The sequence below is a fragment of the Herpailurus yagouaroundi genome, unplaced genomic scaffold (genome assembly GCF_014898765.1).
Source record: "Herpailurus yagouaroundi ecotype Mexico unplaced genomic scaffold, PumYag 355, whole genome shotgun sequence".
NCBI classification, from domain to species: Eukaryota; Metazoa; Chordata; class Mammalia; order Carnivora; family Felidae; genus Herpailurus; species Herpailurus yagouaroundi.
Window position 1 is genome coordinate 4168493 of NW_024412572.1, and position 62244 is coordinate 4230736.

General features: G+C 45.8%; 2 protein-coding genes across 2 annotated transcripts in view; both read right to left on the minus strand.

Moving 5' to 3' along the window:
- The window catches only part of TIGAR (TP53 induced glycolysis regulatory phosphatase), a 25768-nt gene extending 8989 nt beyond the window's left edge, over window positions 1-16779 (minus strand). The window contains exons 1-3 of the mRNA XM_040462652.1: window positions 16524-16779; window positions 9067-9104; window positions 4805-4926 (exon numbers count right to left, since the gene is read on the minus strand). Coding sequence (XP_040318586.1) covers window positions 4805-4926; window positions 9067-9104; window positions 16524-16555 — 192 coding nt within the window. The 5' untranslated portion in view covers window positions 16556-16779. The remainder of the gene's footprint in view (window positions 1-4804; window positions 4927-9066; window positions 9105-16523) is intronic.
- A 13672-nt stretch (window positions 16780-30451) lies between these two features.
- CCND2 (cyclin D2) lies at window positions 30452-60746 on the minus strand. Its single transcript, XM_040462650.1, has 5 exons — window positions 60253-60746; window positions 58232-58447; window positions 55419-55578; window positions 46042-46190; window positions 30452-35985 (listed from the first exon to the last, which is right to left on the minus strand). Exons 1-5 carry the CDS (start codon window positions 60445-60447, stop codon window positions 35836-35838), a joined length of 870 nt encoding a protein of 289 aa, XP_040318584.1. The 5' UTR covers window positions 60448-60746; the 3' UTR covers window positions 30452-35835.
- Between the last annotated feature and the right edge of the window lie 1498 nt (window positions 60747-62244).

Below are 62244 nucleotides of genomic sequence, written 5' to 3' on the forward strand. Positions count from 1 at the left end.
ACAGCCTTTATTGAAAAGAATCCCTGTCAAGTGCTGTATTACCTTGGCACCTCTGTCAAAACCCAATTGACAAAAAAAGATTCTGACTTCCAGGGAAGATGATGGAGTAGGAGGACCCTAAATTCACTTCCTCCCAGGAGTACTACTAGATGACATTCACATCAGTATAAATAAACCAGAAAATGACCCAAAGACTGGCAGAACAAATGCCACAAGTAAAGGTAGATAAGAGGCCACAATGAAGAGGGTAGGAAGGGTAAAGACACAATGGGGAATTAAACAGACCCATGGGCCAGCCATGCGCAGGAGGGAGGGAGCAGAAGGACTGGAAAAGGAAGAGAAACACACAACAGTAAGCCCACGTGGGGAAGACAAATGCCCATTACATTTGGCTTTGAAAACTAGAGGGGTTGAATTTTCTGAGTTCTTAGAATCAGCCGGACTTAAAACTTGGAATTTTAAAAACCAGGGGGTGTGGCTCTGGGAGAGCCTGGAGGACAGAGGACATAGAGCCCAAGCTCTTAAAGGGACAGCACAACCAACAGCCCAAGATACAGCATAGAAGCAGCAGTTTGAAAACTGCCTGGGGTATACAGGAGAGAAAGTTATTTACTAATCTTAGAACATGTCCAGAGGCGCAGCAGTCACAGGGACACTCCCCCAGGAAGAAAGAAGCTGGCATGCAACATTTCCCTCCCCTGCCCCACAGAGTACACACATGGCCAGCTGTGAGAACCAGTGTGGCAGACATTCACTATCTAACTTGCTAACACTGCCACCCACCCCCCAGCACCTTGCAGATTCACCTCCTCCAATACACTCCTGGCCCAAGCCCATCCAGGGCATTGCCACAAGCCTGGCTGTGTGCAAGTAGCTCCTACAGTGGCCAGCACCACTCCAAAGTGACTCTGGCCCTAGGGAGAGGGAAAATACCACCAGCACCACCACCCCCACGCCCCCCCACCCCCCCACCCCCCACCAGACTGTGGCCCTAGCAGTGGGCTGGAGGCAGACAACTAGTCTGACCGCAGGTCCTGTCCACCAATAAAAGCTTCTCAGGGGACAACAGAGGGAAAGTGCCCTGCAGTTCGGTGCTACCACACCTCTGGAAAATGCATGGTCTGACTCAACTCAGGCCCAAGGCAGCCCCAAATTGGCCCACTAGCAATAAAGGGACCAAACCCTGTCCACAACAGATAAAGAGAACCTCTGCAGATGACTGGACTGGCTCAGCCATAACAGCCAGGTGCACACAGCACACATAGTAGACACCCCTGCAGTGTCAGGTTCTAGTAAACAGGGGACACTGCACTGCAGGGCACTACAAGACCTCTTCTTCACAAGGCCACTACCTTTGAGAGAAGGAGACACAGCTGACTTTCCTAATACACAGAAACAGACACGAGTTACACACAAATGAAGAGTCAGAGAAATATGTCCCAAATGAAAGAACAGGACATAATCACAGCAAGAGATCAAAACAAAATGGAGATAAGTAATATGCCTAGTAGAGAATTTAAAATAATGCTCATAAAGATACTCACTGAACTTGAGAAAAGAGTGGAGGACATCAATGAGACCCTTAACACAGAGATAAAAAAGAACCAATCCAAGATGAAGAACACAAGAAATGAAATTTAAAATACACTAGATGGAATAAATAGGCTAGAGGAAGCAGAAGAACGAATCAGTGACCTGAAGACAGAGTAATGGAAAATAATCAACCTGAGTAGGTGAAAGATAAAAAAAATTATGCAAAATGAGAATAGATTTAGGGAACTCAGGGACACCATCAAGCATAATGGTCTCATTAATGGTCATCAAGCATAATGGAGGTCTGACTCCTTTCAGACCTAAAGACACATGCACACTGAAAGTGAGGCAATAGAGAAACATTTATCATGCAAATGCATGTCAAAAGAAAGCTGGGGTTTCAATACTTATATTGGACAAAACAGACTTTGAAACAAAAACTGTAACAAGAGACAAAGAAGGACACTACATAATAAAGGGGATAATCCAACAAGAAGATACAACTATTATAAATATTTATGCACCCCACATGGGAGTAGCCAAATACATAAAGCAGTTTATAACAAACATGAAGTAATCGATAGTAATACAATAATAGTAGGGTACTTCAACACCCCACTTACATCAATGGACAGATCTGAAAAAAAAATTAACAAGGAAACAGTGGCTTTGAATGACACACTGGACCAGGTGGGTGTACCAATACAGAAACAACATTTCATCCTAAAAGAGCAGAATACACATCCTTTTCAAGTGCACATGGAACATTCTCCAGAACAGATCACATATTACATCACTAAACAAATCTCAAAAATTCAAAAAGATCAAAGTCCTACCAAGCATCTTTTCTGACCACAACAGTATGAAACTAAAAATCAACCACGAGAAAAAATCTGAGAAGAACACAAATATATGGAAGTTGAATTACATGCTATTAAATAATGAATGAGTCAACAACAACAACAACAAAAAAAAATCAAAGAGGAAACTAAAAAATACATGGAGACAAATTAAAATGAAAACACAATGGTCCAACATCTTTGGGATGCAGCAAAAGCTGTTCTAAGAGGGAAGTTTATAGCAATACAAACCTACCTCAAGCAAGAAAAATCTCAAATAAACCACTAAACTTACACCTAAAGGAGCTAGAAAAAGAACCACCAGGAGCTTAAAAACAGCAGAAGGAAGAAAGTTATAATAAAGAGGGGAAATATATAAAATAGAAACTGAAAAAAAAAGAGAATAAAACAGATCAATAAAACCAAGAGCTGATTCTTTAAAAAATCAACAAAACTGATAAACCTTTAGCCAAACTCATTTTTAAAAAATAATAATAAAATAAAGAGAGCACTTAAGACCAACTGACAAAAAACAATTGAGAGGAAAAAAAACCAAAACCCACAACAACAAAAACAACCTGGCCATGTAGGTGTGGGTCAATTTTAGACCCCTCAATTGAGACTCCTTTTTTCCTTTTTTCAGTCTTCTTTCTTCCTTAATTTTGGAATGTTCTGTTTCTATAACTTCACGTTCACTGCTCTTCTACAGTGTCTAACCTGCTAATAATCCCCTACTATGTAATTTTCATTTCAGAATACTGTTATTTTTGATCTCTAGAAGATGAATTTGATTCTTTTTATTTCTTCTATTTCTTTCCTCATTATGTTCCTCGAGCACAGATGAGCTTCACTGTTTTTTTTTTTTTTTAATGTTTATTCATTTATTTTGAGAGAGACACAGCGTGAACCAGAGAGGGCCAGAGAGAGAATTCTAAGCAGGCTCCACACTCAGCACGGAACCCAATCAGGGTTCAATCCCATGACTATGAGATCATGACCTGAGCCAAAGTCAAGAGTCAGATGTTTAACTGACTGAGCCTCCCAGGCACCCCATTAATTAATTAATTCATTGTTTAAGAAAACTCAATGCCCAACATGGGGCTTGAACTCACAACCCGGAAATCAAGAAGTTGCATGCTCTACTGACTGAGCCAGCCAGGCATCCCAGCTTCACTATTAAGGTGTGATCTTTCTGAAGTGTCCACTGTATGCTTGATGTACTTAACAAAGTCCCTCCACTTTGGGTGGAAGGAACACAAATGATTCCCAACCTGTGTGAACACTTGAAATTGTCTGGCTTCTGGTTCCCCAGGGACTGTTCTCTCCTGGCCTCATGAGGTTTCACCTACGCATGTGCAGACTGTAATCTACCGAGAATTTAAGGGGCTTCCTATACATACTTCTAGAGTTCTTTCTCTGTGTTGCTCCCTCTTCCAGCACTCTGCCCGACGATCTTTATTTAACCTCCCCAAATTCCAAGCTTTGTCTCCTCAACTCCCTGAGACCACTGGCTCTATCTGGCCTTTCCTGCCAGCATTGGGAAATTACTTCAGGTGGAACACCAGGACAATCCAAGGGTTGATGTTACTTGTCTCACTTCATTTGGGGACCACAGGCCCACACTATCTGAAGTCCAATGTCTATAAACAGTTGTTTCACAAATTTCGCCCTGTTTCTCTAGTTGCTTTTGCAGGAAGACTATATCCTAACCCTGTTATTCCCTCATGGTTGACACAAAGTCCCCTTCCATTGAGTTTTTAGACATTTATTTGGTTCCTTTTTAATTCCCTGGGGTCATTTTTATAGTACTCTGATCCCTAAAGATATTTCAAACGTGTCATTTATTTCTCTACAGTAACATAGTTCTTTTTTAACCATGTCTGGATTCTACTATTTGATGTCTTTGTGAGTTAAATTCTCCTACCTGGTGTTCCTGCTGGCTCTCTCATAAACCTTCTTTGTCTTTTTAAAGATATTTCATTAGGTATTTTTCCCACGCTACTCTAATTTAAAAATTAACAAGGGGCACCTGGGTGCTCAGTCGGTTAAGCGTCCAACTTCAGCTGAGGTCATGATCTCACAGTTCGTGAGCTCGAGCCCGGTATCAGGCTCTATGCTGACAGCTCAGGGCCTGGAGCCTGCTTTAGATTCTATGTCTCCCCCTCTCTCTTCCCCTCCCCCACTCAGGCTCTGTCTCTCTCTCTCTCTCAAAAATAAATAAAAACATTTAAAAAAATAACAATAAAATTACTAAATCAAAATAAAGTACAAAAGTAAAATGAAAAGAAAGAAGTCCTGTTGGTGGGGGAAGGAGAGGATTGGGGGTGTTATCTGCATGTGATTTAATTTCCTACGATTCTGGTAGCAGTTTTCAAGGTTATGACTGTTGATACTCTTGACTCATCAGTCTAAACCTTGACTGTAGAACTTACCTGCCTTGTCCTTGTGAGGTCACTGGAGAAAACATGAGTAAATTTCACATTATTAAGAAATATGCCAGCAGCAGCTGCTTGTTTAAATCCAGTTTCCGAAAGAGGCTCGTCTACTCCTTGTCCTGTAATAGTAAGAGAAGGAACAATAACATTCAAATATATATACATAAGGGATGCAAATAAAATCACATGTAAGAGAATATAATTTATCTACACTTTATTTAAAATATTTCTTTGGAGGGCCAAGCGCATGGCTCAGTCAGTTAGGCCTCAGACACTTGATTTCGGTTCCGGTCATGATCTCATGGTTCGTGACACTGAGTGAGCCCTGTGCTGAGATTCTCTGTCTCCCTTTCTCTCTGCCCCTCCCCTGCTTGCACTTGCTCTCTCCCTCTCAAAATAAGTAAATAAACATTAAAAAAATATATTTCCTTGGTTATTGTTCTACATAACTTTTCAGAGAACTGGAAACAAGTAAATTTAAGCTATAATCCTATAAAGACTCAGGTATTCAAATGTTTCCCAAAAGAATGTCTGCCTAATGGGAATAAGAGGATGAGAATTCAGTTGTCTCCAGCTCTCCCCTCTCTTGTGTGTGTCTGCCCACCCCTTCGTTACCTGTATCTTATTAATGCAGGCTCTAATCTTATGTTCTCCATGCAGGTGCTTCATTTGAATGGTAGGATCATAACCTAAAAAGTTTCCTTTCTTAATCTCCATTGCCCAAATGTCCAATATTGTATTATTCCCTCTCTTCCTTCTTCCCTTTAAAAAAAAGGTTGGAACCTCCATTTCCAGGAGAAAGGCTGATTAAACACTCTGAAGGGTCCTCCCATAACAAAAGAACCAAATAGGTGTGCTGTGTGTGCGTGTTTGTGTGTGCGCGCGCGCGCGTCTCAGGGTATAAGGAAACTCTCCAAGAGGAGATGCAAAGCAACCAAAATACTCTGAGTTGAAAGCTAAATATAAACATTAGAAAACAGAGATGACTTGGTAATCAGCACAAGCAAGGGAGTGTTTGGAGGAGGGAGACTGCTACATGGAACAGCGAGGTAGGAGAACTGAAACTCCACATTCCTGGATGCCAGAGATCCTATAAGGAAGCTAGTATAGTTTCAGGTCTGTAGTAAAATCAAATGCAAATTCTCTTCAGAGCAAATCTGACTTAACAAAGGCTAAGAAGTTTTCTACTAATTTATACTTAATAATAATTCAGCCAATGGAGGTGCCTGGGTTAAGCATCTGACTTTGGCTCAAGTCATGATCTCCAGGTCCATGAGTTCAAGTCTCTCATTGGGCTCTATGCTGACAGTTTTGAGCCTGAATCCTGCTTCGGATTGTGTCCCCCCTCTCTCTCTGCCCCTCCCCCACTCGTGATCTGTCTCTCTCAAAAATAAATAAATAAATGTTAAAAAAAATTTTAATAATTCAGCCAATGACTTAACATACAAGAAAACAATCCTCCATGAACAAAAGTCACCAGAAACAACAAATAACAGATTCAGAATAATTAATACTTTAGACATTGAAATCAGCATATAAAGACTATAAACTATGACTAAAACATAAAGACAGAGTAACAAAAATAAGCAAGTAACAAGAAGCCATCCAAAACAACCAGACCGCTTTCTCAAAGAATCAGACAGATCTTCCAATAACGAAAAATAGAATTGCTGAGGAGGGAAACAATCCTTCAGTGGATGAAAGGAGATTCAGTAACACAAAGGCTTAATGAACTCAAAGACAGGGCTCAGGTTTTTACCCCAGATGCAGCACAGATAAAGGAGATGAAACACATCTCAGATATATTAGAGACATGAAGGAGAGAATGATATTCCTTAACATATTTCTGACTGGAACTCCAGAAAGAAGAAAATGAAGGAGAAAAAATATGAAGAGATAATGGCTGAGAATTTCCCAGAAATGAGAAAAAATATAAATCTACAGATGAAGAAAACACCAAGCAGGATAAATTAAAAGGGGAAAAAAAAAATCCCCCCTAGGTATAAGAAACTGCAGAATACCAAAATCAAATAAAAGATTTTAAAAGCAGTTACAGAGAGAGACAGATTACCTACCATGGAACATGATTTGGCTGAGAGAAGGCTTCTTAACAGGAGCAATGGAAGCCAAAAAAACCCAGCACACTAATATCTCCCAAGTGCTAGGAGTTCTGTCAGTCTAAATTGTCTAGGCTAAAAAAGGTTGAATAGAATCAAAATAAAATTGTCTGGAATGGAAACAATTAAAACTCTCTTTACCACCAACCAATCTGCACCATGGGACCTTTTAAAGAAGATACTTCAGGAATGCAGGTCTGAGATGCAAAAGAAACTATGAGGAGAGAAACTGCTAAATATATATGCAAATCTAAACAAACATTATCTAAATAACAAATTAAATAATACCTACGTCATGTGGTTAAAAAAGGATAGGACTAAGATACTAAGCGATAATCATACAAGTTCTTTGTATTTGGGGGGGAAAAGATGCATAGATATTATACTTCATTAGGTATGAATGGTAAAAATTTAAAGGTAACCATTGAAAGAATAGGTGGGGGCTGAGAGAGGGGAAGGAGGAAGAGGAAGAGGAAAATCAACTATGTAGTATCTATGAAGTAACACTGAAGGCAGCACAGAAAGGTTAAAAGGAAAGCAATGGAAAAATACATACCAGTCAAATTCCAACCCCCAAACAGCTGGAGAAGCTATATTACACTCAGAAATGCAGGACTTTATGACAAAACGATTGTGAGGATTACTATAAATAATCAATGATCTAATTCACTGGAAAACAGAATGACTTTTAAACCTGTATGTACCTAATAAAATAGTCTGTAACTATACAGGAGCAGAACACATAAAGCACAAATTGATAGAATTTCTGGTATTAAAGGATAAATTGGCCATCACAGTGGGATATTCCACATCTCAACCATAAAATCATATTTAGGTCATGCAGGCAAATCTGTAAATTGACAAAATTAGCAAAGCACACAAGATTTGAACAATAAAACAGAGGTTGCTTATTTGACACCTAACTCCAAACCCAACAATTAGAAAATACAGATTTTTGTCAAGCATAGAATGGTAGATTTATAAACACTGACCATGTTCACTGATTTCAAAGAGATATCAAATAAACCATCTTGTCAGAAAGAATACAAAATATAATTGGAAGTCAACCAAAAAAGATGAACAACAAAAAAAAAAAGCTTAGCCATTTGGAAATTTAAAAGATAGTTCTAAATAATTCATGGGTCACCGAAGACAATTTAAGACACCTGATGCCGATACTGACAAAATTACTACATTATCAAAACTGTAGGTATGCAACAAAAATGGTACTTGGAAATACATGTCTTGAATGCTGTAACTTAAAGAACGAAGCATTTAACTGACAAAGTTAGGAAAAGAACACAAATGTGGAAACAGGTGTGACCACAAACACTTTTATTCCGGCTCCATTGTCAGCGTGGAATGAAATGAGACAAGTACTAAAGAACCAGGTGTTAAATCCAAAGGCTAATTTGGGTGGGGCACGTGTCACCAGAAAACAAAGGTTCATTTAATTATCAGACTAGTTTTCAGAAGCGGGAGTCAGGCACACTGGGTATGAAAATCAGTTTCTGCAAACTCCAGATGTCCCTAACCAAAAAAATAAAATGAAATGCTTTTGTAATCACCGCACAGAAATAGTACGTCTGACTGAGAGTTCACCCAAGATATACACGCTAGACTTGCTGGATCACAGGGAGATTAAGATCTGAACCCAAATTAGCAGAACAAGGGAGGAAGAATCTGTTTGGAATAAAGCAAGAATCCTGTATGAGAACAGGAATTCGCTTTTTAAACCTCTTCTTTGTTACTACTAAAAAAAATATAACCACCTTAAGCAGAAAAATACCATTAACTAACTAGCCAGCAAACTTCATGTTTCCAAATATGAAATCATTTTAAATCACAGCAGTTACATTTTAAGACCACTAGACCCAACATAACTCTTTAATCAGCTGACTGGGCCACTGTGAAGCTACCCATAAGCAACTTGGAATCGGGTTCTTTACATCCAGTTCCTTAAGAAACTTATTCCTCCTAGTTACCATCTGCTCTGATCCTATTTCTGTAACTATGATGCTTTAATTCTTTAATACTGCTCACAATACAGAGCTGTCCCCAGGCCCCCCTCCCCCACCAACTCTGATTTGCTTACATATCACATTAACACTAGAGGAGACAGCTAAAATAAAGCATACTAACCTTGAATTATTTTCTCCTTGTTAAATCTTGTTTCTCCACTAAAATAGAGAGGGGGGGAAAAAACCTTTATTACCAAATAGGTTATTTTTGAAATCAGAAAAAAAAATCATCAATGAAAGGTAATGATATTCACAAAGGGAGCATATGAACCTTGTAGCATACTTCACAATCTAACCTATAAACATAAAATTTGTTCTAAATTGATATTTACAAGCATCTACTCTAATGTACTTAGTTGATTTGGGCTAAGAATTTCATACTGACCCAAATTAAAATGTATAAATCATGAATCAATCATAATTGTAAGTAGAATATTCTATTAATATGTATATATAATTTTCATTAAATAATCTTGTTAAAATAAATGTTAACTAAAACTCCTTTCACAAGCAGCAGGAGGAAGCCATGAGAGTTGGTTTGTTGCTGGATTGAAGGAGCAAGTGCGAGGGAACCCGAATGTGGTGGGAAAGAAGTGGACAACCTTTCAGATGCCCTGGCTTCTTCCGGTTCCTAGATCTCCACCTGTTCCTTTTTGTAATGCTGACAACTATCTCGGAGAGGACACTAAAAACTGAGGTTGGGGTACTATGCTTTTAAGAATTAAAAAAACCAAACCAATTTCAAAGCAACTGTTAAGAGTGAAGGACTGGAAACTTTGTCATAAAATAACCATCAACTGAGGCTGGAGGGAACACAAAGTGGAAGGGGAGGGGGATGTGCTATCTGGACGAGACCAGACAACAGTAAAAGCAATCAAATACCAGAAAAGCTATCAAGAACTGAGTTCAAAATTCTTTGAGCTCTTTTTATGTGCTAAGTACAGTGCTAGGCACTGGAAAACAGAGATGAGAAGGACTGGTGGCTACCCCGGGGGGAAAAAGGAGTTGGCTTGTTCTGTGTAGACACTGGACACAAAACTGGAAGGGTGGGTAAAAATAGTAAATAGGTTTCTTTGGATCAAGTTGTTTCCTCATTTGGTACCAAATGTCTACAGCTCATATTGATACATTTCTATGTCAAGGGGAGATGAAAATCCTTTGAAGTAAATTTCACTGCCATATAGCAGCCTGAAGAACAAAAACTGCTTTGGCTATATACTTAGGAACTTGGTTAAGCTTGAGTGCCTCTGTTCTTTGTCTGTAAAACCGGGATGATAACAGCCCCCATTTCACAGGACTCTTGGGGTAATTGAATGAATATAGATAAAGTGTTTAAACACTGTTCAGCTTTTAGTAAGCACTGAATAGTTCTGTTTATAGGTCATTTTTGGACAGAGCTATACAGAAATTGAAGATTCAACATAATGCATTTAAAATCTTGTAAAAATCGTGAAATAAACAATGTAAACAAATAGTATACCATAAAGTCAACACCCTGGTGACCCCACCCAAGTTAACAGATCACCACTGCCAGCCTCCTAGAGCGGGTCTCTTTCCAACCACAATGTCCTCCCACCCCCAGTGGATCACTACCTGGCATTTATTTATTTAGATGCTCATTTGCTTTGCCTTTCTTCATAGCTTTCCCATCCAAGTACAGCATAGGATTAGCTTGCCTGTTGTTGAACTTTATAATGAGTTGCTTCTTGCTGTATGGCAGTCCTGTGTTGCTACCATTCCTCAACATTGTTTGGGAGATACACCACTGTTGTGACCAGTGGCACACTCTTACACTCTCATTACTGTGTAATACTCAAGAATTTCCCAGTGTTATTTATATTGTTGATATATTTACATTGTTTCCAGTTTGGAGCTAAGCTGCTGTGAATAAACATGTTTGTATAGAGCACATCAGATTCTCTAGGGCAGTGGGTGGCAAAGTGGGGCCTCTGAACCAGCATCACTGACACTGCCTGGGGCCTTTTGGAAATGCAAATTCTCAGGCCCCACTTCAGACTCCCGAATCAGAAGCTCAGAGGTTGTGGCCCAGTTCATGTGTTTTAATAACCCACCAAGTGATTCTGATGCACATTCATGTTTGAGAACTACTCAAAGACCGGCACACGATCTTGGTAGAGTTGTACTGGAATATAATCATACCCATTTGTTTACATGTTGTTTATGGCTACTTTCACACTATAATAATGGAACTGAGCGGTCCAGACAGAGTGCATGGCTTGTAAAGCCTAAGCTACTTCCTACCCCTTAATTAAAAGTTTGCAAAGCCATACCTAGTGATCTAGGCCTAGCACCAGAATTGCTAAGCCACAGAGTATGCAAACATTTAGATTTATCAGACAATAGCGAAGTGGTCACAGCAATTTACAACCCCCAGCAGTGTTCCACATCCTCTCCAACATTCAGTAATGTCAGAGTTTCCCATTTGTGCCAATTTGGCACAGAACAGTTCATCTCAGTTTTATCTGACTATATTTCCCTGATTACTGTGAAGGCTCAGGCTCAGGCTCATCACCCCTGCTTTGTTTTAAACAAAGCACTAGTTTAAAAAAAACAAAAGCCTTCACATGGATTGATTTACACAGTCTAGAAAGGAACTCCATCAAATCTTAAGAGTCAGAATCACAAACCCGGGCCTCTGCCTGGAACCTTGTCCCTCATATACAAAAATAGTTGTCTGCCAACCTCTGCCTAGAACAGTGTTTCTCAAACTTGAGAGTGTATCTGAATCCCCTGGTGAGCTTATGAAAACAGAGACCACTGGACCTGACCAGTATGTTCTCACTCTTCCAGACCCAATACAAACAGCCTGCTCCCTGAGGAAGCATTCCCTCCCAGGCACCATTCCCCACCTACCTATCCCATTTAAACACACCCAGGCTACACTCCCATTCCGCCCCCCCGCGGGGGGGGGGGCCCGTACTGTCAGTTACCACCCATATGCTAATTAACCTTTTTAGATGTGTGTCTAACCAGGTTCCAGCTCCTTAAAGGCACAGCCAGAGGTTCCCTTGCCCTAACATACTCATTGCCTAGAGAAAACCCAGGGAAATAACAGAACCTCAGTGTATGTACTCTGCCAATGGAAGGTCATCTGGAAATATCAATCAAAATAATAAATCCGTTTGCCCTTTAATACAGCAACCATAATACTGGGAATACTTGCATTCAACCTTATTTAAAACAGTATCTGCCACAATATTTTTTCTAGTAGCAAAAGCTGGTAAATAACCTAAATATCCACTAACAGAGAACTGGTTACATTAACAAATAAATAGTGGCATATATACATAGTGGAATACTAGGTAATTGTGTCCCCTAAAAAAGAGAATGATTTATGGAAAGGTTTGGAAAAATTACCAAAATATATTAAAGAGCAAAAGCAAAGTGCAGAATAATCTAAAAAGAATGCTATATTTTTAGAAAGGTGGAAAATAAGAATAAACATTTGGACCTGCGTGCACATGTGCACACAAACACCAGAAAGATACATAAGAATTGTTCTGATTTCTGAACATGTGGATGTAACTTTAAAAAAATGTATGACAAATATATGAAGATTTTCATAACTATTTACCACTGATCTGCCATTGTCATCATTGTGGTTAATATTAATAAAATATGTCTTTTACTCCAAAATTCATTCGAAATCATACACAATGGATGTGAAAGAGGGTATTAATCTCTACCATTCAGACAGATAAAGTATCCATGGTGATGATAGAGAAACTGCCGTTTAAAAAAATTCTTTTTGTTTATTTTTGAGAGAGAGAGAGAGAGAGAGAGAGAGAGAGGGACAGCACAAGCAGGGGAGGTGCAGAGAAACGGGGAGAGAGAGAGGGAGACACAGAATCTGAAGCAGGCAGAGCAGGAATCTAGAAAGAGAATTTTTTTCCCAAAAACTTTCATAAATATTTAGTTTTACAGCTATCAGCTTTATCAAGAGGTTTGTATAAATCCTTAAGGCAACTGTTTAAAGTTTGTTTTGGGAGTGGGAAAGAAAATCAGGTGGCTGAAATAGTTTTACTATTAATCTACTTCCCTTAACCAAAGTGTGGCTTGTGATAGTGGCAGAGAAGGTGGAAGGAGCTGAAAGGTCAGAGGAATATATTTTGAAACAGTCAGGAATAACACTACTCATTTTCAAAATCTCCAGTGTGATCCATTTCCAAAACAGAACACCCGACTCTGCAAGAATCCAAATGCTTATGCCAAGAAGTTAAGTCTTATGACCAGCCATTTATAGGTCCCACAAATATGCATCATTCATTTTGTAGGTTATTACACTATTCTTCACTTTAAAAGATTTTATTTTGTTAGTTCTCATTTATATTCTATGGCATTTCTTTAGAAGTCATTTAGAAAGCTTAATTTCCCGATCATATTCTTTTAAAGAATTCGAATTCAATAGATGAGTACTGTTTGCCACAAGACCAAGGCAAATCATGGGAAATGAGTACAGATCTGGGGCATGTTTTCAAAATAGATATGCTTCAGTGTACATGGAAATGCAAAGCCTCACCTGATATTTAATCAAGGATACAGCTTTATCCGAATTCCTCTCTACCAATTAATTCACTCGAAAATATAGAAGATTTCGAGGGCTAGTAACATGGAAACCGTCACTAGATGGTCGGGGTGGGGGACGTAACACACCCAACTCATGATATATTTTTATTTATATGTCAGTCCTAGTTGTAAATGCTCTCCCAATTGATCAATCCTATTCTCAGAAAACAAGTATCATAACTTAACTAACATGTATCTTTATAAAAATTCACAGGTGCCCTAACACTTACTTTGCTTGCTTTATTTATGACCAGAACAATTATTGGCATTCAACAAAAAAGTAACTGCCAATAGAGGTAGCATAAGAAAAGCAAATCAGTTTTGCTATCATTAACTTTACTAATTTATCATCTTTAGGTCATTAAAAACGAATTGAATGAGGTTTGTAAAATTTTTTGTTTTAAGAGCTAGTTAAAAAGGAAGTGAAATGGGATGGTTTTCCAGGCAACTAATTGCAAACAGACACAAATAATATTTCAAGGAACTGGGGCCTTCAATGGGTTATGTAGGTGATGGAATTCCCAATCTACATATATTGGGGTTTTCAACAATGCTGGACTAGAAGATCAGAAGTTATAGTTTAATAATACTAAAAGACTTGAAATTTGCAATCTTGGATATTCTATTCCAAAATGATACTTCTGAGCACAAGTATGTCGAAGATAAACGCACAGGTAGTTACAGCATAAGATTCATAAAGGATTTGGTTGAACTTACAGAAACTGCATTTTAAAAGCTTTCTGGAATTATCTGAAGAGGCACTGTTCACTAAAATTATTCATCTCTTTAAAAATACCGATCATGCTATCAGTTTCAAAGCACTGGACTATCTTAGTTATACAGAATCAGATAATAGAAAAGTCAAGTGCTATTCCCAATATTATGCTAAATGACCCAATCCTGTGGATTCATTATATTTAACTATGGTGATTATTAATCAAGTTTGCAATCGTTTCGTTTCCTGAAAGCGTCATTAATTCTTAGCTTGGAGAATTTGGAAGAGGAAAGAGGGATGATCCAGGCAGGAAAGGCAGCTCACCATAACCCTATCAATTATTTCAACACTTTAACTCCACTCTCCCATGAATAAAACAGAACAAAGCAAACTATTCTTAACACTCTTCACAATTATATTAGCAGAAATAAAAAGTAGCCACTAAAATAGCTGGTGATATTCAAGCAATCTACAAACACTAGGTTTTAACTCAATAAATAAGGAGGCAGAGAGGACAGTGATTAAGAGGATGGGATGGGCTGTAGAGTCAAGCTCCTTTGCTTCAATTCCACCACCCCACCAGCCACCTGACTTCAAGCAAGTTACAGGACTTCTGCATCTGTTTCCTCACCTGCAAACTGAGAAGCAGTCCTCACCTCACTGCACTGTCAGAACTTAATTACAACAGTGCCTGGCACATAATAATGTATAAAGACTTACTTTTAAATTGATTCCTCAAAGGATTTCTATAAGGAATCAGTTTTTTAAACCAAGCCCTTTTTTAAGAAGCACGGAGGAGACAAAATCCAAATTCATGTAACTACTGTCCATAAGAATCTAAACAGAAATCACCTTACTATCAAGGGATGGTTCAATCCAGATTTCCTGCGACTTGTGAACTTCAATTATATGTCAGACACAGTACTGGCTGAGTTCAGGCATCCATAAGGTGCTCAAACACTGGAAAAAGAAGGGCTCTACTTCCTGCTCTGCTACCAATGAGCTATCCATGACCTTAAGTAGGTCATCAAATGGTCATAAAGCAGTCTATAAAATGGAAGGGTGGGGAAGAGACAGAGAGGAACTCAATTTCTAGTTTAGTCATCAAAATCCTGTGAGTCTTACAGGGATAATTCTGATGATTCCTAAGATTATCCTCCCATAAAGGAAGAACAGGACAAAAAAAAAAAAAAGATACCAATTAAAGTCAGCTCGACAAGGTTAAGTCCTATTACTGTTCCTTGTGAACTCTGGAAGTCAAAAACGGTATCTTATTTACCTGTATAATCCAGTCCACGGGCACCTAGCACATATTCAAAATGCGGGTCTGATAAAATTATACATACATCCTAAGGACTGACTACATTTTTATTACAGATGCTCTTACAGAATTAGAAGTTATTTAGTTCTTGAGACACATATCTTCCCCTCCGTTGCACTATACACTCTGCCTCACACTAGTGAGGCAGGTATTTTCACTATCCCCATTTTATGTATTAGCAAACTGACGTCGTAAAGATTACGTTAACGGAAGCCGCGGTTACAAGGTTCCTCCTAACCAGAGCCCGGATTCTAACCCAGGTCTATCCTGCTTGAAAAATCTGTGGTCTTAACCACCCTGCACTGCACTTCCATTAACAGTCGGCAAATAAGCGTTACGAAGGAAAAAAGATAAGAGACATGAAGACGTAGCAGCCTTCAGCTCCACCGTGGAATGTTATGATAAAAATATTTGTTCGGGGTGATGCGGGTTGCAGAGACGAGGGTGGAGGCCCTCCGCCGCCGCCAGCAGTGTGATCTCGGGAGGGAAGAACTAAATCTCAGGTCCACGCCTGCGGCTGCCCTGGCAAGCGAGGGGCGGGGGTGCAGCACAGACGGAGAGGCACAGCGGCGGAAGGCAGCCAGCACACAAATACTGGCCTGGGACGAGCTATCCCGCAAACTCTTCAGGATCCGTTGGGGCGGGGGGTGGGCAACCAGCGGCGCACGAAGTCCGGAGCCAAGGCTGGCTTTTTTCAGCTTTAACTCCGCCAAGTGGCTGCGAACCTCGGCCATTTACTCCTCCGGACCTCAGCGTGCTCATCTGTAACGCCGGACTCCAGATATTTACGACCCGCCTTCCCGGCTCAGGGGCGCCGGGGGAAGAGGGGTCCAACCCTCCGAAGGGCGAGCAAGCAGGGAAGAGGAGGGGTGACAGGTCAACGGTCTCTTCACCCACTCCTCAACAACTCCCTGACGAGAAGGCGACAAGGGCACCCTGCGACAGCAATACTCACTGCCGCACAACGGTCAGCGCGAAGCGGGTCATCTTCCGGGCGCCCGGAGGGAGGGGAAGTGATGGCCCCAGCGCAGCTCGCGTGCCCAGCACCCTCCGGCGCGAGGCTTCTCCGCACTGCGGGACACCTCGCCCACACCACTTCCGCCAAACCCGGCCGGCCGGCCGGCTCCTCCACCATAGGCCGAGGCGGCCGTCTACGTCATTCCAGGAGCGCCAATCAGGGCGGCGAGAGGCCGACAGGGCGGCGGAGAATGGTAAGCAACGAGGCCCCGCCCAGGGCCGTGGCGCTTGCGCCCCTGCGCGCAGGCCTGTGATTGGCGCGCGGCAGGTGCTTGCGGGGCCCGCCCTGGAGTCCGCAGTGGAGGTGGTTCTTGCCCGGGCAAGTTTGGATCCTGGAGACTCCGGATAGAGGAGTGAGCTGGAGCACGGATGTGGAGTTGATTTCATTTGAAGCAGGAATGCAGCTAGTAGTCTTACTTCCGGAGTGTACAGCGCCAGACACATTGGGTCGTATGAGGTTTTAGTGTTAACCCGTAATACTGGGGATGTAGGGTCAGCAAGTTCTGCGGATTTAGATCCACCTAGTTCCTCTCCCCGCCTCGACGGGCACAGTCCTGCAGCAAACTGAAGTCAGATTTTTTTTTTTTTTTTTTTGAGCGCTCTTCCAGACTGGGCCTCATTCTTGGCCTGCTGAGCCCGGTTTTACCAAAGACTTCTGCGAAGACAGTTTATCAAGAATCCCCTTACCTTTAGTATCTAATCAAGCTCCTCTTCCTCCACCCTTGGTATTTAATGGAGCTCCTCTTCCCCCTCAACCTTGATATCTAACCAACTTCCTGTTAATAAGTTTCCATTCCCTCCCTCGCCCTGACCCCTGGCAATAAACCCTATTGGTGCCTGTTGTACTTGGAGTTGAATTCAGTCTCTCTGACACATTGCAATAGTCTTGACCCCAGTTGCAATGGTCTTAAGGTTCCCCTGTCATTTTTGAAGAGCATCTGGTGAATAATGTTTCTTTTACAGCTTTCAGGGTCTTGAGAGAGCTACTTAACCTCTCTCTCAGTTATATGATAAGTAAAATGGGTTAACAGGTAAAGCTTACTCACTCGTGTTAGCTTTACAATGACAAAGCTTAATGATGTTAACTTTTACATTGTTTTCCATGCATTTTTACTTAACTTCTCATATATGATAATGCATTTCTCCCCAATTATATATGAAAAGTTGGGTTTAAAGAACTTAAGTGATGCATGGGATTTATAGGCACACATTTCAAATGTTTTACATGTGTGATCACATTTGTCTCTCAGAACAACTCTGAGGTAAACAGGGTATCTTCACTTAAGATACAAGGAATCTGGCCTAGAGAGAAACTAAGCAATTATTCTAGGCTTACAGTTGGTCAGTGGTGACACAGGACTGATTCGGAGATTTTCAAACCTGCCTACACATTGGAATCATCTAGCACCTTTTGAGTGCCGCGCCCCAGAAAATTAAATCTGAATTTCTGCAGGAAGGATCCAGGCATCGGTAAATTTTTTTTTAATCCCCAAATGTTTCCACTGTACAGTCAGCTTTGAGAACTAGAACTTTAAAACAGTGCTTCTCGAACTTGAATGGGCATACAAATAACCTGGGGATCATCTTAAAATAAGATTCTGATTTAGTAGATTGGGAATAGAGGCCAAATTCAGCATCCCTAGCAAGATCCCAGGGAACAGTCAGTTTTTGAATGAGAGAGGAAGGATAATTCAGAGTTCTAAAAGGGGGCCCAAATTACCATAGGGATACATTGCCTACACATAGTAGGTAGTTCATATAAATGTTCTGAATGCCTGAATGAATGAAGCAGCCCAACAGATTCTCCTGGAAGTTTGAACTAGAAAAAGGAAATTAATTAGGTAGAGAAACCATAAGATTGAACTATAAGGGAGCATGCAGATTGAAGCTATGAAGAAACAAACCACAAATAATACAAGCTTGAGAACAGATTTACAGAGTAGGGAGTAAGGACAGACAAAGGTAATGGAAGAAATCAGAAAGAGAAAAAAAAAAAAAAAAGACAGAAGTAGACATAAGTGTGTAACACAGAGACTACCTGGCCCGTAGTCCCGCAGGCTGCCATAATACCAGATACTTTGAAGGTTCTATTTTTACAATAAAATCTCTTTCTCTTTAAGGTAGTCTGGGTACATTTCTTTTTTTTTTTTTTTTTTTTTTTAACATTTATTTTTGAGAGACAGAGAGACACAGCACGAGCAGGGAAGGGGCAGAGAAAGAGAGAGAGACAGAATCTGAAGCAGGCTCCAGGCTCTGAGCTGTCAGCACAGAGCCGAACACGGAGCTCAAACCCACAAACTGTGAGATCATGACATAAAGTAAGTACTGACCATGTTTCATTCTCTCCCTGGCTCCTATCAAAATGTTTAAAAGACAATAGAGACTAAATTAAAATTTATTAAATGAATGAATGAGGTATATTTGTTATGATCAATTTGTCAAATGAATCATACATCTAAAAATTAGCTGGTGAATGGGAGAGTATTAATCTAGGAGAAATTTAGAAAATTATAAAGCACCAATATTAACATAAAGAATTTTCCAAGAAATGTGCATAAAAAGAATGTTTCATAAACTTTAAGAATCAGAAAAAGAAAACAGGTGAGAGATGAGGATCTTGGAAAGAATGGACATAATCTTGCATTATTCACTCAACAGTTCTGGAATTGCTCTTCAGCTTCTAAAATGAACAAGGAATTTGTTTAAACTTTGTTTTGCTAGAAGTTTTAAATAACCACTGATATACTTTTGTTGGCAACCTATCAAATCACATATGCCCCCCCCCTTTTTTTAATGAAAAATAGTGCTTTGTTATGGTATGGCATATGACGGAATTCTGAATTAGGATCGGCCAAGGTATGCTGAGGTAACAAATTAACCCTGAAGTTTGCCATGGCTTAACACATAATAGTTTCTCTGTCATGTAACATGTCTAACATGGATCAGAAAGGGGCTTTGTTCCACGTAGTTACTCAGGGATTATGGCTGACAGACATCAGTTGCAACACATAGATTCATGATTCCTGGGGCAGGAGAGGAGAACAACTGAAGGTCTTGAACCAGTTCTTAGATGCTTCCTCCATGCATTGTCCAGAGCTATTGACATGGCCCTATTTAACTGCAAATGTGACAGGAAATGTGGGGAACACATAAAGGCCTGCAAGTGGACAATGCCATAAATACTGTGCATGTTGGCGTATCCCAGGATTCTGCCCTTAGCTCTCTTTTTCTCCTTAACTATGCAGTCTCCTAGGTGATCCTATCCAGTGTATAGATGTTATTTATTTCTCTAGCCTGCAAGTTCCCCCAATCTCCACCTACATTTGTCCAGTTACCCACCCAGCATCTTCACTTGGAGCTCCAACAGGCCTCTGGGGCTAACTTTTCCCACACAGAATCTTTAATGTTTACCTCCTAAGACCGCTCACTCCTCAAGTTTTTCTCATCTCATGGCAGTACCCAGTTGCCCATGTAATCCTTGATTCTATACCTTAACCTAACACTCCCCATCAAATTCACCACAAATTCGTGTAGCCTCTGTAATGCAGGGAGTGCTGGACTTTTAGTCATGTTTTCAAATAAAGATTTAATTATAGTCTTCACTGAAGATGCGCCAAGTGTGAAAGGGCTTGATCTACTCAGAATGTAAGATCAGGGAGGAAAGAGAGCATGGGTTTCCCAGGCACTTAAATACTTTCAACAATAGCATTAAGGGTGAAATTATATTGGTACCAAATGCTGGCCTGTTGGTTAATAGGAGTCATGAAATTTCTATTCTTCTTGTTTATAAGTTTTTTAACTAAAGGGTTTTTCTTTTCTTATTCTGAGATTAACACTAAAAGTAATAGACTTATATCTACAGTACTTCAAAGATCTTTGAAGATGCACGTCTTTGAAACTTTAGAGACTCATTTTTGTCATCTAGTCCGTGGTCGTTTTGTGTAAATGTCTCATGTGTGCTCATGAAGAATATGGGTTCACTCGTCGTTGGATGCAAAGCTCTTTGCATGTCTAATTAAGTTTATTTATTGTGTTGTTCAAATCTTCATAAGTCAATACATAAATCTAAAACTTAAAAAAATTTCTATGGGGTTTATCACCCATATCACCACATATCAAGTTATGTGTTGAGTCCATCACTCTTCCCTCTTCCTTGTGACCTTACTACATCCTGTCCTGAGCTTCGTTGTCTCTTGCCTGGATGATTGTGAGAGCTTGTTAACACAGCTCTGCTGCCTGTGCTCTTGTATACCATACACCATCTCCTACTCAGCTGCCAAAGTGATGTCTTTATAATCACATCGTGCCAGCCCCTTGCTGGAAAATTCTCTAATGGAGTCTTATCGCCACTAGAATAAAGTCCCACCTCCTTATCCAACCTCCCACAAGGCCAAGGTGACTTGGGTCCCCTCTAGATCTCTAAACTCATTTCCCTATTCACTCCCCCTCCCCACCAAGCTCCAGCTATAATGCTTCTCTCTGTTCCTAGACCACGACATGCTCACTCATGTCTCAGGGTCCTTGCATTTTTTGTTACTTCTGCTTACAAAGTTCTTTCCCAAGACATTGAGTGCTTTTCTCCTTCTCAGCTTCCCAATCCTAACTCAAGTCACCTCATCAAGAGGGCTTCCCTCAAGCAAAGTAGCCTGCCAGTCACCATCTATCATCCTATTTTATCTGGAACTATATCACTTATTCACTGTTTTTACAGGTTTATCACCTGTCTCTGCTAGAATATAAATTCCTTGAGGCTAGGGACTATCATGTTCTTTTTCATGTCTTCAGTGCCTAGAACAGTGCCAGACACAATTTACGAACTCAATCAATATTTGCCATCATTGGAAATCATGTTCCTAAAGAATATCTAATAATATGGTAACATTCCCCTGATAGGTGAATAAATGGGAGGTGGGGGCGGTGGCGGGAAGGGTAAGATAGAAAACTATTCACTGTGAGACTGATTTTATAAGAAAAAATTCAGGCATTTAAAAAAAGACAAGAAGAAACATGTTATTTGTGTCAAAGATTTCTCTAGGCAATATTTATAATGTTAAAAATTCTTGTGCTCTTTTATTACTAAAGGATTTTTTCCATAAATATATGTGAGAGGTCTTTCACAAAGAAAATTATTCAGAGGGAGGATGAGAGAGAATGTATATATTGTTCTTTGTATGTAGCCACTCACATGCTAAGGCAAGCCAACTTAGTATTATTACCATTTAATAGAGTAGAGCTGAATATTCAAAAAGAAATCTGAGTTGATGGTTATGTGTATTCTTGATTTATTCTGTTTACTTTTACAGACTTTGGCTCTGATTATGTCACTTTATGATTCTAAGATCAAGTTCTTTAAGACCAGAATAGAGACAAGAAAATTTTAAGACTAAAACTGGACAGACAAAACTGACATCAGATATCAGTACAAACCGAGAGACTCCAGGACCAACTGAGAATTGTGGTTTTGCAATTACCCAAGTTATTTCTAACAACACTACTTTGCTTTGTCCCACTATTGCTTTCAAGTTGGAAATTATAGTGGTTTATGCAAATTTAATAAAAGAGAAAGTCTTCGACTTTTACTGGCAGGGATTTTCTTGCACCACCCACTGTCATAATTGATTACATGCTGTACCCTGATGGAAACACAGAATTTCTAGGCCAACACAAAATCACAAATACATGGTAAACCATCTGCTTTGTCCAGTGACTGAGAAATAATAATGTGACCGATGATCCGAGTGAGAAGGGGCTGCCAGTCCAACTGTGCCCAGTCCTCCTTCAGCTTGATGTCTGAAGGTGGAGGGAGATTTGTTTTGGCAGCCGCTCTGCCAGCATCTGACATCTGTCACCCATAGTTCTCCATTATTGCTCGTTCCAAAAAATCATATCTGTCAGTCAAATAGCTTTTCTACTGATGGACAGTCGAAGGATGCCTTCTCAGCCTGACGTGCTTCTGGGGAACTCCCCTTTATTTGAATACATGTATCCACTAATCCCTTTTCATGCCTTGCCTTTGAGCCTGTCACTTAGTGGGGAAAAGAACTCTCCCCAAGCCCAAGTTCATTGCTATTTGGAAGAATGGCAGCAGCACGGAGGGGATACAATGAAGGTTATAAATGCTTACAGTTTCACTGCTATGGTATCAAGAGTACTCTCCTCTAGCAGGATCCACAGAAAAACAACATTCCCCCCTCCACCGCTGGCCTTTTGGAAAATTAACATATGCATATATAACACCTTTAAAAACAATTCACACGGTATTGATGTGTTTGCATGTATCGGACTGGCCCATTCTTGTTCTTGCTGTGTAGTACACTTTACATAGACTGCTTCACTTAATCCTCTTAATCCAGCGAGGTCTCCTGTTTTATAAAAGAACAGTCTCAGAGCTCATACAGTGGCAGCCTTGGGATTCAAAGGCAGATCTTCTTGCTTAAGTGAGACTCTTTCCACTATGGCACCCTGACTCTCCCCATCACAATACACATGACAGTCTGTATGAAACATACAAATGTATGGTACAGTCAGTAGTACTCCAGGCAAATAGGAAGTACTAGGGAGGTGGCGAGTGGGAAGGTCAAGGCTCTTGCTTTTGCCACAGCCTGGACAAAATGCTAAGAAAAAGAGAAGACTTAGGACCCTAAAATCTTGGTCTCTTGGTCCTAGTATCTAGAAAGATGTAGAGTGTGAAGCAAGTAAGGCAGTAGAAAATGCCATAGCAAAGCAAATTTTCCATAGTGTCTTCATTTTGATTTTACAGAGACATATGGAAAATGTAAGTTATGATTGCTTTTTCTTTTCCTTTATTATTATTATTATTATTTTTTTTTTAGTAATCTCCATGCCCAACATGGGGCTCAAACTCATGACCCCAAGATCAAGAGTCACACACTCTTCCAGATGAACAAGCCAGGTGCCCCTGGATGATTGCTTATACAATATCTAAGGCATCAAGACCTTCCAGGAAAGTATTGACCAAAATGCCCAGAGGCTCATTGAACTGAGCCATGAATATAAAGTTGCAGAAGCCTGAGTTCTCGGACCACTTCAATGCCTCCCCTGCTGGGCAACCCTAACCTAAGAGTGTCATGGACCCATGAGGGTCCCCAGCTCCTGCATCCCTGGTAGGATGGTATTTTTTGAAACAGTACTCAGTGTTTTTCCTCCAGTATTTGTCCCCTGCATTTTTTGGTACTTTATCCTGTGTCCCCTTTTTCAGGAAAGGGAAAGTGACAATAAAGAGCCTAGGAAAAGAATCTCTCCCCCAAGGATAATGAAATAATCTTGACAGAAACAAAGGCTTACACAAAGGTGATGAGAAGGCTCCCTTCCCTGAATGAACTAGGATTCTCCATATTGGTGGGTCCCTGAGAAATAGGGACAAACTAGTGACGTGATTTTTTTTAATTCATTCATTTTTATTTTTAAGAGAAAGAGCAAGGGGGGAATGAGGGAGGCGGCGAGGAGCGGGGAGGAGGGGGACAGAAGACCCGAAGCAGGCTCTGCATTCATGTCAACAAGCCCGATGCAGGGCTCAAACTCAAGAGCCGTGGGATCATGACCTGAGTCAAAGTCAGACACTTAACTGACTGAGCCACCCAGGCACTCCATGGTGATGTGATTTGTAAATGACATAAGTTTTGGGGCTTGGGGGGAAAGGATCCCATGCTCCTTTCCCAGGAGGAGCTCCCCGGGTCAGAGGGAGAGACCCCCAGAGAAGTGGTAGCTGTGCAGTGCCCTGGACAGAGCCCACAATAATCTTTTAGTTCCAAGCCCCAGCATCATGTGGGAACAGCAGAGTATTTCTTTTACATCCAAGAGCAGCAAAACGTCACCAAGAAAGGCCCATTTGCAATGTCTGCAGTTTTCTTTAAACATTATAGAATATATGGCCTATATGGGTGATTCAGGTAAGCTATAACCCAGATACCACAAGCATTCTGTCTTGGTTGGCTCCAGCTGCTGTACCAGAACACCACGGACAGGGTGGCTTAAACAGCAGATGTTGATCTCTCACCATTCTGGAGGCTGGACATCCCGGGCTGGGTACTAGTACAGTCAGGTTCTGGAGAGAGCCCTCTTCTGGGCTGCAGACCACCTGCTTCTCTTTGTATCCTCACAAGGTGGAGAGAGAGCTAGCTAGCCCTCTGGCTTCTTCTTTCAAGGGCCCTAATCCCATCCGTGATCCAATCACCTCCCAAAGGCCTCACCTGCAATACCATTATACTGGTGATAAAGAGTCAACATATGAATTTGGGGGTGAGGGGGGGACACAAACATTTAGTTCATAACACATCCTAATCAAGGATGTACCATCTAGGGGTGGCCCACAGCTATCCTTTTTTTTTGTTTAATGTTCATTTATTTATTTTTCAAAAAGAGCAGAGGAGGGGCAGACAGAGAGGGAGACAGAGAGTCCCAAGCAGGCTCCAGGCTGTCAGTGCAGAGCCCCATGTGTGGCTCGAACCCACAAACCATGAGATCATGACTTGAGCCAAAATCAAGAGGCAGACACTTAACCAACTGAGCCAACCAGATGCCCCTGATCCACAGGTATCCTAATCAGAAGAACCATAGTCCACAAGAACTTCAGTTATCTGAGTCTTGATTTATAATGGATACTTTAATTAATATCCTGAATTTCAGAAATGAGGTTGTATTGGTGAAAATAGCAGCCTGTCAACTCTAACAGTGCAAGTTAGTTATAGGCCTCACTGAAATCCAAATAGGTATATTAGACACTCCTCCTCCGAATAAACAGAATGAGGTATCTAGGGGAACTGGCCTAAACCTTCAGGGTGTCATGGAACCTCATACGTTAAACAGCCCTCTGTCCAGCCATAGGATCAGGAGGCCTTCTGGTTCCTTTTGCTGACTCTAAAGGTCAGATAATCCTACCTTTGGAACTTTACCTAGAGGAATGAAACCTTCACGCAAGGTAGTGGTAGAGACAGAGCCCTGTGCTGTTACAGCACTGGAGGACAGACGGTGTGAAGCATTTAGGGCCTTCTGTGTGTCTGCTAAATGTCTGCATGGATGTGCTGCAAAATTTAGTCCAAGGTTTGCTTGTAAGTGGATAGCAAGGTTGCAAGGGAGTGGCCAATACTCACACACTTAAAATTGTTTAATGGCTACAAATACCAACCAAGACTTTGAGAATCTACTTACGTCTGTATGCAGTCATTGATCCCGAAGGGGCTCTGCAGGCTTGAACTGGAGGCCTCAGGATCACTTCCACCCCACCCCTGCACCCCACCCTGAGTGCTGGGGCTAGGCAAACCCAAACAAGAATGCAAACCTGGGAAGACAGAAAGCACACTAAGAATGGCCCGAGAGGCAGAGTCTTCCGGTCAAAACTAGTTTTAGGGGAAAACTATTGCACTCCTGCTCCTGTGAGCTCTGGTTAACAATCGCAGTGGCTACACTTGTATAAACCACATTTACTGAGAGGAACCTGAACAGAATCACTGTGAAGAATAACCAAGAAGCAAGGCAAAATGCTGGGAAAGAAAATGCTACTTCCAGGATATAAATCCACCAAAACTTCTCCTTAGACCGTAAGGCCCTTTTCTTTCTTTTTGGACCTTGTCTTCACTGAAGGTGACATTCCACCTGGCGATTTCAACAAGCAGTATCATCCAATCCACCCCACCTCGGCTGAAAGTCTCACTCTCTCAGCTCAATCCTCAGTAAGCAAAATTCAAATAAGTCAAGCAGCCCGGCGTGGCAGGAGATACGTGGTACCTAAGTAAGCCACATCCGGGTTCTGGTCCTACTCTGATTCCTTATTGTGAGCTGTGTGACGCTCAAGTCACTTAGCTACAAAATGAAGTATCAAATGCATAGCAGGTTGTGAGGATTACATAGGATGCTCATGAAAAGCTCTTTTAAAATCTCACAAAAAGCACTTAGCTGCTAGTTATCTAAAAGTCTCCCGCATCTCAGTGCCTATGTTGGCCGTGTTGAGTAGCTAAACAATTGGTACCTGTGACATTAATTTTTCAAAAGACCGAATTAGGTGCCTGTCTCATGTGCCACTTTAGCCTGGGGACTGCTACCGTTCATCAAGCTCTGGCTGTGTGCCAGTCATGAGGAAGTGCTCCAATGAGTTAACTCACGAGGTACTGTTATTATTTCACCCCATTTCACAGATGAGGGAACAGACTCACTGAGGGGAAAAGTGACATGCCCAAGGCTACAAAGCTAGTGGGTAGACCAATGGGGATTCCAGAGCAGGCAGCCCACGAGACCACCCTCTTCTTTGCCACCACGCTCAAGTAGCAGCCGTTGTGTGACTTCTCTGTTTCTGCCATTAACCACCAAGACCAAGCAGTGCAGGGACGTCATTCCTGGAAAAGCAGGTACTGAAGAAACATCTGTTGAATGAAGTGTTTGGTGCAGAATGCCTGGCATCTAACCAGCCCCATGCAGTCTGTTGGAGGGATGAGCAGTGTCCAGGAGCCCCACATGTGAAAGGAAGGGATAAAAAGTCATCATTTTAAGGGACAGGATACTGAAACAGCCATGGTATTTGTGCTTTTCCTTTTTGTAAAAAATTAATTTATTCAAGTAAATTTATTTATCCCCCACACCCAACGTGGGGCTCCAACTTATGACCCTAAGATCAAGAGTCGCATGCTCCTCTGAGCCCCTGTACTATTTCAACGGATTGAAAAATCTTACAGGTGCATCTTCTCACGGGGTCATTGAGGCACCACGAAAATGAAAAGAGCCTACAAAACAAACAGAGAAAAAGCTCATCTTGAACCCTGTCCACCTGGCCCACCTGCAGACCTCAGTGTGGACTGAGCACAGGGGTCTCAAAGGAATTTCAAAATCTGGCCCAGCCCCTGGTTATCTGATCTAAAAACCCATAAAGAGAGAAAAGCAATTCTGAAGGCTCATGGGGAGTAGAGGTCTTTATTTGGGGCAGAAAAGTGGACTAAGGATCCCAGGCCTGTTCCACCTGGGGCTTACGGGGGTCCTACATCATAGCAGAGAGGTTAAGACTGACATATTTTAGGCTGCAGAGTGGCAAACACAGTAGGGGACAGGCAGGTGACATCAATGAGTGAGTCAGGCTCAGTGGATGCTAGGGGGCAGAAAACGGGTCAGACCATCATCAGCTGCATCCCTTATTGTCCCTTGGGCCTGTCGTTGCCGGGATGTGGATTTAGCAAGAGTAGTTAAAATCCCGACTTTTATGTGGAAGCTCTCATCTTACATTGGCAAGTAAGTCCAAGGCCATTTAAATCATGGTGAGAGGCAAACTAAATGTGTCTGCAGGCTGCCAGTTTGCCAATCACTGAAGAGAGTCAGAAGTCATGAATCACACCAGCCCCTGCCAGATGGAGTCAGAATGTAGTAGTAACAGAGAGAAGCAGGTGAGGGAATTGCTGGTCCCTCTGGTGGCGGGAAAGAGGGGTTCCTTCTGGGCAGTCATCCTACACCTGTTCACACAAGCACTTTTTCCTAAGTTGTTCCTGTCTGTGGTATTAGTGCCACCTTGTGGATTTCCCAGGAAGCACCGCATGTTTAGACCTGTACGTTGACTCCTACAGAGGCCAGAGGGTAGTCAGGGATGGGGGTGACCAGTTGAAGCCAGAGCCAAAGCAAATCACCACACATGAAACGGAAGCCATGTTTTGGATAAGCAGAAACTCAAGGCTCCAGTGGGAATACTGAGGTGGGGCCAGAGGGGCAACTTAGTTCTGCTGGACTGAGCCTTGGGTCAGAGCTGATAGACTCTGCCCCTCCTCCGTGTTGGGGAGGCCCTCAGAGCCCAGAGCGTGAAACCCTCCAGTTCATCATCTTCAAAGTGCCAGCCTTAGTTCTTTAAGCCTAGGAGAAATTGGGTAGGTAGGACTCAAAAATGAGTGTCTGTTGCCATGTTCATCCGGTTTCGTGAGGACAACGTTTACGGCATTTCAAATTCATTATATGTGTTCTTAAGCTTTTTGAATATTTTCTCTTCATATTTTAATGTGCGTTACCCATTCTCTTCCCATCCCCTTATTTTTTGGAAAAGGCCAAACTGTTGTTTCTACTTTTTTCCAAACTATGCTGCATCTTACCAAAACTGTTTTCCTAAACCTCATTTGTTTGAGGAAACCTGTCCCATCTCAGAAAGTGTCCCCTCCCACACTTGGGGCGCCCTGGCCTTTGCTGTTAGAGCTCCACGCAGTCTTATCGGCTATGTGTTTTGTTTCCCCATTGAAAGCTCCTTAGCCGCAGGGCACGGGTTTTTTCTCTGCTCTTCCTTAAAGGCTCAGCATAGGCCCTGCACACATGTTGGCTGCGGATAGGCTGGACCTTCACATTCATGGTCACCTTCACATTCATGGTCACCAGTTGTTTTGCTGTTGTTACTGCTGTAAGGGCAGGGGAGAAACAGTCTGGTGCAATATTCAGTTTTGAATACTCGCTTCATGACAGTGTGTTGAGAAGACTACTAAGCCAACTGGAACATTTTATTCTGGTGTTACCTCTGTGTCCTGCATAAAACTTCCAGATCTTTTGAAAGTCATAAGAAATACAACAGTAGTCACCAGAGCACAAAAGACCTGGGATTTCTGGTTCTTTGCTCCATCACAAACTCCCACTTTCACAAAGGGCACTTGTGTCTCAGTTTAGAGATTTTTCAAGTGTAGGATGAAATGGCTCTGAAAGAACCTGTAAAGGGGACCTTAGATTTATCAATAGCCAGCTGTGTGGAATGTAGCACCTGCCTTGTCTTCTTCCCACACTTAGACATCCACAGTTCTGAATGGGAGAAGCCCTCGGGGTTACTGGAAGGCATTTGGAAGGAGTGGTGTTGTCCTGTAACAGACAGGCACGGCAACACTGCAGGACAAACAGATGGGGGAGGGGTGGGAGGGAGGGACCTGGCTGTACAATGGGTCTTGCAGAAGAGAATTCCAAGGATGGTTAGGAGTGGCAACTGGGGTCCTTGGAAACTCCCAAGAGGCCTTACGGACTCCACTAGGCAGAAACCCAAGAACAAAGTTATCCCTGCTTGTCTCCAAGAATGGTGGGTATCAGTGGGGGAATGGAGACAAAGGGAATTTTCTAGGGTCCTTGTAAGACTAGAAATCCTGTTAAGTGGAGTTGGTGGAGAATAACTGGCAATCTTAATCTGGACTTTCCCAATGACCAGTTGCAACTCAGGTCAGAATTAAACGGGAAAACAGCCTCTAGTCACTTTGAAAGAGACAGGGATCTATAGAGAGCATGAGTGTTTATAGCAACATCAAAATGGCCATGAAGCCATTGCCTTTTGCATTACCCTCAGAAGCTGGTCTGAGGAGCTGTGGTCCAGGAGCAGCTAGGAACAGAGCCTGGCAATTCATCAAAGTGTGGACTCTCTCACCTCCTTCCTAGGCTCTGCCGTACCACCCCCCCCCCCCAAAGGGTAGCTATGGCCCAGTCCTCCTGGGAGAGTTATCAGTGGGGCGCCACGAAGAGTAGCAGAATGGAGTCAAGAAAGCTACAGAGGTGGAGTTCTTCACATCCCCCCTAGAATAGAATCTGGAGATGGCACTCAGGGCCTCTGGTGCCTCCCAAGGCAGGGATGCTCACTCACAACAGGAGTGAACAGCTGGCAGAAGTCAGGGATAAGCCCAGTCGTGACAGCAGGGATCTACCCACCTTAGGAGAGAAAGGTGGGCTGAGGCTTCTAGTGCGTAAGATGGCTACACGGGGGCCCCAAAAGGGAAAAAAAGATTACTTGTCTTGTGATAACACAGACACATGTAGATTTGTGTTTTATGCCACTACCAATTGTTGCCAACAGAGTTCTGACATGAGAAAAGATATGTTCTATTCCGAGGACTGCTGGTCTAGAAATAAGTCGAAGTGGCCAGAGAATTTAGGTCAAGGTGAGTTTATTGTCCAAATAGCATAACCTAATTGCATCCAAAACCATTTGCAAATCCATCTTTAAGCTAGTCAAAATAACAGGCCATTATTTTTAAAAATCACTTAACACTGAACAGACAGGACCTCTTAAAAGGCAGCTGACTATACCATGTCACCATCATAACCAAGAAAACACTTTTGCCACACTTCCTAAAAAACCATTTGTTTATACTGATCATGCTACTTTAGCACTTGCTAGCATCCTGACCAAATAAGCACCCACACCTCTTATAGAGTACATTGTGAGAGAATAACATTGACTCGATATGGCATCACACTCATTTTAAAGCAAAAAAAAAAAAAAAAATTATAATAATAATAAAAGAAGTCCAAGACGAGAAACTGTAACTGAGAGAGAAAGAGATCTGAGGTACATGGTACAAGGGTAATGAACATAATGGAAAAAATCCAATGGCCCAGTGATTTGCTGGGGATTTAAGAGTTGGCCAACGGTAAGAACAAAACCCAATTAAAAGAAACAAAAACAAAACAAAACAAAACAAAACAAAACTTTTTTTTTTTAAAGGACAGGCACCTGTCAAAATACATTGGATGCTGTAATGTCTAGTCAGTAAGGCACTTTTTTCCCCAAAGTAGGCTGCAGGCAGAGGAAGGCATGCTGCAGCTACAGTGTGCACGGATACAGTTGCTGATGGCTTCTTGAAACCTGAGCCAAGAATCGGGTCTGATAGTCCAGCCAAGTCTAAAAGCAGAGACACACAAATGTCTGGCTGAAAGGACTGTTCTGGGCTGTTTAGAATCCAGAACCGTGAAAAAAGCCACGTGGTATGAGAAAGTCATAAACCTCCTCCTGAATCTTCCTGCCCTATTTTGTACAAACGGACGACAGCACGAGTAGCTCTTAAAAACTGCTCCGAGCCCACACCACTAGAAGCCTGCGCTCACTCGTTCTATAGCTACAGTTTGTTGGCTTAAGGGGACTTTACCGTCTCAGCACTAATTTCCCTTTTAAAGCTATACTCAGGGTTGGACTGTCTCAAAGATAAACAAAGAGGAATCCTTTTGGCTTAGAAGCCAACTGGCTTACTCAGACTTCCTCCCCATTCCTCCCTCCCATTCCCACACTACCAATATTATCTTCTTGAACTAGAAAATCATTATTTACATGATATAAGGTGCAAGTCTATTTCTTCTCCCAGCCCTGCCCCCTATGGCCCATGGAGAGAAAATTCCCCCCCACCTTCTTTGAGAAAGTCATCCAATCCTGCCTAATGCTCTTTAACATCATCCCCAGAGCCCCTGGGGTAGCGTAGAAGGCCCCAAGGGTGCCAGACTGCAGGAAAGCGACAGTTCCCCATGAAGAGGAGCCCATCCTGCTGGCGAAGGGACGACAGCGTGAGGGTTGCTTTACCTGACCCACCTCCTGTACAGAGCACATAGACCAAAGGGGATCTGGCTTTAAGACATGGTGAACTCTTCAGTGGGGTCCTGGGGCAGTTCCAGAATAAAGCCTCCCCTAAGATAAGCTCCTTGCTCTGAGGAGCCCTCCTCTCAACACGGGAAGACATTCTACTGAGGGACCTGTCCCCAGCTTCCACCCTGCAGGGCTTCTTGGCTGTTACAAACCTGCATGCAATTGAATTATGCTTAGCATATATTTTTGGCATACTAGGATTTCTCCCCCGCCCCCGGGATTTGGCCAAACTAGGGGAGGGAATAAAATTTGGCAGGCTAGGGGAACAACTTAGCCCCCACTGATGGAGAAAAACAGTAATAGCAATGACCAAAAAAAAAACAAAAAAACAAAAAAAAAACCCAAAAAACCGAAAACTGAAACAGAGAGGAGGAAGAACAGATAGAAAGACAACAAAGTAGAAAAAGACCAATAGGTTTGGAACCCCATTTGTGGGAGGTGAGAAAGAGGAAAAAAAAAAATCTGTGGGGGAGAGCTGAACTCCGTCACATAAAAACTCCTACCAAGGAAACCAAGATCTAAGGAGAGGGCATCAGCTACTTTAACAAATCCAGGCTTCCTTCTTTTATTTAAGGAGGGAGCAGGCAGAAAAGCCAAACAAACTAGCACCTTCCCCATCAGCCACACCACACCTCCCGTCACACCAGGCCCCGAGGGCAAGAAGGAGAAAAAGATCACCCCAGTGGCACCCAGGAAGTTACAGACTGCAGGGAGAGTCTGCAGGCCTGTTCCCTTCCTTATTCATCAGGTTCTCTCATTTGCTGCTTCTGTTTGAGCCAGGGACAGTCACTGTTAAGTGACTTCATACCTCGCTTTCTTTAGGCTCCAATACTCCCAAGGACTTTAGGGACCACGTATCCTTCCATCCCGTGTTACTCCTCACGGCCCCAAAGAGTATCCTGTGCAAAGTGAGCTCTTGACAAAACACTGGCTGCTCAGCTTTCCTCTCCAAAACTTCAGAATTTCACAACCCACCGCCCTACCAGAAACTCCCTAGAATTTTAGGGTCATGCTAACTCACCAAATCCTGAACCCTTCCAAACATACTTCAAGAGAGACTGACTCCTCTGGAATGGCATCTCTGTAGAGACACAGCCTCTCCACCTCCCTTCCACTACCAACCCAATACTTATCTGACCTATTTTCCCAATCTTGCCAACTCAATGCAATTTAAAACCTGAAGTCCATGTAGTGCCACTCAGCAGAGGGGCTGGCTGTGCATAGTGCCAGCCTGCTGCAGTCAGACAGGTAGGGGAGAAGGAACCCCCACGATACCACACGCTGCACATTCACATGCCCACAGATTCAGATCTAGAAGGGCCTCTGAGATTATCCTACACTGGGGATGCCCATGTCAGGGAAGGGGAAAGCTAGAGGGGAAGCTTTCAAGATGAAAGGACCCTAAGCAGATGAAAGCCCTGCTTTATGAAAGGGCCACAAGATGAGGGTCTCCAAATAGCCTGCTGGAATTCTTTTCAATCTGTCTCCAGATACCTGGTACCTAAGTGCAAATTATGACTTCCTAGTTCACTGCATAAAGGTTTTGCTGAATGTCTGCCTTGGGGGGGAAGGGGGAAGGGAAATCCCTTGGTTCAATTGTATTTTTTCCATCATGATGAGGATACCGGAGTCAAAATGGAAGCCTGATGACCTTCATGACTGAAAAGGTCCCTGGGTGTGAGACCCAGGACCCAAAACCACCCTACCCTCCACTGAGAGGGGCTTGAAGCCTCCTCCCCAACTTCTTTCCCCACACTAATGGCTTCCAAGCAGAAACTATGCAGCTGTGAGGTATTATGAAAACAAAAATGTGAATCATTTTCTTTTGTAGCTATTGATTTTGTCCAGTAAACCTGAGGTAAAGAATGTTCTGTCTTTGAAGAATGTGATCAGAGAGAGAGAGAGAGGGAAAAAAAAAAAAAAAACCCAAATGGAAAAAAAAAAAAACAAAACCACAACAAAAAAAAAAAACCAACCATGAATACGCTACCAGAAGAAAATAAACTATGGAAGGGCTTTTCCAGTACGAAGAACTCCTATCTCAACCATCTACTTCAGGACTTGGGATTTAAGCAGTAAAATAATATATTATAAAAATGTTTATAAAATAGCAGCACACTCTGTGAAACATTACAGCTAGGTACTGTTAATGTGAATAAGGATGAATGATCTTAGCTTCTTAGCAGCGCAAAAAAAAAAAATAATAATAAAAAACTGAACACAATAAAATGAAAAATAAGAGACCCTTAGATTTTTCTCCATCTTCAACCCTCATACTACGAAACAAGGCAGAATCTGTGTATAAAATAATTCTTCAAAGCAGCCCTGTTCTGATTTTTCTTTTTTACTCAAAAAGGCAAATATTTTAATAGCTTCATTACCTGTCAATTATAATTGTGCAAAAAAAAAAAAAAAAGTTGTTGCTCCAACCTCTTTGCTAACTGAATGCCTCCAAGAAGTGGAGAGGAAAAAAAAAATTCAAGTACGCTGAATACAACTTTGCAATGAAATTAACAAAAAACGGAAAAGGGAACACAATGCCACACTCTGATATTCATATTCAGCTGTCTGTCTGCACCAGCAATAACTTTTCTTTCCATGTCCAAAGGAGAAGTATATAGGTGGGAATTCAGATCCTTCTGTGCCATCAAAATGTAACAGCTTTTTGTTTGTAGGCTTTATGGAGGAATGTTGTGACAGGGATGTTGGTGGAAAGGGGTGTCTCTTGAGTCCTGGTAGGGATACCAGAACTGTGTACCAAAGAATGTCAGATACCAGAAGTGGATAGTCACCTGACTGAGGGCTGGAGGGGGAGGGGCACAGGACAAGGGAGGAGTCTATCCAGCATGATTTGCATAAACCATCCCATCTATCCCTCGGGAACAATTTTTCAAAGTGCTTTTCGAATGGAATGGTTTATAACAATGCTAAACTGTGGACCAGACATGCCAATCAGCACCAAAAATCAGTTGTTTTTTTTTTAATAAAGGATGCCAAGGTCACATTACCCTCTTCAATACATTAAGAGAAAAGATTCCATTCCAGATCCCACCCTCGGTCTCCATCTGCCTCCATTTCATAGGAGTTTTGGTTATGGCCCAAAGCGAAATTGCCCCTTTTGATAAAAACACGGTGGTGTCTGCCACGAACCATGTTTGGAAGAAGAAGCATGATGTCAAAAAGACACGTGAAACCCAGGACCCCATCACCTGCGTCCGACTGGCAAAATAAAACCTCTCTTTTAGGTAGCAGCTACTGTAGACAGCAAGAGTTCGCAACTAGAGATTCAGCTATGCTCCTGACTTAGTGACAAACAGGTGGTCGAGAGCAAAGGTGCTTCCACGTCCAAAATGGTTCGACCGCGTTAACAGATTGTTTTGTCCTCCCTCCCTCCATCATGTCCCTTATTTCTAATTCCTTCTTGAGTTCATTGCTTCGCAATCTAATGACGCCATAAATGGCACACGCAGTTCCTTGAAATTATCCTAAAAGGGGTGTGTACGTGCTAGTTCATAACATGAAAAAAAAAAAAAAAGCCTCCTCTAATTTGTTCCCATATTTGCAGGCGTACATTTTTCTCTAGCTACTCTGCAGGGTCTCCTGTAAGCATTTTACTATTACTTTTAACATAATCAAACAATAACTGTTCGCATATAAAGGGATTCCCTTCTGTTGTACTTCAAATAGGCACCAAATGCTTTTAGTTATTCCATTTATATAGGACCTTTTTCTCTCACTTCTAAAAGATCTTTCAATATGATCTAGGTGGGGGCAGAATTTTTTTTTTTTTTTTTTTTTTTTTTTAAGTTTCATCCTAAAACATAAAGAACAAAACACAACCAGAGAGAAGGAGAGAGCAGATGTGAACGCGTCTCTCCCATTCGGCCCGACTGCATCCTCACAGGTCAATATCCCGCACGTCTGTAGGGGTGCTGGCCTGGTCCAGTTCATCCTCCGACTTGGACCCATCCCCCTGGTCCTGACGGAACTGCTGCAGGCTGTTGAGCAGCACCACCTCAATCTGCTCCTGGCAGGCTTTGAGGCAGTCCTAAAAGGAGAACGGGTCAGACCAGAGCTGTTAGCAAGATCAACAACGTGCAGAGCGTTTCTGAAGAAAATGTACACAATGTAAGCCTTGCATATTGCATGCTAGTTTCCCAGTGGTAAGAAACTTGAAGTAAAGGAGATGTGTCCCCGTGGTGCCCTGGGACCACACTGACTCATGGGGCGTCCCCAGCCGGCCGCGTCAGTACCACCTGGGAGCTTGTTGCAAATGCAGAATCACAGCCCACTCCTGATCAACCTATAACAGAATCCGTATTTTAGCAGAAGGCCAGGAGAGTCGAATGCACATGAGAACCTGGCTAAGGTGACGAGCCACTTATGGACACGCAGCACCTGGTAATCAAGGTGCCAACTGGATGCTTTCTGCTTGTGGACACTGGGAGGTGACGGAGAGAGAGGAAAGGCCAGCACCACAGACAGCTACAGAACTAGGCAAGGGTAGCACTGGAAGAATGGATACAAAGAGAATGGATTGAACTGTACTCACACAAACCAGGTCTAAGTTCTTAAAAAAAACATTTTTCTGCTTACTTACCACCCTCAATTCTCATAAAAATGCAACACAGAAAGAATGTTTACAAAACTCCGGACACTTGAACCGTCCAATTTGGAAACAAGTAAGAATTTGCAGCATTGTCTGATATTATAGTCTATATTTGGTAGGGAAAACTCAGAGTGGGTTTGCCCCAGGCAGATGCTTCTGTTAGCCGGGTGCCTTGGAAGGCCAAGGCGACTCCTGGCTGTCACTAGGGAGGGGCTGGTTCCTCCAGCAAGTGGGGTGGGTGTGAGCTAAAGAAATCATTCTTACCAGACATCTTCCCCCCCTCCTTTGCAAGGCTGCTTTTCTGCACTCAAGCAGCATATGCATATGGAAAATACGTTAACTGGATTCTGCTTGGGTCTTTCCACAGCTTAATCTATGCTTCCCTTCTGTTTGTTTCACTGAGCAAGTTTCACTGCCCAGAAGTTACTGTTTGCCAAGCACAAAAGCATTATCTTTATTTTCCGAAGATCTAAAGTAGAGTTGGAACTAACTACTCAGGGACACGGTTTCCATATCCCCCAAATTTTCCATTCGTATCTTGTCCATCCCACATTTCAAACTATAGCTTTTTACGAAAATGAAGGTTAGGAACAACAGCTATCACCCAGAATGTAATAAAAATGAAAAGAGGGACGGTAATATTTGCGACCACACACCGCACTTGTAGGCAGCGGCTACGTTTTGTCCGCTTGTAAAGTAAGGACCAAAAATGCTCACAGGGTAAAGGTCAACTGAGATCACATATATAAGTTGTTAAATTCAGTAAATGATGACAATTTATTATGGAATGAAGATCATTCCAGGCCTGGAGTCTGGAAGAATTCTTTAGATTTCTTTAAGATGTGGTACAGAGAAGCATGTGCTTCAGACTGGTAAAGGGAGCACCATGCGTCTGCCACAGGAGGTGGATTGTGCCACAAGACACACAGAACCTGGCCGCAGAGGTCTGCGTGCCACCCCAAACAAGCTGAGGACTCAGGGACTGGCAACCAAGCGCCCAGCAACCTCTCTCAAACTTCTGTGGCATGGTCACATCTCCCACCCTGTCTGACCCTCTCTACCTTCCCTTTGTTCCTCCTCCAAGACCCAGCCTCCAGGGGCTGTGCTCCCAGGTCACCTACCACTTGTCCAACATGCTTGGGGGTGAAGGCCAAAGGCATAATGTTTCTTAATTTTTTTTAATGTTTATTTATTTTTGTGAGAGAGAAAAAGAGAGGGAGAGAGAGAGAGACAGAGACAGAGTGTGAGTGGAGGAAGGGCAGAGGGAGAGGGAGATACAGAATCCGAAGCAGGCTCCTGGCTCTGAGCTGTCAGCACAAAGCCCAATGAGGGGGCTCTAACACACAGTGAGATCATGACCCGAGCCAAAGTCAGATGCTTAACCGACCGAGCCACCCAGGTGCCCCTAAAGGCATAATGTTTCTAAGGGCACTTATGTTTCAGTGAGGGTTTCTGAACACTGTAAAGGCACACAATCTAAAGAAAACTGATCATAAATAAAGTCAAAGCTAGTGTGGGGATAAACACGGCAAACAAGTGACCATCAGCAAACCATGGTCGACTGTCCCTTGGGAAGGTTCTGTGTCAGAGATGGAGAGCAGGGCCCACTCTGCCAGTCTTCCTTCCAAAGCTGGAATTAGGTTGCTCTGTTCTCCATTTGAGCACTATCTGAAGGAGCCAACTTGTTCTTAAAGGCCGTGTTGGCATAACACCCTCTTCACACACCCCGTCTCACAACTCCGGCTCCTTCAGCCCCCTCCTCATTCAGAAATGCGGGGCGGCAGAATTTAAATGAATATTAATTTCCTCTTTCTTTTTCCTTGCAGAGAATAAGAAGTTGAATCTAGCCAGTTCTTATGGGACACCCCTCCACTACAGAGGTCCTTCAGGAGCTGTTGAAGGTTACGTACAAAAGTTTCTTTTCTGGGTGGCTCAGTTGGCTGAATGTCCAACTTTTGATTTAGGCTCAGGTCATGATCCCAGGGCCATGGGATCAAGACCTACATCGGGCTCCACACTGAGCATGGAGCCTGCTTGGGGTTCTCTCTCCCCCTGACCCTCTCCTCCACTCATGCTCTTTCTCTCTCTCTAAATAAAAAAAAAAAATAAACAAGTTTTTTTCTAGGAGGCAGGGAGAATGAGTCAGAACCCCTCCACACCATAAGGATGGTAACCATATGTTTGCCTCCATGGAACACAAATCCTATCCAAAGCATATGGCATAAAGAGCTTTTTTTTTTTTTTTAAATCTGAAGTATAATTAACATACCGTGTCATATTAGTTGCAGGTATAGTGTAAAACAGCTTTTGTTATCCTCACTTCTCAGCCTTTCGGCTAAGATCAAGTGAAGAGCTTTTGTTATCTAAGGAGGGCGGCAGGATTCTCAGCTGATTGAGAAGGGGGAAGGGGCAGACAATAGCTCTGAGCCATTAAATTAAAAAAGAAATGCCTGTCAGGTGTCAGGAATGAGGCCTCTTTAAAAAGAGGGCTTCCCATGGCACAGCCATTTGCTGAAGATTTCCTGATGTCAAGTTTGTGTAGAAAACCTTGCCCACACCACCACCCCCTCTTCCCCTCCCCAGGAAACCTCATGCCCCCTGGCCAATCCTGTCCAGCATTCCTTCCTCAGAAGCTGTATTTGGGTGCCATGGGGAGGTAATCAGGGTCAGCACACCTTCCACCCCCAAGATACGACCATCTCAGGATTCCATGATCATCACTGCACTGGCCACATCAAGCATCCCTGAGAAAGATCGTCCTCCAAATGAGACAGAGCTCAGGAAAGCTAAAGAACCTGATTTCAGGCCGTACAGAGTCTTCCCTTGTGGGTCACCAATGTTTCTACTGTTTCTGGTATTTAGTCTTCCCCTCCAGCAGCCTGAAACTGGAAAGAAAGTTCTGGAAAAATCCTACAGGGAAGGCTGGGACATTTGGCAGTCACTTCTACTGGACAACAGAGCCAAGGGCCTTCAAGATATGAAGTGTCACATTTATAGAAGTTCCAGCCAAAAACACGTGTATAGGCTTTCCCGAATAAACTGAAGGAAGTTTTCATATAAAACACTTCTTCAACCCTGTTTTAATTTTAATCTATACTGTTACTGATGATGGCCAGCTCTTGACCTTTGATACCTCTTACTTGAAGAGTTAGGTAATGACTACAGCAGTTATCCCAGAAATGAGGGACCCTGAACCCCATTCCCTGTTCTCTTCTAGATGCACCCGGGACAGAGCAGGAAGTTAAATCTCTCTGGGGCCACTCATGTCCCCGCTCCTGGAAAGCTTTCTGGGGCCTCTGCCTAACCCTGCTCCAGGTTCCCCTTCTTCACAACTTGGCTGTTACCAGCTTGACTGTTAACTGCGGATACTACCATCCTTATCTAGATGAAAAACTTCAGGGCAAGAGCCTCTCATAGGAACAGTGTCGAACAGTCTGTGATGGTGGGAACAGAGAAATCGGCACCCTCCTGCCCAGACACAGAACTCACTCTCCGTATTTTTAATGCCTGCCTTTAGCATATTGTTAGGAGCCCTTCTTGGGCCTGCAAAGAGCATGAGGACTTCCTGTGAGCTGATGAAGAGGAAAATGTGTGGTGGCACCACTACCTGCGGCCAGACATGCCTACTTCACACATTCCTGCCCAAGGAGCCCCTGCTCTCCCGAGCAGAAGGGCAGGACAGTGCATGGGCCTGGGGTGGGGGAAGTGGTGACCTGAAGGGAGGGGGTACCCTGCCACAAATCCAGCGGGGCCTGGGAAGAAAAAGGAGGCAGAGCCGGAGAGGAGCAGAACTAAGGTCATTTCCAAAGGGCAGAACTGTGGGACAACACACACAGGCGACTACAGAATCGGGGAATTTGGGGGTCTGAAGGGCTTTTGGAGCTCAGACAGCCACATGCCCTCATCTTGCCGCTAGAGAACAGAACTAAAGCCTGCCTGTCCCCCAGTTACATCTAGTTAAAAGCGAAGCCTGGCTTTAAATGGGCAAGCCTCCAGCTTCAGAACTGCTTCCCCTGACACCCTGTGCTTCTTCCCAGCTCTAAGTAAAGACATATAGGGCAGAGAATCTCCATGAGAGGGAGTCATAGCCCAAGTGGCTAAGGCGGAGGGGGGCACGAGTGGAGGGGAACCAACAGAGCTTCCAGTGAAAAGATGCTACGTGCATGCAAAGTGCAGCAGCTCCGGGACCTCTGCTTTCCGGCAGCCTCCGAAAGCACCAGTCATTGTGTTAAGATGCCCCAAATTAAGCTGATTAAAAGGAAAGCCATAATGCTCGTCTGTCAGCCCGGACAGGTGGCACTCCACAGTGCTGGAGGTCGGGCAAACCTCCAACTTCGATGATGATAGGCCCCCTCCCTTGGCCCTGCATGCCCCCCCTCCCCCCCCAGCCCCGGAGCCCTGACAGCAGTGTTTGTGATCTCCAGCTCCTTACACGGGCCTCCGACTTCCTCTGCTTGCTGGCTCGGGCTCCGCGCCCTGCACCCTCCTCGGCCTCCATGAATGGGCTGACGGAACTCCTACCATTAGCCCTCAGTGTAACTGCATCACTCCATTGTCACCACACACGCACTGCACTCAACAGGGGGACAAAGGGCTGAATGAACCCCAGACCCGCGGCCAACTCAGGCAGAGACAACTTAGGAAACTATCTCATTCTTCCTTTCTTCACAGGCTGTTTGGCTATTTCCTTGCATACCAAATGAGGCCTGCAGAAAAAATAAGGCAGGAGAGGGAAGCATCAGCCTCCACTTCTATCCCGTCCCCCTCCCCACCCCCAGCCTCCCTTCCAGCCACTCTTCACAGGGTTCCTGACCACAGGCCCTGTGGAGTCTGCAGAGCCCCAGTCCTACAGGGGTCTTTAGGAGAAGGTGCTGTGAAGGTGTCAGTGCCTCTCACTAAGCAGGACAAAGACACGATGCTGGGGACCCTGTGAAGAGCATGTAGCCAAAATCGAGACTTCTTCCACAGCAGAGCTGATGGTTTTTAATAGCTCTTGGACAACCAAGATCCTAGCATGCCAGGATGACCCTAAGGAAGGGATGTTCTAGAATCTTCTCTGGGTGATATTTAAGAATGCAACAGAGTTTGGCTGTAACCCAGGCAGAAAAGGATGACCTTAACGATCAGGTGACTAGCGTCTAGATCTTCTTCTGTTAAAGATCTCTGGGTAGCTTCACAGCATCGTCATGGCCCGGGAGCCCAAGTTCTGCTCTTTTTATTAGGCGACTTGTAAAACCGTGTCACGTGAAGGTGATGTGATTTGCTCAGGACCCTGACATGTAATTAGTGCTAAGAAATCTCAGGCTTTCCAAAAGACCTGGGGGAGACCAAAGAATTAGAAACCCACTCGAAGCCCATCTGCCTGGCCTTTGTCTGCCGTTCCTTCCTTCCTGCTTCCCTCCCTCTCTTCAGCATCATTCCCAAGACTCTGCCAGGGGCTCTGGATAAAGAGCGCAGTAAAAGTTGGGTCCTGTTCAAGAGGCTCTATAGACAAGCGAACAGAGAGATAAACGCTGGCACAAAGCAGGAGCCGAGCGCGGAGGGGACGGAAGAGGAGCCCCGAGTCTGCCTGGCGAAGCCGGGAAAGGTCCACTGAGGAACCGGGACGCTCGGTCCCTCCTCTCAAACTCACCCCTGGCAACGGAAGGCCCGGTAGAAGTTTCCCCCAAAGCCAGCACTGCCTCGCTGGCTGGCGTCTGTTTTTAGCAACACTTATGACTGGAAGGAAAAAGTACTTAAAATATACCACCCTCTGAGACTTTTATTCCCTGTAAAACTGTCAGGCTTCTCACTCAGCTTTCTCTTTGGAATGAAGCGTTCCGGTTTATTTTGGCAACCAGAGGGAGCAACAAAGACCAACCTTCTCAGAACTGCATGGGTCCCTCCTGTCAAAGCTATCTGCCTCCAGCCAGTGAGCCAGAGGAATCAGGGGGGACTGGCTGTCTCAGAGGACTCAGGACTTGTGGGGGGGATGTGCTCTCAGCAGTTTGACCCCCCGACAATGCACAGACAGAAAACACCGTAAGCTTGAAGACATCACAAATAACAAGGTGCACTGGCGAGTGCACCACTGTGGGGACTCCAGCGTGACACGTCAGCTCTTTCTGACTCCTGTCTGTCCTATCTCACCAGAGCCCATGTGCAAAACGTGGTGCTGTGTACTTGACTTCTCCATGGGAGAGCTCAACACAAACCTGTGGGCATTTCACAGTGTGGGTCTGAGAGCACTGTGTGTGTGTGTGTGTGTGTGTGTTTTAATTGTGGCAAAATAAGTTGAACGTAACATTTACCATCTGAATCATTTTTTAGGTGTACAGTGGCATTTAGTGCATTTACTTTGTTGTGCAACCACCTCCACTCTCCATTTCCAGAACTTTCTCATCATCCCAAAGTGAAACTCCATACCCATTAAATGACTTCCTCTTCCCCCCGCCGCTGGGGCCCTGGTAACCTCTATTTTACTTTCTGTCTCTGTGAACTTGACTACTCTAGGTATGGCACAGAAGTGGAATCACGTATTTTTGTCTTTTTGGGTCTGGTTTATTTCACTTAGCATGTTTTCAATGTTGTAGCCTGTGTTGGCATTACACTTCCTTTGTAAGGTTGACTAATATTCCATTGCACTCACTAAGGAGAACACATCTAAGGAGAATACATACCACATTTTGTTTCTCCATTCCAAGGACATTTTCTATCATCAAGTGAACTCTGCCAGGAGGCCTGCATTTTACAGTAGGCCTAGTAAGCTCCTTCCTCTGCATTTAGAATATATAACACTCTAGCATTCATTTCCTTATGATCTTAATTTGCTAGGATTTTGCACATTTCACTCTCGATTTGTCTTAGGATCGCTAAGTTCCTTCAGGCCAGGAACATCAGGTCTCATCTTCCATGCACTACCCACCTGCCTCCACTTCCACCTCCAAGCCATCCAGGCCTTCCTCATAATGCAAGTCTGCGGCTAGTGAGCCCTCAGTCAACACTCCCAGGAATGAATGGAGAGTCAAGTGCTTCAAACACCCCACCTCTCGAATGATGAAATAGTAAATGAGCTCAGGAAGCAAAACTTGCCTCCCTCCAAATGCTAATGCTTTCTAAAGCCACTCCTTTTATTTTCCTTCACTCTGAGCCTCAGCACTTCAGAGAGCACAGGCAGACAGATGGGAAGAGACCCAGCAGAACTCACGGAGGGCTCAAGTGGTTATCTGAAAAAGTGCTATGGATTTTACATTCTCCTCTGCTCATGCTTGGTTTTTGTTTTTGGGGGGCTTTTTTTGCTTTTAATTTTTATTTTGTTTTTGAGAAAGAGAGAGACAGAGAGACAGAGAGACAGTACTAGTGGGTGAGGTGGGGGGGTGGGGGGGGGGGCACGGTGGGCAGAGGATCCAAAGCAGGCTCTGCGCTGAAAGGAGAGAGTCTGATGCGGGGCTCAAACCCACAGGCTGTGAGATCATGACCTGAGCCAAAGTCAGAAGCTTGACCAACCGAGCCACCCAGGTGCCCCTCATGCTTGGTTTTTAAATATTAAGATATGTAACTGAGGGCCCACCGGTAAGCATGTGACATGTGCATGCAAGTCCAGTGCAACAGCTGGGATTTCTAAGAGACCTCTGAGCGGGTTTGCATCCATTTAACTCAGTCTGACAGCTAACTTGGATGGACTGGCTACATAGTATCTGAAAGGGGCAAGCACTTTCTCCAGTTTGCCATGAGAAACTGGTTTGCAGTCTTGAAAAGCACCCCAAGAGACTCCCAAGAGACTCTTGAAAAGCACCCCAAGTGGCACCTCAGGAGTGACCTCTGTCCATCTGAAACCAGTAAGGGTGATAAAAGGACATGTGGAGAAGGCGGGAGACCCATGGGGCAACCGGCCAATTGGAGCAGATCTATAAATATCTTAAAGGGGTTACAGTGCCTGGGGTCAAACTGTTGTCACTGACATTCTTGTCTCTGGGGGGTCAAGGAAGAGCTGGTCTTAAGCTGGTTGCTGCTCGGGACTCCTTTTTGTAAGGCAGCCTTAATAGGAGATATTCAGAAAAGGAAGGAAGCTTCTCATTTCTATAAATGTTAGGTCCTGTCCACGATTTGTCTCTGGAGGATTAGAAAAGCATTCTGCACGTGAAGCTGCCTGGAGGGGTCTTTTCAATCTCTATTTTGGAAACCATGTTTTTAAAAAGCCTATGTTTTGGACCTAGAATTTTAAAAGCCTAAGAACTGCTTCACAGCAGGCCCCTAGGTTCCATGAGGCCCTTTAACACCTCCCTGCACTACTTCCTTGAGATGGTGATAAAGGCCAAGGCAAAATACAGATACGTAGGTGAGAAAGCCAGGAAGCTGCAGCCTCACACTCTGAGCTTCAGCTTTCTGCTCAGCATCCCTGTGGGGCATCAGCCACAGGCCTGCAAACCACATTCTCTCTTAACTCAATATACTCCCACAGCAGGGCATTCGGAATCTCCCTGGAACATCCAGAGGGGGCATCTTCGTGTGGATTCTCCAGGGCCTCTGAGCTGACACACCTCTCGGAGTTGGTTTGGAGCAGAGGCCCTTCCCCAAACAAAAAGCTTTGGGAGCAACCACAAGGGTGGAGCGCAGAGTTCCCAGACAAGGAGTCTGAGCTTCCTGGGTCCAGTCCCGGCTCTGCTAGCGCCCCACCCCCAGCTGCTTCCCTCAGCCCCTCCGCATGGAAAAAGCCCCCACTGGAAGACGCAGGAACTGCCTCACTGACCTCTCAGAACCACCCCGGCTCGGACCTTCTAAGGACTGCAATTTCCTACCAGCTGAATCAGAGCCTCACTTGACCCTGGTCTCTCAAGACCTTTCTTCTAAAGAGCTTCAAATTCTGGCAAGCAGAACTGCAGCCTCTGGGCAGTCCATGGGGCACAGGAATGGAAAAATCTATAGCTAATAATAGTTCTTTGAATTACTATGGCTCTTTATTCTTTTAGAAGTACTTTTTAATCCATTACCACATTAAACAAAAGGGAAGTGAGAGGCGGGTGGGGTTGAGAGGTGTGTCAAGGCCAGACACTATTCTCGTGGCGGGGCACCTCTTAGATCCCCACCGCCCCCAGTGCAGCAGAGCCAGGCTCTAGTCCCCTCTCCACGCTGTGTCTCCGCCTTAGTGGCTGTAAGCAGAGCAGCACACTGTGGGGGAGAGGCAGCCTGAGGACATGTACATAAATGGAAATGAAGCAACGATTCAGACCCATGGGGAAGCCCACACCATGAAGGAAAATTAGTAAACAGCCCTCCTCCCACCTTGTTATCTGCCTGCTAGGCTCTTTTCTCTATTTAATGGCACACAGGCTTTCAAACCCTTAAGAGGAAGCCTCATCTGTTGGCTTTTGTACTACCTTGGATGTTGATCTTGGAAAACAGAAACCACCAACAAAGAAAAATATCTCCAACACATCATCGTCAGGCCAACTGTCTCCCTCCCTGGGCTGAGAAAAGAGACATCTGGTTTTAACCAAGAAGATGGCATCCACCTACCACATCCGTGTTGGTGATCTTGGCCAGCAGATCTACCAGGGCATCACCAGTGAGCGAGCTCACGTCCTCATCCTGCTGGAGCCCACAGATGGCGGCTCCCACACTTCCAGTTGCAATCATCGATGGCGGGTACATGGCGAACTTGAAGTCTGTGAGGACAAGAGGCAGAAGGTCAAGGCACAGGAAGAATCTGGATCCGGGAGCTCCCCAGCTTGAAGATACTCAGATATAGGGTGGTGATAGGTCAGCTGCACAGGTAACCCCTTACCCCACAGACACGTTCTCTTTTCAGTCTTCCTTCACAAGATGCCCTTTATTTATTTATTTGCCATCCCTGTGGCGGGTCCAGAGCTAAAATGGGAAGACTGAGGCAGGGAAGGTAGAAAGCCTATCTGAGTGCACAGTGAATTCTCAGAGGATTCAGGTCCCCCAATCCCTCAGTCCACAATCCTGTGAGGGGTTAGCATGTGCAAGGGGCAAGAAACATAGTCTCCTCTGGGGGTCATGGCAGGAATAGAGGAGGGAGGTCTGAGACGAGTCCAGACAGGGTAACCTGTGTGCCACAGAAGTGAGACAGACCAGGGGATCTAGACAGTGGAAGGCAGGAAAAGTGTAAGTTGTAAAATTTTATATACAATAATCCTGATGTGATCTTGCCATATTCTGTGTCAAGTCAACAGGGACTGATATGGCCCATAACAAAACAACAGATGATTTCATTAAAAAAAGAAAAGAGGGAAGTGAGAAAAGCAGTAATGCAGGAGACAGTGCTGAGGGCCAAGTTTTGCACAATCCTCAACTTCTAGCCCAGTGCCAAGGGCCCTCAGAATATTAGCAGAGAAAGCAGGCACCCAGTATTAACCACCGCCTCACACGGATGACTTGGTTTAGATTTTACGGTTCTTGGGCCCTAAGATCGCATTTTCTTGCTGGAGAAAAAGAGCGGTTTGCTAATGAGCCGTACACCAAGATCAATCGGAGGAGCTCAAATACCTACCCACTTCCAGTTCTCCACAAGCAAAGAGAGGGGAGGCTCCTGTGAGGCCTCAGCATGGGAGACCGAACGCCTCAGCTTCCTCTGAGCACTCCCACAAGCTCTCAGGCTGGGGGATCGAGATCAGCCACTGCCCAGCCATCAGGGAGGAGACAAGGACACCCACACCTTACTCCCGTTGCTGCTGCTACTAACTGCTAACTACCCACACGTGTACAGTCCCTTCCGGGCTATGTCCCAGTTAATCCACACATCCACCACATAAGGTGGGCACGAATGCCCTAACGTTGCGGATAAAAAAGGGCAGACTTCTGAGAACTTAAATTGCCTTTACCAGTGCCTTATGTTGATAGGTTAAAGAGGTTCCTTCCATCACTCACTGTAGTCAGTCCTGGAGTGGGGTAAATCCTCCAGTGTGCTACCTCTGGTTCTAGCATCACTCCAGAGAGTTTACTGTACAGAGCAGTGCAAGGAGGGGGGTGGGAGGGAGGGACAGAGGGAGGACATGGGTCACACTTCAAATTACAGCATAAACGTTAGGTCGAAACATAAAGTTCAACCTAACATTTCCCCTTTTACTGTAAATGCCCTATTACAACAGCATATTCCATAAAAGCACTTTTATAGGTGACCCCGTTGTCCAGCGTCACGTTGGTGGTGTTGTCAGAAACACTGCTGGAGCACTGAAGCACGCACACACCTCCCATGTTGGCCGAATCCCATGAACAGAGCGAGCCGGGCCGCCTGTCAGTCTGTCTCTATCCTTGGCTTCCTTTCCTTCGCTCGCTCACTATTTCTACTTCTTGAGGGATGTATACTACAGTGTTCTGGCCAAAGCCTGCTGTCCACTAACCCCTTCAGTTCCTTCTCTAGCCCCATGGATGGTGCCAAAGTTGGCCTCCCTGCCTCCTGCTCTGCTGTAGGTCTCTTCCACATGGGCTCACAGGAGTGTTTCTCTGCCCAATAACCTCGTTAGCCTCCCCCTGTGACATTCATAATGCAGAGGAGGCAGCCAGCCCATGGCCTTGAGCCCACAAAGGCCCTGGGTGGGAGCATCTGGCAGGGAAGGACAGGAGGATATCCCTGGCCCTCCCTTTCCTCTGTCCCAGGCCTCAGACCGGGAAGCACACCTCATACATGCCTGTCTTTTGTCACGCTGCTGCACGCAAAACTCACTTCCAATTTTAGCAAACTAATTAACTTCTAGAAGCCAGGGGGTATTTACAGGGTGGTCCTGGGGTGCAGCAGGTGCAGCCAAGGTTGCCGTAAGGACTCTACGTCCCTTCTTGTTTTGCTAGGAAAATGCTGAAGGGCATCCTCCTAGGGATATGGTCCCCTGCCTCCTGGAATTGGGGAGCACCATGGACAAGAACACAGCTGCCTCTTGGCAGCTCAGACTGGGGAGTGCTCCCGCAGCAAGGGAAGAGCTGCCGGAAGCTGGGCCAGTCACTGCTCTGCTCCTCTGCCACCCACCACAGTGGCAAACCAGGGTCTCCTACTAGATTCCTGAGCACCTGTCAGGCTCTCCTCTGGGTAAATCCAAAGGAGGTGACATTAGAACTGAAAACCAGATCCACATTGTGGGACCTTGGGTGAGTCACTTCCTCCTCCAGTCCCTGACACTCCATCTGTCTAATAAAGGGTGGGGTTGGATCGGTGTTTTTCTGACTTCCAGTGTTGCAGCTCATTGTTGGGTCATGAAACCCATTTGTGGGTTGTTTTTGTTGCTGTTTAACAGAACAGAACAAGATAGAAAGTATCAGGAAGTAATCATGTAGTAGGAGTAAATACCCTCTTGAAAAACTTTTGTATCAGTCTGATGTACATTTATGTACATCCTGAGTTATGTTATAAAATGTATTTTCTTTCTTCACGGCTTAGGTCAAAAAGTTGGGAGACAGCAGGCTGGCTCATCTCCCAGGTGCCTTCCAGCTCTACTTTGGTCTTCCTTAAGGATCTAGAAGAGCCACCCCCGAGAAAAGGACAAGCAAGAATCACTAGAACAGAGCAAAGCTTCCGTCAGCCAACAAAGTCACGAGGCATCCTCTCCACAGAGAGCAGTGCTAGTTCCTCACGGCATCAGGGGCTGCCCCAGGACTAGGCTCAGGGACAACCCCTCTCTGCTGGTGGGGGAAACAGCAGAGGAAGAAAACACCAGAATAAAACATCTGAAGGGTCGTGTCCTCGTACTAGCTCTAGTTAGCTAACCTCCACGCTCACCCGTGGAAGGTTTCACCCAGCCCATTCAGCCACTCCTGGAAACCATAAACTTTGGCTTGAAAAGTGTTCACCATATCCACTTGGGCAGGGGGGCTGGACAGAAAAATCAGACGGCATGCACGCTATGACCAAGAATATAACCTCCCAGAAACATCTAAATAAAAGTACATACATGCACACGCATGTGGTTGAAGCAGGAGGATTCACAGAAAACATTTTAAACTTTCCCGCAGTTAGATGGAAGAAATGGTAAGCAATTTTATAATACTTTCTCTTAATATTATTCTATTTCAGCAAAAAGAAAATACCAAGTAAAAAATCTCTTAGAAATCTCTACACGTCTTGGTCAAAAATACCAACAGGTTGTATCTTGGTGCAGAGGCATATTCAGGGGCAAGGGTCTCTCTCTAGCCTCAGTTGCCCACCTGAAAAGGTAAGAGGTGACATCCTGAGCACCCTCCTTCCTCTACAGCAGAGTGAGAGGCAATGAATTGACCAGTGATCCATTCCGACAAAGCACAAAGGGTTCCTCCCCATTCCAGGCAGCTTGGATTAATCTGCCACCCCAGTTGAAAAGCATAGTAACATAATACAGCACGGTGCCTTCTAAATGGCTAAGTACATCCTACATGGGTAGCTTATAAAAAAACTTCTCAAAGAAAGGGGGTGGTCAAGGGGACAGGAGCATGAAGATACTTAGGAGGACCCTCTCCGAGGGCATGAGAAGGATTTGGGCCAAGCAGCTGCAAGAACTGGAAGATGGAGAATGTGGAGGCCGATGACCCACCACCTACCAGCCGTGTGAAGATGGACAAGTTACCTGAACCCTATGAGCTTCCATTTTCTCACCAGCAAATTAGAAGAATAATTATACCCACCTGGTAGGGTTGTTCTGAGGACTCAACTAAAATGATCCATGTAAAAGCACTGTGCTTGGCTCGTGGTAAGCTATCAAGTGTCATCACCATCACTATTCTGACGACGGGAACCTCCAACGGAACCGGGAAGGGGAATTCTGACTGTTGGAGATTCTGTTTAGCATCGGCAGGGGAGAGGAGGAAGGTGCCCAGCATCCCTGGGCAACAGGCGGATGCTGACAGCAGGCCAAGGGCACCAAGACCGTCAAGAAGAAAGGCTCTGTGCTGCCTGGAGAATCTTTCACTGTCACTTGTGTTGTGGGTCCCAGAAATGACCTCACTGAGTCCCCGAAGCCTCATGCTGGTTTGTCAGGAGTGGGAGAAACTGAGGCCCCCATACGATGAATGGAATACAGAAGTTGGCAATGGTCTCCCCGATGTGCCCCATATCCACTCAGCTGCGGTTTGCCCAGAGCCAAGGAGCAATGCCCACATACCGGAAGCCTCTGACATGATGTTCCCCCCTCCTGGGGAGGTGGTGGAGGCAAGGGGCACATCTTGGGGGAACCCCAGCTCTACTGGTTGCTTACTCATCCATGTAGCAGTAGTGGTGAGGTATTAATAAACCGTAAGACTCATCTGTTTCAAAACACTTCCTTTCACAAGTGAATCAATGAATTCTTGAGAGGTTAGGTGACTTGTCCAATGTCCAGTGCTGGGCCTGGGGTTAAGGTCGGGACTTCTAGACTGTAGACCCAGTGCTCTTTATAACTTACCGGAATGTGAACAGCTCCTCAAGGCCACCTCCCACATCCCACTAAGGAACACAGGGTGATTTTCCTATCAGAAGGGGGAGAAAAGCCCCCCAAAAGCAAGCCCTAGCTCAGGAGTCAGAGAGATAGGTCCTAGCCATGGCACCAGTGATCTGTGTGGCCTGTACAACCCACTTAACCTCCCAAGACCACCAGAGGCGCTCTGGGGGCCCCACTGGGCTTCTTAATCTGGGCAAGGGCAGAGAGGGCTCCATATTCATCAACTCGCTATCTGCAGGTCTTGGTAAAATTTCACTGAAGAAAGAGTTCTGAGCTAAGCAGGTCTAAAACCACTGATTAGATGGCCCTGCATGTAAGTTTAGTGCAGATTTGTTTTGGCTACGATGTGGAGGCCTTGAAGTAGAAGAGAGATGGCCTTGCTTCTGACCACCACTAGGGGGCGGGAGATACTCGGTCTGAGGCTTAAGACCAACAGGGAAGCCCCCCCCCCCCCTTTCCCTTTGCCCCCCTCTCTCCCCCTCCTCCCACCTGCAGCAAGGTGGAAGGTTCAAAGGCCAGAATCCCAGATGCTCATTGGCCAGCAGGTGATGGCCACAGCACACACCTCACCTACCACCCCTGGAATAGGTTCAGCACACCCTGTCCTTGTGGGGAAGGACCAGGGCGACATGGAACACTAATATAACTCCAAAGGCCTAGGTGGCAGGAGGAGGGGAGGGAGACAGCCTACTCCTCATTCATTGTCCGGCCAGAAGGGAAGTGAGATAGCCCTGCCACACTGCTGGTCCCCACAGGGTGCGCTTGCAGAACTGACACTGTTGGCTGCCCACGCCACTTCCCCTCAGCTCCGCGCCCTGTCAGCTGTGGGGGCAGCACAAAGACAGGAAGGTGGCTTAAATTCTTCCCACCTGGCAGCCGCCAGGGCAAACCTTTTTGGGGTAAGGGGCCAACCCACCTACCCTCTCCGGGCCCCGGCTATAATTCTATCTTATGATAGAAGGTTATGAAACGCCTTTGGGTAAAGCCAGGAAGGCTGGAAATACAACAGTTATCATCACTGGGGCTTCACTGGGGCTTCATTGGGGTTCCAGGGCTCAGGCCTCAGGGTGGGGAGCCTTGGGCGGGGCTACTCTAGAGCATGCTGCAAAGAGCTAATAAGCAAAACACCCTGAGGTGGGGCCCGAGGCAAAAAGAGGGAGATGTGGGATACCACGCATAGGTAGGGAGGTTAAGCACCTCAACCCCACCCCACACCAAGTTCAAACTCAGTATCATTGGCGTTTCCAGACTAACTGGAATCATCTGTTGAGCGTGAGATCCCGCATCAAGAATCCTCCAGTGCCAGAGTGTGATCTTGAGTCATATTAAACGGTACTTCTTTCCTCATTTGCAGACCTGGGGGACTCTACCATCACACCTACGAACAGGGGGACACTAAGGCTCAGTCCTGCTTCCCCAGGATCAAAAGCTCCAGGAAAGGGAATGCCAGGGGCTGTCAGTTATGAAGGTCTCCCTCTCCCTCCAGTGCCTTCACTAACCAGGACTGGCCCAGAGAGGGACACCAGGCAGGTGGAGGCAGTCTCTCCTGCCAGAAGCCATTTTGAGATGAGTGGGGGGGGGGGGGGGGGCGTGACGCCGTCTCTCTGCCTTGACACCATCTTACCCTCTTGCCCCGAAGGAAAACTGCAGCCTCGCTCCCCTCCTCATGGCCCCTCTCTGCTCTCCTGCTCTCTCTTCCCCTTTCACACACACACATGCACTCCCCGCACAGACTGAGGAACTACTGCCAGCTCTTTCACAACCAACTTATCCCATAAACTAGCCACACAGCCTAGAGGATTGGCTACCATCTCCTCCAGACCCACTGTAAGTCTGCAAGACCCCGGCTGCAGGTGCCTCTTGGACTTCAGGGCAGAATAGTCAGGATTGAGGGACAAGGACAGAGGCGTGAGGTGCAAGGAGCAAACTGGACCTTCTCGGTATCACCTACCTTTGGTTCTCAGTTACCTTGTACCTGCCGCTTGCCAGACAGTCCTAGGCACTCAACCATTTGTCACACCCTGGCCCCAAAAGGAGGCACTTCATCTAACTGGAAGGTGTTTCCTCCAAGAAAAGTAGATCTGGGCTTTTATACCATCAGGCCATCTGGTATAAAACTCCACAAAGTGAGGATTCTATGTAACTTGGTCATTCATACAGACTCAAGCACAGATCAAGAAAGAAAAGCCTTGGGAGACAGAGCCATCCTTCCTAGACTCAGGAAACTTCTGAGGAGCCCCCTCTGCTCTGACCAGTCCACACCTAAGGCTTAGTACATGGCTGGTGGTCTTCATTTGGTTGGAGTTATTCCCTGTATCCTTTCTTAGCCCTTGCCCAGAGCTAGCTCATGGCTCCCCAAAGGCAGTCTTCGTGACTTCCTGTGCCACTCCTTGGACCTCTGTCCTCAGTGCCTGAGTTCCAGCTCCTTATTCTGGCCCCAAAGTTGGCAGCCACCCCAAGGATCTGGGCAAGAAGGCCAGAAGTGGGGGGATGGGACCCCCAATTTTAGAGAATGGGCCTTTACAGAAGCTGGGGATCTGCCCATGCCTGGATAATTCCACCTACCATCCCTACCCCAATCAGAGATCAGAATGGGGGAATGGGTGGACAGACCCCAAAAGATCTGTCAGTCAAGAGACAAGGTCAAAGCAGAATTCTGGCTAACAGCTGGGCAATGGGGGAGCTTCGGGTCAGAGGGTCGGGGGTCCTAGGGCTAGAGAAAAAAGGACTGGTTGACCCCTCCCCCACAGTGAATCATGACAATGGAGACGAAGGGACAGCAGGGCCTGGGAGACAAAATGACAAGTCAATGAGGGATTGACCTCTAGGGCCCCAGGCCAGACAGCAAGAGAAGCGAGGAAGCAAAAGAATGGCTACTGTCTAAAAGTCAGCAAGGTATCCACGGGGGCTCTGAAGAATGGCCCCCTCAGGGCTGCAGGAAGGACAGCTTACTCTCTCATAAAGGGGCACAGGACACATTAACATGGCCATGGGCCCAGTCTGGATCTGGAAGGGCAGGACTACAGAAAACCGGTGAGAAAAAATCTAAGCCCTAGAATCAAATGTGGGTGGCTGGGAACCCTACATTCACGCCAGGGAAGGCAGAGAGTAAGGGTCCTGTTGAATTGGATTAAGGCAGTTGCAACAGTTAAACATGGAGATGGTGGCATTTTCACAATTAGTACCACAACACATGGTCTACACGTTCCTTGGTTCATAAAGTACCTCTTTGCACATTGTCTCTTTCTGATTTTTGTTTTCCTAACCACCCTGAAAAGGCTGTTAAGGTCATGTATCAACAGGTGTGTTTTGCAGATGAAGAAGCTGAAGTTCAGAGAGGTTAAGCAGCCATCCAAGGTCATCCAGTGATAAGTAGCAAAGCCTGAACTTTTGACTGAGAACACAGAGCATATACACTATTGCATATTGTGTGATCCATTTGTACATACTTACAAATAACATGTAACAAAACATTGGAAAAAGGTAACCCAGGAGTCCCATCTCTAAAATTCAGTAACTTAGTGAACTTGGGCTGAACCCTCTGGATTCCCCCCCCCCAACCTCCCCCAACCCCCCCTCCACCACAAAACAAAAGACCTGCCCAGTCAGTTCTTTACCTATGATGTCTTTACCTATGATTAAGGTTTCAGGGTCTCTCCCATGGCCACTACCAAGGAACAAAAATAGTAGAAACTGGCCAAGGCTCAGTTTAATGAGACAGTCGTCAAACCACTGCCTTTAGTTTATTAGGGCAATGCAAAGCAAATGGGCCAGTAAGAACTATGTATCAATTGTGGGATGAACGTGGTGGGTGGAAAGCTTTTAATATGAAAAAGCCACTTGCGCTTGCTGGTAAAGGCTGCAACCAATTCAAAACAGCAGCACTTAAAGGGAGGGCATCAGAACTTAGTGCTCAGAAGGTGAGTCCTTGATGAGAGCCAGCCAGGTTCACTCCCCCATCCACCAGTTACCCAGCAGTAAGTGCCCTACAGTAAAGAGAACTCCTTCCACCTCCCTTACTGCTTATCAGGCAGGCAGCGTATTTATCAAGACAGTGTTCCTTTAACCTATATTTGCCCCCACCCCCCCAAATTTCCTCTTGGTCTTATCTCCAAGCATCCTTTTCCTCAAAAGATTAAAGATTTAAACACAACCAGAGAGCAGTATATATAATCTTCAAAGAGCACTTTAGACATCATAAAGAATATTTTAACAGGCACTTTTTTTTTTCTGCTTACCACACCTGTCCTCATAAACCATTTATGAGTTTAGTAGAAAAAAAGAATACACCAGCTCAGATAAAATAAAGAACACACAGCCTGGGAATGAAAACCTTGTACTCTAGATTACTTGGGACCACCCCTCTCCTGAACCCCTAAGCCCATGCCAGTTAGTACCCCCGTCAGTCTCTCCCTGACCACCCCCCACCAAGGGGCTCTTCAGCCTGTGTCCCCGCCCCCCACGAGGCCCCCTCCGCCTCCAGCCTGCTCCTACCGGTAGCACACAGAGCAATGAAGGTCTGCGCATGCTTGCGGATCAGAGACAACTTCTCGCTGGGCTGGGGCAGCTTGCGAAGGATGTGCTCGATGAAGTCATGAGGAGTGACAGCCGCCAGGTTCCACTTCAACTTCCCCAACACCACCAGCTCCCACTCCTGATGAGGGAAGGAGGGAGGGAGACAAGAGTATAAAACCCAAAGGCTGACCTGGTATCAGGGACCAGGGGCTGGGGTCCGGACCAGTTCTAATGATGTTCAGGAGGATGCTGCTAGATCCTGAAGTGGGCCGATTTGTCCAAGCCCCCCACCCCCCACCTGCCCCCCAAAGCCTGGAAGTCGCTGGCATCTCTTCTTTTGCCTCAAATGTGAGGCTCCACCAAAAATAATGAGAACCCAGGTAGCTGTTGCCAAGATTCTACTTTCTCCTAGTTCTTTTCCTCTTCGGCTCCCCCCAGCCCCCCAGCCAACTGGGGCGGCCGTGGTGCCCGGGGGCCCCCCCCCCCCCAGAAAGCTGAACTTACAAGACACTGCCAAGGTCATTGTGGCCCTTAGGTAATAATTTATTGTACAGATCTCTACCGCTGGATTAATAGTCTTTTTAATCCTCAGGGAAAAATGATGCACACAGATAAAGCTCAAAATAAGGTTCCTTGGCTCAACTCCTTGGCAACCAATTTACTTGCAATTGGTGCCAATAAGTGCCACTTTTCTCAGCTTTACAACTCTCCCCTCAACACATAATGCAGAAGTCTTGGGGAAATGACATTCGGCCAGGAGAGTGCCCTTTCTCCTACATGTTTCATAGGCCTCTGTCACCGAGACTGGAGGACCCACCAGGATGGTCATTAGCAACCCCATGCTGCAGCTGGAGGTTGAACAGGGCAAAGTGAAGGTGCCTGGGCAAAGTCATGGAACCCCTCAGTCCAAATGCTGAGGGGGGACAATATGACCCCCTCTCTCATGGACTTCTCACCATTGGTCCACCTAGTGAAAATCCTTTTTTCTCCCTTACTGAGATACATTTGGGGAATTGTGTTCAGAGTCCAACAGGCCAGAAAGGAAACTTTAAAACTACATGCGATCAGAGGGAAAACAGGCCTATCCATTAATCATCTTCAGAAGAGACAGGAAGAGACCACCGTGCCAGTGCACGCTACTCCCCCATTCACCCTAAGAACCCCGGCTCTCTTCCATTTGCTACACCAGCAACCAGAGCCCCAGTCCCCTCCTGTAGCACTAGGTGGCTGTGTGATCTGAGGTGACTCCCTTCCCCTCCCAGAGCCTCGGATTTCTCATAAGTAAATAGGAGGATTCCTGTACCTCCCACCTTCCGGGATCAAGAGACAGGGAAAGGGGGACAAGGCAGGGTGCTTGTGAAGCAACATGAATTGGCTTGGCCGGTCCTGGAAAAACTGGAGTGTCCCAAAAAACACCACGACCCACCATCACGTTGAAACAAATGAGCCAAATGGAAGATTCATTTTCCTGGTTTCCCGTTGAGAAAAACAAACTGGTGATGAACTCTAATGACTCTTCCTTTACATGCTTTAAAGTCCCCCTTGGCTTTTTACAGAGGATTGGGGTTTAAAAAGAGGGAAAAAAAAACCTGGTAAAATTACTACACAACCAGTGTCTTCTAAGATGGCTTGAAATTCCAGCCCTTTCTTCTCACAGGGGAGTGTGAAATAAACCACTCGTCTTGTACTATTATTAAAGGAAGCAGATCTCCCAGAAGAAAGCACCTTTCTGGGCCTCCCGGACCAAACCAGAAGCAGCTGAAATCTGGCAGCGGTTCAAAGGTGAAGTCATTCATGCCCCTCTCTACATTCCCCGCAATTCCTCCCCCATCCTTGCACATGTCTGCCACTAGATGGCACCACAGCCCCAGAAAGGAAGGCCTTTTCACAAAGAGCTCAGTTCTAGGAGCCAGTCCTAGCCCTGTGGACTTTGTGCAGGCCTTCCCAGTAGGAAGGGGGAGGGGCGATCAGTAGGAGGTGGGGGAGGGGGCTCTTCCAAACAGTGCGGAGAAACCGTGTGCAGACCACGGAAGGTGGGCTTGGGAACCACTCTACCATTCCACACTGCTGCCACATGGACGCCTTGAGTGTGAAGCTGTGGGGAAAATGAGTTAGACTGGGTGGGGAAAAGGTTTGCTGTTAGAAAACCTGAGTCAAGACAGGACCCCTGTCACCATACAGAGGTCATAGCCCGCCTCCCGGAGAACCAGGCCTCAGATTCCTCCAATTAAAGGACAAATTCTGACTTGGCTCAAACGTCAGTGAGCTGGTATTTAGTGAACAGCTACTATGTGCAGGTATCTTGAAAATTTATAGATAGAGAAGACATTACCTTTGAACTCTGGATTCTTAGGAGACGCACCACAACACCCTTTTACCACGGGAACACATGCCTACCATGTGGGAAGTTGAGCTATTTTCTCAAAATTCAGTGGTTGAAAATTTGGAATTTAATTAAAATGTGATCACCGTGTTCCAAGTCTCCCCTACACACACCCATGCATGCACACACATGCGCACACACAAGTGCAAATGAATTCCCCCAACACAAATGTCGCGGGGATCTTATTTGTGGATGTAGCCTCAGGGCTTAGCATGGTGGCTGGCACGCAGTAGGAACACAAAAAAATTCATATTAAAAGCGGTATCTCCTAAAGTGTGAAAATTCCAACGATGTGGTAATTTGGGATCCTAAGGATTCCTTTGGGGAGCAGTGGGCAGAAGCTTATCAGGACAGGAGAGAGCAAAGAAGGAAGAGCAGAAAGGGAGAAAAGAAAGGAGGTAGGCATTACCAGCAGCTCCTGAGGCTTGATGGAGTTGTCGGTGTAAATGCACAACTTCTCTGCTGTCAGAGGGATGGTCTCTTTGAGCTTGGAGGCCAGGAACATGCAGACAGCACCCAGGAGCTGCAGATGGGTCTTAGGAGTTGGGACCCCAGCCAAGAAGCGGTCCAGGTAATTCATGGCCAAAGGGAAGACCTCTTCTTCACACTTCTGTTCCTCACAGACCTACAGTGGGAGTGGGGAAGGGTTGGGGGGTTGAGGGAATAGTGTCAGGAAAAGACAAAAAAAAAAAAAATGAAAGGCACAACCTATGGAAACAAGCAAAAATATTTAATTTTTGAGTGGGGAGGGGGAGGGGAGTAGGCTATGTGATAAGAATAAAGAGGAGGAAAACGGGGTAAATCTAAATAGTCCATCCGTGCTGGGGTATTCCCCAAGAAGGTAAAAAAAAAGAGGTGAATTGAAGATCCGAAGCCAGGAGGCAAACAAATGCGCAGTAGCCGCCGGCTCGGCGACGCTCCCTTTGGCTACTGACTTCTTTGCTCACTCTAACTCGCTCACACTCTCTTTTTTGGATTTCGTCATCTTTTCAAAAAATCAATAAAAATATTCTGGAGGCTCCGGGGGTCGTCTTCTTGGTCTCATTCGGATCCCCGGACCCTGCTCTATCATTCCCGACAATTGGAAAAAATGTCCGGGGGGGTCCCTGCGGCCCAGGCGCCGCTATTGGGGGGGTGGGTGGGGAGAGGTGGGGAAGAGAGGGGGAGGGAGGAGAGGAGGAAGAGCCGCAGCCTCGGCGGCTGGACTCGGGAGCATGGGGAGACGGTTTCAAAAAATAATGAAAAATCGAGGAAATATCCTAGAAAAGCCCTTTTGGCGTGAAAACCCCAAAGAGGATCCAGGCTTCCCGAAACGGAGGTTTCGGGTGCCGGAAAGGTCTGTATCTCGACCCCTGGGGCTTTGGATCCCGAGGGGAAACTTGGAGGGGTGAGCGCCGCGGCAAGAGTGTCCGGCTGCGGCCCACAAGGGCAGAAACTGGGGATCGTGGTGACGAGCTGGGTGAAAGCCGAGGAACGGGGAGCCTCCAGAGAGAGGCACGGGGGACTCTGACCTCTCCTTTAGGGGTGCCCCGACATCTCCCCCCACACACACCTCCTCCCCCCCCCCCTCCCTACCCCACCCAAATCTCCGCAGCGAGGAAACTGGAAAGCCAAACTGTAAGTAACCTTCCTGAGGTGGGGGTTGGGGAAGAGGGCACTATTACAAGTGGGGTGGCCGGAATAATGGGGTGCGCGGAGGGAGCGGGCGACGTTTTCCAGCCTTTCCAACCGGAGTTTGCAAAGCAACATGGCGAAACCACGGCAGGTCCAGAGCTGTGCATACGTGGGCACACGGCTTGCTCGGCAAAGATTTGGAGCAAGGGTAAAGAAGTGGTTCTTTTGGGTTCCCCTAAAACACACGTTTCTTCAATGCGACTTCCGGGGCTCCTGAATTCTCCGGTTCTCTCCTCCTCCCTCCTCCCCCTCCCTCTTTCTCCCTCCCCCCCTTAAGTGCCAACGCGGAGTCGCGACCACATGCGGGGACCTGAGGCTAGGACGAATTTTCTCTGGCTTCTGGGGGGCTGCTTTTTGGCTTTTTTTACGTTTGGGTCCCGATTTCACGCTCCTACTCCCTTCTTCACTGCACCGAAAGCAGTGGCGGCCTCGCAAAAGACAGGTCGGGCTGGGGGTGGGAAGAAGAGGCAGCCACATGCAGGCACACGCGCGCGGGATGCTCCCCCACCCCCGCTCCAGGACAGCCTCGTTTATCCCAGATTTTCCTCCTCCCTTCCCTATCCCCTTCCCCCTCCCCCAGTTAGCCTTGCATCCTGCAAGGAACAGAAATGAAGCCACGCGTCTCGCCAAAGGGCTCGGGGTAACCTCGCGCACAGGAGCGGGGAGGCGAGCGCGGAGCCTGCCCTCTCCAAGTTTTAGGTTCCCTGCGCTGGGGGTGGAGTGGGGGGGGAGCGAGTATCCTATCTGCAGACCTACCTCCAGCATCCAGGTGGCCACCATCCTGCGCATGTAGGGCTGGATGTCCTTCTGCACGCATTTGAAGTAGGAGCACTGGGGAAGGTAGCGCTCCTCGATGGTGAGCAAGTTCTGCAAAACGCGGTCATCGTAGAGCAGGTTGGCGTCCGGCACGGCCCTGCGGACCGGGTCCACCTCGCAGCACAGCAGCTCCATGGCCAGCCGGGTGCCCGCTCGCTCCCTGCTTTCTCCGGACTGGAAAATTGGGGGGGTTTGGAGGGGGGAGGGGAGAGGGTTCCCCTTACCTCCTTCCTTTGGCTAGGTAGGGGGTTTTCGGGAGAAAAGTTATGGGGCAGAGAGAGAGAGAGGCAGAGGGAGAAGAGAGGAAAGGGATGGGCGGTGGGAGAGGAGAGCCTCGGGGGCTGCAGACTCCGCCTGCCCTCCCCTTCAAACTTGTCTCGCTCTCCCCTGCTCGCTCTTCTCTGCTCTGAGAGGCAGTGACGCAAACTGGCTGGGCAGTTAGTTCTCCTCCCTCTCGCCTCGCTCCCCTCTCCGGTTCCTCCTCCCCTTCCCTCCCCTCCCGTCCCTCCCCTCCTCCTTTCAATCTCTCCCTCCCTCCCTCCTTTCCCCTCTTGTTATTAAGGAGAACAGCAGCTGGCCCGACCTAACTTCAAACGCGGTCCCCCGCCCCCCCCACCCGTCTCCTTAGCTCTCCGAGGCCCTCTCCCTCCATCCAGCCCGGCATGCCAGGGGCCCCGATAGGGGAACCCACAAAAAAACCCACACCGATTCCTATTTAGTCCCTCTAATTTCGCACATTCTGTAAATTGTATCGTGCCAAAATACGACCAACTTGGGCTTTTTCAAAATTGATCCTTACACTCCTGCCCCTGTATGTAAGATCTGAGAATGACGGGTAGATTACTGGAAGATGGGGTAGGCTCGTGCAATTTTGAAACAGATCCCTTCAGTGAAAAATAAGGAGAGCGATTTTAGAAAATAGCAAGCTCGGATATCCAGAGATAAGGGTTATATCCCGGACGTTTAAGTTCCTGATCACTGCAAGGCTGTTTCAAAAGTCCGATTAAAGGGACCAGAACAACGTCCCCCCCCCCAACCCCCACGCCCGCATTTGTGTGTGGAGAGGAAGAAGAGGAAGGGGTGGGTGTTAGGAGGGAGGGGGCAGCTTCTTCGACGTGATAGAATGTAACCCTAGAGCAGAAACCAGCCCATTCTTGGGGGCGCTACAGGCGCCTTGGGGAGCAGTGGAGAGACGCCCAGGGCTGCCGCAGGCCGGCGGGGGGCGGGGGGGGCCGGTTTGCAGGGCTACCATTGGTTCCTCCGCGGCCGGCGGCCACGCAGGAAAAACCCGCTTCCTCGCCCCTGCATCTGCTGACAAGCTGCCCGAGGTGTCTGCGCCGAGCGTGGCCACACTGATACAGCTTTCTAGGAAATAGCCCGGGAGGGGGAGGGGAGGGGAGGGGGGCAAGGGAGGGATTAGGTCTGGCTCCCCCTCTCTCCCCCTGCGCAAACAACACCACCCCTTCCTTTCCTCGGAGGCCCAAGACTTCCACCCAGTGTCCTTCGCTTGCATCCTCGCCGACCCCTCGGGGTTCACGCCTCACCCGCCAGCCAGGGCTTTCTCCCCGGGAGCAGGATTGTGGTGGAGATGCTGCCAGCCTAGTCGGCTCAGACATGTGCTCAAATGCATCCCGGGGTCAACGCTGCTTTTACAGGAGATATAGTGGCGTTTCCTCACCTCCTTCCTCCCACCACCCCCGCCCCCACGACTTTCAGTGTTATTATACTTTGGGGGGATGGGGAGGGAGCCCAGAGCCCCCAGCAAGTTGGCCGAACTGGCACGTGCAGCGAGCATGGCGTGGGTCAGGGCCCTGGAAACACCATGGTCAGCTGTGCACCTCCTTCACCGAGAAAGGGGGCCCAAACCGGGACGTGGAGAGTTAGCGGGGCGGGGGGGGGGGCGAGCTGGGTGAGCTGTTCACTAGATTCCCT

Coding starts and splice junctions, on each gene's coding strand:
- CCND2 (XM_040462650.1), bottom strand. CDS start 60,447: ATGGAGCTGCTGTGCTGCGAGGTGGACCCGGTCCGCAGGGCCGTGCCG. Junction 46,191..55,418: donor CATTGCTCTGTGTGCTACCG/GTAGGAGCAGGC, acceptor TTGTCCTCACAG/ACTTCAAGTTCGCCATGTAC. Junction 35,986..46,041: donor AGATCACCAACACGGATGTG/GTAGGTGGATGC, acceptor TTCTCCTTTTAG/GACTGCCTCAAAGCCTGCCA.